At 45.6% G+C, this 72,089-nt stretch overlaps 2 protein-coding genes across 2 annotated transcripts; both read left to right on the top strand.

Annotated features, from left to right (window-relative positions):
- Positions 1-37,124: 37,124 nt before the first annotated feature.
- Positions 37,125-39,835, top strand: LOC143774094 (E3 ubiquitin/ISG15 ligase TRIM25-like). Its single transcript, XM_077261390.1, has one exon. It carries the CDS (start codon positions 37,147-37,149, stop codon positions 38,800-38,802), a length of 1,656 nt encoding a protein of 551 aa, XP_077117505.1. The 5' UTR covers positions 37,125-37,146; the 3' UTR covers positions 38,803-39,835.
- An 867-nt stretch (positions 39,836-40,702) lies between these two features.
- On the top strand, positions 40,703-46,320 carry LOC143776994 (uncharacterized). The gene is made up of 3 exons (XM_077266882.1): positions 40,703-43,519; positions 43,937-44,065; positions 45,047-46,320. Exons 1-3 carry the CDS (start codon positions 43,498-43,500, stop codon positions 45,712-45,714), a joined length of 819 nt encoding a protein of 272 aa, XP_077122997.1. The 5' UTR covers positions 40,703-43,497; the 3' UTR covers positions 45,715-46,320.
- The last annotated feature ends 25,769 nt before the right edge of the window (positions 46,321-72,089 follow it).

The raw sequence follows: 72,089 nt of genomic DNA, 5'->3' as shown, positions 1-72,089 counted from the left end.
TTATCTGTTTATTTTATAGCATATTAGATTTTCACATTATTTGTAGCTGTTTGTGTGGCTGCCTCTGTAAGCCGTATTTTTCTGCCGACAGGCCATAAAGATGTGACCGTAGCCGCAGCTCGCTGAGCGTTACCACCGGACTCACTTCTCTTTGGAGGCTTCTGAATGTACACTATTCCCACCCACGGACAGTTTTCATTTAAAAATATGAATATTATTGAATATAATGTATTACCTATGTTACACTATTTTATTTTCCCAGTGTTACATTTGTTTTGCTGTCTGTTTTACCATTTCAATGCTATACATTAACTAAATGCTAGAGTTTCTGTAACAGAAACTAGGGACCAGTGTTTTGACAGGGTATAAAGCGGTTGTTTTATACATGACCGGTATATGAATATAAAAAGTAAAAATCATCACATGTACAATTAACATACACCATTACACTTCTTATAAAATAGAGTATATTATGTATATTCTGTGTTTCTGCCCGATTATTTGATTATTTGATTTATACCTCACTGTATGGGATTATTATGTATAGATATGAATATTACTGAATAGTCTCATATCTCCTCGGCCGTAATAGGCGCTAATGCTATAACATCCCACCTCTGCTTGCTGTCTCAGATCTCAACCACAGTAATAGAGTCTGGTGGTATAACCGGCCACATCAGTTTCTGTAAGGGGGAGCGGGGTGTGTTTCTACAGTATTATTCTGTTGTGAGCCAGAAGTCTGGGCACTATAACTGCTAACAGCTGCTAAGATTTTCTGTGGTGCAGATACAAGCACTCAACTTGCTAGCAGCTGTTAAAATGTATCTGTACTGACCACTAACTAGATGTCAGGTTGTGTGATATAGTTTAATTTGTTAATACAGTGAATATTATCCCAGTAATTGTTTTATATTAGATGTTTATATGATATATTAAGATTAGTCTTGCTTGACAAGCCCGTGTTCTGACATTTTCATAAACCTATAGTTTTAGCACCGCCACAGACACGTATATTATTCCATCATTCTTTAATTCAACATTATTTTATCACACATTAATCTCACAGATGTCTGTGCCGGCTATTTGCACACAACCATTTTGAAACCGTGTTTTGCTGACCTTAAACATTTGTATAACAGATGTGTTTCTCCTGATTTTTCTAGCGCAGCTCGCTGAGCGTTACCACTGCACTCATTTCTCTTTGCTGCTTCTGAATGTACAGTATTCCCAACCATGGACAGTTTTCCTTAAAAAATATGCGTATTATTGAATATAATGTTTTACATATGTTACAGTATTTTATTTTATTAATAGTTACTTTTAACTATTCTTTTAGAGTGTCTAGTAGATTTATATTCTTTGCCTGATATATTTCTACACAAAGCTTCAAACTATTTTGTAATTTATAATGTATCACAGTAGTTTCATATGAAGTTACATCTTAGGCCCCATTCAGACTATTGTAATATCTGTAGCTTAAAATAGAGCCAAATAGCTCGTTTCAAATCCGGACATACACCACTGATTTTAATTGGGTCTAAGGGGGTTCTATCAAGGTTTCCACATAATAGTTATGGAAAGAATAATGCTGCAGAATTGGCCGCACCAGTTATAAAACAAAAATGATGAAAATTATCCATGATGTTAATGTGAAAAAGGCTTATGCAGTGGGTTTATGGATCTCTACAATAAACACCATGTGTAGAAATTTGGTTCTAGAACTTGTTGGATTAGTGAATATAATAATGTTTGTCATATTTTATAACATGCAGCTAATGATTCTTGCTTTCAACTTGTATGTAACTGGATTAAAATAAAGAATAATGACCTAGCTGATTTGGGTGATATTGTAAAACCATTTATTGTTTCTACTACTTGGCAATTGTTACATTCAGTTATTTTTATTTATGTATTTATTTATTTTTATTTATTTATTTATTTATTTTTCCATGGAATTTGTTAGCCATTACAATTATTTTTGCTCCCAAGATAGGCTATTAGAGCCACCAAGCTACATAAATGTGCAGGCTCCTGAATATTACAATTACAAAACATTCAAAGTTTGTTTCTCCACTTTTTGCAGATAATAAATCTTAATTTCTTTATAATCTGACTTTTAGTTATAGTTTGTCGCAGTTCTATGGCGTTCTATGTATACCGTAAATTTTGCTTCCTTTCAGTGAATAATATAAGACAGATTATTTTTATTCAAAAAACATCTAACTTATGTATACTTTTAAAGCTTTGTTACATTTCTAGCCAGTCTACACCATGCTGTGTAACATAAATACATGCGGCCTTGTAGTGATTTAATATAGTGCACCAAACATGATATGGTTTTTGGTTTCTCTGAACTGACGCATACAAAACATATAAGGTAGTACGGCACAAGACGTGAGCGTGCCCGCAGCTCAATCTTTATAGAAATAATACTTCTGCACTCATGGCCACTTCTCCTCCACCTTTGCCTCCTGAGCTCATCATTCACTGTGAAATAATGCAAAAATCAACACATGCAACACACACACACACACAACAAACACACACACAACACATACAACACACACAACAAACATACACACACACAACATACAGAACACACACAACAAACATACACAACACATACAGCAAACACACACAACATACAGAACACACACAACACATACAACACAAACAACAAACATACACACACACAACACATGCAACACACACATACACACAACAAACACACACACAACACATACAACACAAAAACAAACATACACACACACAACATACAGGACACACACAACACATGCAACACACACACAACAGACACACAACAAACACACACAACACATACAGCAAAAATCAACACATGCAACACACACACACAACAAACACACACAACACATACAACACACACAACAAACATACACACACACAACATACAGAACACACACAACACATGCAACACACAACACATGCAACACACACACAACAGACACACACACAACAAACACACACAACACATACAGCAAAAATCAACACATGCAATACACACACACACACACACAACAAACACACACACAACACATACAACACACACAACAAACATACACACACACAACATACAGAACACACACAACACATGCAACACACACACACAACAAACACACACAACAAACACACACAACACATACAGCAGACACACACAACATACAGGACACACACAACACATACAACACAAACAACAAACATACACACACACACACACACATGCAACACACACATACACACAACAAACACACACACAACACATACAACACACACAACAAACATACACAACACATACAGCAAACACACACAACATACAGAACACACACAACACATACAACACAAACAACAAACATACACACACACACACAACACATGCAACACACACATACACACAACAAACACACACACAACACATACAACACACACACAACAAACATACACACACACAACATACAGGACACACACAACACATGCAACACACACACAACAGACACAAACAACAAACATATACACACACACACACAACACATGCAACACACACATACACACAACAAACACACACACAACACATACAACACACACAACAAACATACACACAAACAACATACAGAACACACACAACACATGCAACACACACACACAACAAACACACACAACAAACACACACAACACATACAGCAAACACACACAACATACAGAACACACACAACACATACAACACAAACAACAAACATACACACACAACATACAGAACACACACAACACATGCAACACACACACATCAAACACACACAACAATCACACACAACACATACACCACAAAGCTGGATTTTTGCATTATTTCACAGTGAATGATGAGCTCAGGAGGCAAAGGTGGAGGAGAAGTGGCCATGAGTGCAGAAGTATTATTTCTATAAAGATTGAGCTGCGGGCACGCTCACGTCTTGTGCCGTACTACCTTATATGTTTTGTATGCGTCAGTTCAGAGAAACCAAAAACCATATCATGTTTGGTGCACTATATTAAATCACTACAAGGCCGCATGTATTTATGTTACACAGCATGGTGTAGACTGGCTAGAAATGTAACAAAGCTTTAAAAGTATACATAAGTTAGATGTTTTTTGAATAAAAATAATCTGTCTTATATTATTCACTGAAAGGAAGCAAAATTTACGGTATACATAGAACGCCATAGAACTGCGACAAACTATAACTAAAAGTCAGATTATAAAGAAATTAAGATTTATTATCTGCAAAAAGTGGAGAAACAAACTTTGAATGTTTTGTAATTGTAATATTCAGGAGCCTGCACATTTATGTAGCTTGGTGGCTCTAATAGCCTATCTTGGGAGCAAAAATAATTGTAATGGCTAACAAATTCCATGGAAAAATAAATAAATAAATAAATAAAAATAAATAAATACATAAATAAAAATAACTGAATGTAACAATTGCCAAGTAGTAGAAACAATAAATGGTTTTACAATATCACCCAAATCAGCTAGGTCATTATTCTTTATTTTAATCCAGTTACATACAAGTTGAAAGCAAGAATCATTAGCTGCATGTTATAAAATATGACAAACATTATTATATTCACTAATCCAACAAGTTCTAGAACCAAATTTCTACACATGGTGTTTATTGTAGAGATCCATAAACCCACTGCATAAGCCTTTTTCACATTAACATCATGGATAATTTTCATCATTTTTGTTTTATAACTGGTGCGGCCAATTCTGCAGCATTATTCTTTCCATAACTATTATGTGGAAACCTTGATAGAACCCCCTTAGACCCAATTAAAATCAGTGGTGTATGTCCGGATTTGAAACGAGCTATTTGGCTCTATTTTAAGCTACAGATATTACAATAGTCTGAATGGGGCCTAAGATGTAACTTCATATGAAACTACTGTGATACATTATAAATTACAAAATAGTTTGAAGCTTTGTGTAGAAATATATCAGGCAAAGAATATAAATCTACTAGACACTCTAAAAGAATAGTTAAAAGTAACTATTAATAAAATAAAATACTGTAACATATGTAAAACATTATATTCAATAATACGCATATTTTTTAAGGAAAACTGTCCATGGTTGGGAATACTGTACATTCAGAAGCAGCAAAGAGAAATGAGTGCAGTGGTAACGCTCAGCGAGCTGCGCTAGAAAAATCAGGAGAAACACATCTGTTATACAAATGTTTAAGGTCAGCAAAACACGGTTTCAAAATGGTTGTGTGCAAATAGCCGGCACAGACATCTGTGAGATTAATGTGTGATAAAATAATGTTGAATTAAAGAATGATGGAATAATATACGTGTCTGTGGCGGTGCTAAAACTATAGGTTTATGAAAATGTCAGAACACGGGCTTGTCAAGCAAGACTAATCTTAATATATCATATAAACATCTAATATAAAACAATTACTGGGATAATATTCACTGTATTAACAAATTAAACTATATCACACAACCTGACATCTAGTTAGTGGTCAGTACAGATACATTTTAACAGCTGCTAGCAAGTTGAGTGCTTGTATCTGCACCACAGAAAATCTTAGCAGCTGTTAGCAGTTATAGTGCCCAGACTTCTGGCTCACAACAGAATAATACTGTAGAAACACACCCCGCTCCCCCTTACAGAAACTGATGTGGCCGGTTATACCACCAGACTCTATTACTGTGGTTGAGATCTGAGACAGCAAGCAGAGGTGGGATGTTATAGCATTAGCGCCTATTACGGCCGAGGAGATATGAGACTATTCAGTAATATTCATATCTATACATAATAATCCCATACAGTGAGGTATAAATCAAATAATCAAATAATCGGGCAGAAACACAGAATATACATAATATACTCTATTTTATAAGAAGTGTAATGGTGTATGTTAATTGTACATGTGATGATTTTTACTTTTTATATTCATATACCGGTCATGTATAAAACAACCGCTTTATACCCTGTCAAAACACTGGTCCCTAGTTTCTGTTACAGAAACTCTAGCATTTAGTTAATGTATAGCATTGAAATGGTAAAACAGACAGCAAAACAAATGTAACACTGGGAAAATAAAATAGTGTAACATAGGTAATACATTATATTCAATAATATTCATATTTTTAAATGAAAACTGTCCGTGGGTGGGAATAGTGTACATTCAGAAGCCTCCAAAGAGAAGTGAGTCCGGTGGTAACGCTCAGCGAGCTGCGGCTACGGTCACATCTTTATGGCCTGTCGGCAGAAAAATACGGCTTACAGAGGCAGCCACACAAACAGCTACAAATAATGTGAAAATCTAATATGCTATAAAATAAACAGATAAAATGCTATAAAATAAACAGATAAAATACTGTAACATAAGCTCTAGCATTTAGTTAATGTATAGTATTGAAATGATAAAAATTGTGTCATCAAATTAGCATTGGCTCATTTGGGGCTGAGTGTAATAAAAATACGGGCCATAATATAGTATAGTTTTTGTCAAAATTTTCAAGTTTAACCCGCTGTTCGGGCAGAAATTATCATTTTAGTGAACAATTAACTAATAATTATACATAATATGACCGGGGGTGAGTGTAATAAAAATACGCACATTAATATAGGATAGTTTTTGTCAAAATTTTCAAGTTTAATCCGTCACTACAGCAAGCAGTGTGATGTGCCATTGCAGTCTGATACATACTGGTACAGCAAGACATGTAATGTGATAGTTAGACTCTATTTAATACAACATATAATGAATAAACAGCATGGTGTATTATAAAACACAATTTTGTGTCATTTTAGTGAAAAATTAACTAATAATTATACATAATATGTCTTTTAAGCTAAATCATGCATGTGTACATACATATTTAATGTTTTTGCTTTTTATATTCTGTAAGAATTTTTATATTATTGAATTGTCTTTGTCAAAATTTGACATTGTTCTGTCAGAAATGATCGTTTTAGTGAACAATTAACTAATAATTATACATAATATGTCCAGAATATACTGTACTTGTCTGAAAGTTTCACACTGATAGCTAGCAGTATTGCTCTGGTTGCAGAATGCACTCTCAGCACAAATACATATAGAAGCACTATTCACTATATGTGAACACTGTGTATAAAATACACTGCTCTGATTACAGAGGCAAATTCATTTCAGCCGCCTTAGTAAATATCACGCCTGTCTGATACATGCTTTAATAAAGTCTATTGCCTTGTATTGTATATCTACCCTTGATTATTGTCGAGTTATGTGTAAGCCGGTCACTGTTGGTGAATTGGCATATCATATCTGTATTTTATCTATTAACCACACGAGCATGTAGCCCCCGTATCACACATAACACGACCTCTTAAAACTCATGAAAATGAGAAACTGCGTTATAAGCTGAAAAATATGCTGTTTCACTCTAAATGTGCAGTGGCCAACTGCACTTGTCTTCACTCACGATTATTTCGTCAACATTTTCAAATTTACCGCGTTCTAATTGCAATTATCAATTTAATCAAAACTGCGCTTGTCTTCGCTGATCTAACTAGTTGTTTAAATTCTTAGAGGACGTTCAAGGTGACAGATGCTTTTGTGTGACAGCTGCTAGCAAATTCTGTGTTTTCTCGACTAGTGGGAAACCTACCATGCTCTACTTTACACAGTAAGCTATTTTTAGCCATCCTCTGCTTGCGCTGTTATTTGGGGGTACCAGAGAAACAGCTGCGGGGAGCCCCACAAACAACGGTGTGAAGCATATGCAAACATTTCCCAAGTCCTGCGATCACTCACACAAAACAGGTGTGTGTCTGCATGACATACATTCGAGCCAAAGTTTCTGGGTTTAGCAAGATATAGCAACACTGATTTTACAAGTGTTCAAATACTTTTAAGCTAAATCATGCATGTGTACATACATATTTAATGTTTTTGCTTTTTATATTCTGTAAGAATTTTTATATTATTGATTGAATCATACGCGGTCATTTTCCAAGCACAGTGATCCAGTCATTTTCCAAGCACAGGGATCCCCGCTGTTAGGGTAATTAAGTAGGAGACAGTATTCCATACTTAAATGCAAGCAGTTGTGTGGCCGTTAACTAGACAGCCAGTGTTTCTGCAGTTAGACTGTGTTCAATGATAATGAACCACAACTTATAGTGGATAAATAATCACATTATTTTGTAAGGCGTTTGTTGCTGTATAACCAACGTGTTATTTATTTTGTACGTTGCAGTATTGATATTTATTTTGAAAGAAGTGTACTGTGTACAGGCTGCAGGGGCTCCAGTCAGAAAAAAAAAAAAAAAAAAAAACAGGTGTGTGTCTGCATGACATACATTCGAGCCAGAGTTTCTGAGTTTTAACAAGTGTTCAGAAAGTGCTGATAGTGTGTTACATAGACATCTAATCATCGGTTACTTTTACAATACCCCGACTTTTGCTTTTTTATAAACGTATAAAACACCACGATTCATACCTGCGATTGTTGTAATATGGTCGCACACATAATGCGCCCATTATAAAGCACCTATAAATATAAAACTCTAATATAAATCAATTACGGGGGTAACACTCATGTTGTAACATGCCCAGGGGATAATATTCATGTTGTAACATGCCCCGGGGATAATATTCATGTTGTAACATGCCCGCATACATAATGCGCGCATTATAAATACCCATATAAATATAAAACTCTAATATAAAACAATTACGGAGATAATATCCCCTGTATTAACAAATTAAATTATATAAAAAGGGAGGGGGAGCTGCCACACAGCTGCTGTTAGAAGACAAGGAGGCCAGCTGGCAGGGGGGAGGGGTTACACACTTTGATACAACTTGATAGGGGCGTGTCCACCTGTCAAATTGAGTTTGACGAAACCACCCTCTGATACACTACTCACATCAAACCTCAGACTCCACAAGATTATCTCTAACAGTCAAGAGGTAATGAACGCGTTTCCATCTGAGGACCATGCCACAAACCTAAAGGACCTCAACTTGGGTCCCGATGTTCCTCCAACACAGCGCAGCCTTGGTCTACTGTGGGATATCAAACGGGACACCTTCACTTTCCAAGTGTCACCCTATGACAAACCCTTTACCAAACGAGGAGTCCTATCTGTCATAAATAGCATCTATGATCCTCTCGGGTTTGTAGCACCCATCACTATTCAAGGCAAGATACTGTTAAGACAGCTTACGGCCGAGAACACGGATTGGGACACCCCGCTCCCAACTCAGAAACAGCAAAGGTGGGAGGCGTGGAAGAAGTCTCTGAAGTTCTTAGAGCAACTCCAAGTCCCACGTTGTTATTCTCCAAGATCACCTTCGACTGCAATCAGAAGAGAAGTCCATATTTTCTCTGACGCATCTACAGAAGCCATAGCCGCAGTAGCTTATCTGATGACCTTAGGAGCTAACAAGGTACACTGTGGTTTCATCCTGGGTAAAGCCAAATTAACTCCAAAGCCTGCACACTCTGTACCCAGACTTGAGCTTTGCGCTGCGGTATTGGCAGTAGAAATTGCTGAAGTTGTACAAGACGTAATGAACGCGTTTCCATCTGAGGACCACGCCACAAACCTAAAGGACCTCAACTTGGGTTCTGATGTTTCTCCAGCCACACTTCTCACACAGAAGAATGGAGCTGCTACAGTTCCGCCTGGGAACTTCGATAATAAGGACATTTACAGACGTCAGTGGAGGCAAGTACAACACCTGGCTAACGTGTTTTGGCATCGATGGAAGACCAAATATTTACACTTGCTTCAAAACCGTCACAAATGGCAGACGCCCAGTCCCAATCTCCAAGAAGGAGACCTTGTTCTCTTAAAGGACAAAGAGGCTCATCGTAATGACTGGCCAATGGGACTTATCACCAAAGTCCTACCCGGTGAGGACGGAAAGACTCGTAAGGTAGAAGTTAAGGTGACAAAAGGGGGCTCTACCCGAACCTTCTTCCGCCCGGTCACTGAACTCGTGCTGCTTCTACGAAAGGAGGACATCACATGAACTGAACATGCTCCTGGACGTTGTTCACGGCGGGGAGCATTCCTCCTCATTCCCCAGTTTATTGAATGTTGACATTTTCCATTGGATTGAACCTTTAACATTCCCATTGGATTCTGGGTTGGTGGAAGAGTTTGCATGTTTGCGGCTTCCCCAATCTGAAGATGGGTTTTATATACTTGAACTTATCTTTCGGTGTGATCTACGGGTCAACAACAACGAGTTGGACTTAAAAATCTTTTATGTTTATTATTGCATGCATGTTTTCTTCCTCTTGTTTTTTCAGGTTCGAACGACTTCGAAAAATTACGGACATCGTGAAATCCAAGGATTTCAGACGGGGAGTGTCATGTCCCACGACTTGGGAAATCATTCAATGTTTTGCATTGCTTGTGTTCTATCCTTCTTTCTAGGCAGAAGTTTGCCTTTCCCTGTATTTTGTCCCAACTCTCTCACTGTAGTCCTGTGATGTATGTTTGTTCACGCCCTTATTCTCCATTTTGTCATCATCACCATATCTGTATGCATCTTCTACATGTACTCTGTTGAATATTCCTTTTTACCTGCTACCTTCATCATAATACAAGAATTTCGGTTAAAGCAATCCTCTTTTCCTGGAGTCTTCTTACATGAGAACGTGGCTGAGTTAAGCTATCTGATAAATCGGTATGAACGTGAGTACAGGTCAATACGGAAGCGCCCAAAAGAATAGGTCTATCCAGGCACCACTGCGTTCTACATACCCATGAGTCAGAATAGAACTGGCATCAAAGTGGGCAAATCACCCATTTTCACAGATTTGAATAAGTAACAGCTATTTTTAAGGGGTTAAATGCCTTTGTGCCACTAATCTAACACCTGATTAACATACCTAGTGATGCCCCACATGAAATCCATGTCACTCCAGCCTGGCACAAATGGGTTCTGGGCATCAGAACTGGCATCAAAGTGGGCAAATTGCACATTTTCACAGATTTGAATAAGTAACAGCTATTTTTAAGGGGTTAAATGCCTTTGTGCCACTAATCTAACACCTGATTTACATACCTACTGATGCCCCACATGAAATCCATGTCACTCCAGCCTGGCACAAATGGGTTCTGGGCATCAGAACTGGCATCAAAGTGGGCAAATCACCCATTTTCACAGATTTGAATAAGTAACAGCTATTTTTAAGGGGTTAAATGCCTTTGTGCCACTAATCTAACACCTGATTAACATACCTAATGATGCCCTACATGAAATGCATGTCAATACAGCCTGGCACAAATGGGTTCTGGGCATCAAAACTGGCATCAAAGTACTCAAATCACCAATTTTCACAGATTTGAATAAGTAACAGCTATTTTTGAGGGGTTAAATGCCTTTGTGCCACTGATCTAACACCTGATTTACATACCTACTGATGCCCCACATGAAATCCATGTCACTCCAGCCTGGCACAAATGGGTTCTGGGCATCAGAACTGGCATCAAAGGGGGCAAATTGCACATTTTCACAGATTTGAATAAGTAACAGCTATTTTGAGGGGGTTAGATGCCTTTGTGCCACTGATCTAACACCTGATTTACATACCTACTGATGCCCCACATGAAATCCATGTCACTCCAGCCTGGCACAAATGGGTTCTGGGCATCAAAACTGGCATCAAAGTGGACAAATCACCCATTTTCACAGATTTGAATAAGTAACAGCTATTTTTAAGGGGTTAAATGCCTTTGTGCCACTGATCTAACACCTGATTAACATACCTAATGATGCCCCACATGAAATGCATGTCAATACAGCCTGGCACAAATGGGTTCTGGGCATCAGAACTGGCATCAAAGTGGGCAAATTGCACATTTTCACAGATTTGAATAAGTAACAGCTATTTTTAAGGGGTTAAATGCCTTTGTGCCACTGATCTAACACCTGATTAACATACCTAATGATGCCCCACATGAAATGCATGTCAATACAGCCTGGCACAAATGGGTTCTGGGCATCAGAACTGGCATCAAAGTGGGCAAATTGCACATTTTCACAGATTTGAATAAGTAACAGCTATTTTTAAGGGGTTAAATGCCTTTGTGCCACTGATCTAACACCTGATTTACATACCTACTGATGCCCCACATGAAATCCATGTCACTCCAGCCTGGCACAAATGGGTTCTGGGCATCAGAACTGGCATCAAAGGGGGCAAATTGCACATTTTCACAGATTTGAATAAGTAACAGCTATTTTGAGGGGGTTAGATGCCTTTGTGCCACTGATCTAACACCTGATTTACATACCTACTGATGCCCCACATGAAATCCATGTCACTCCAGCCTGGCACAAATGGGTTCTGGGCATCAAAACTGGCATCAAAGTGGACAAATCACCCATTTTCACAGATTTGAATAAGTAACAGCTATTTTTAAGGGGTTAAATGCCTTTGTGCCACTGATCTAACACCTGATTTACATACCTACTGATGCCCCACATGAAATCCATGTCACTCCAGCCTGGCACAAATGGGTTCTGGGCATCAGAACTGGCATCAAAGGGGGCAAATTGCACATTTTCACAGATTTGAATAAGTAACAGCTATTTTGAGGGGGTTAGATGCCTTTGTGCCACTGATCTAACACCTGATTTACATACCTACTGATGCCCCACATGAAATCCATGTCACTCCAGCCTGGCACAAATGGGTTCTGGGCATCAAAACTGGCATCAAAGTGGACAAATCACCCATTTTCACAGATTTGAATAAGTAACAGCTATTTTTAAGGGGTTAAATGCCTTTGTGCCACTGATCTAACACCTGATTAACATACCTAATGATGCCCCACATGAAATGCATGTCAATACAGCCTGGCACAAATGGGTTCTGGGCATCAGAACTGGCATCAAAGTGGGCAAATTGCACATTTTCACAGATTTGAATAAGTAACAGCTATTTTTAAGGGGTTAAATGCCTTTGTGCCACTGATCTAACACCTGATTTACATACCTACTGATGCCCCACATGAAATCCATGTCACTCCAGCCTGGCACAAATGGGTTCTGGGCATCAGAACTGGCATCAAAGTGGGCAAATTGCACATTTTCACAGATTTGAATAAGTAACAGCTATTTTGAGGGGGTTAGATGCCTTTGTGCCACTGATCTAACACCTGATTTACATACCTACTGATGCCCCACATGAAATCCATGTCACTCCAGCCTGGCACAAATGGGTTCTGGGCATCAAAACTGGCATCAAAGTGGACAAATCACCCATTTTCACAGATTTGAATAAGTAACAGCTATTTTTAAGGGGTTAAATGCCTTTGTGCCACTGATCTAACACCTGATTAACATACCTAATGATGCCCCACATGAAATGCATGTCAATACAGCCTGGCACAAATGGGTTCTGGGCATCAGAACTGGCATCAAAGTGGGCAAATTGCACATTTTCACAGATTTGAATAAGTAACAGCTATTTTTAAGGGGTTAAATGCCTTTGTGCCACTGATTTAACACCTGATTAACATACCTAATGCTGCCCTACATGAAATCCAAGTCACTGCAGCCTGGCACAAATGGGTTCTGGGCATCAAAACTGGCATCAAAGTGGGCAAATGGGTGATTTGTCCACTCTGATGCCAGTTTTGATGCCCAGAACCCATTTGTGCCAGGCTGGAGTGACATGGATTTCATGTGGGGCATCAGTAGGTATGTAAATAAGGTGTTATATCAGTGGCACAAAGGCATTTAACCCCTTAAAAATAGCTGTTACTTATTCAAATCTGTGAAAATGTGCAATTTGCCCACTTTGATGCCAGTTCTGATGCCCAGAACCCATTTGTGCCAGGCTGGAGTGACATGGATTTCATGTGGGGCATCAGTAGGTATGTAAATCAGGTGTTAGATCAGTGGCACAAAGGCATTTAACCCCTTAAAAATAGCTGTTACTTATTCAAATCTGTGAAAATGGGTGATTTGCCCACTTTGATGCCAGTTTTGATGCCCAGAACCCATTTGTGCCAGGCTGTATTGACATGCATTTCATGTAGGGCAGCATTAGGTATGTAAATCAGGTGTTAAATCAGTGGCACAAAGGCATTTAACCCCTTAAAAATAGCTGTTACTTATTGAAATCAGTGAAAATGGGCGATTTGCCCCATTTGATGCCAGTTTTGATGCCCAGAACACATTTGTGCCAGGCTGGAGTGACATGGATTTCATGTGGGGCATCAGTAGGTATGTAAATCAGGTGTTTAATAAGTGGCACAAAGGCATTTAACCCCTTAAAAATAGCTGTTACTTATTCGCATGTGTGAAAATTGGTTCTCTGCCCACTTTGATGCCAGTTCTGATGCCCAGAACCCATTTGTGCCAGGCTGGATTGACAGGAACTTGATGTGTGGCATCACAAGGTATGCAAGTCAGGTGTCAGATCAGTGGCACAAAGCCATTTAACACCTTTAATACCATACCTCAGTGCCCACTTTGATGCCCATTTTTGTGCCAGCCTTCTAAATTTTGTATCTGTTTTTAAGTGTATTCACAAAAGGACACATGACCGCATATTATTATATACTCAGAATGGTTTATTTTTATACAAAAACCTGAAAAAAACAGAAAATAAAAAATAGCCGAATAAGAAACCAACTTCAGCCCGAATAAGAAACTGAACGAATAAGAAACCAACTTCAGCATCGTGTGCATGACAGCGTGGCAAGCACTGCTTCTGATCGGTGGTAAAATCACTACCAACGGTCAGACAGCCACGGTTCCCACGTTGTCAAATGAGCCCGCAGCTAAGATCGGAGGTATAAAGTTTACTACTGCTCCTATCAGCCAATGCCTTCTGCTGCTAATAGAAGTGAGAACAACAGGCTGCGGCTAATGGGAGTATTCAGCCGCCACCAGCACTATAAATCATCTTTATTTTTATTTTTTTATATAGTACTAACATATTCTGCAGCGTTTTACAGTTTGCACCAATTATCATCGCTGTCCCCATTGGGGCTCATAATCTAAATTCCCTATCAGTATGTCTTTGGAGTGTGGGAGGAAACCAGAGGAAACCCGGAGGAAACCCAAATAAACACGGGGAGAACATACAAACTCATTGCAGATGTTGTCCTTGGTGTGTTCCCTTGTATTTTTGATAACCAGCCAGGCAAAACTGACAGCTGGGGGCTGCAACCTATAACTAGAGATGAGTGAATATTTCAATGTTCGGTTTGGATTACGATCGCCGATTTTGGAATATTCGACGGACATATCCGAATGTCATTGGAGTGAATGGGAGGCAAAAAAACGCATACAGAACACCTTCAAACAGGCCCAAAAGCTGCCAAAGCATATCAAATTAGGGGCAGACACCAGAAAAGTGGCCTCAATTCAACCACAGCACAAATTGTAGCATGGCACTGCAGCAATCAGCCAGGCATGAGGTATTAGTGTCTGGGACAGCATTCACAGCGTTGAATTGAACTTCAAATTAAGTCAAGGTTGGTGAGGCATCGGTTTAGGCCTCCTGTGTTGGGAGCCTTGATACCACATGCAACAGCTCAACCTGCTTTTATGCTCAGCCACACTCAGGTGGCACAAATATCAGTTTCATAGACTATTATTGTCAGAAAAATGTAAGGATAGTAACACAGGTAGTTGACTCAAAGGCAGTGGAGGCCTGCCAGTCTCGGAGGCTTACTGCTATATACAACACACATGAAAGAGACCCAACTAGGAGACTTCAAATTTAAAATAATTAGGGGCAGACACCACGAATGTGGCATCAATTTCATTAGAGTAGAAATAGTATAAATGTGAGGTGACATCTCTTCCACTACAGCCAACCGAGCAGATGTAGATCCAACCAGGAGTGTTCACATTTCCAACAATTAGTGGCAGACACCACCAAAGTGGCTTGATGTCTGATAGACCCCTCTCCATTACTGACCCCAGCGTTTGATGTCTGATAGACCCCTCTACATTACTGACTCCAGGGTTTGATGTCTGATAGACCCCTCTCCATTACTAACCCCATAGGTTGATGCCAGATGTGATTTTTGACAAATCATACCTGATATCATCCCCAACTGCTATTACCCCGACTGCCACTGCACCGGGGCAATCGGGAGAGTGAAGACGAAGTGCCAGAATCCCCATCACACGCCCAAGAACCATGTATCTAAATCCGTCATGAGCATGCGTTACACCACAGTCCCGTGTATCTAGTCCCATCAGGGGCATAGGTAATACACTCCAGATCCATGTATCTAATTCCATCATGGGCATAGGTTATACACCCAAGACCCATATATCTAACCCCATCATTGGCATGTGTGATACGCCCCAGACCTTTGTATCTAAACCCATCAAGCGTGATTTGACTCATACCCAAGGATCTAATCCCGTCATGGGCATGGGTGATACACCCCAGACCGCATATCTAATCCCATCATGCGAGATAAGCCCCAGACCAGTGTATCTAAACCCATCTTGACGGATACGCCCCAGACCAGTGTATCTAATCACATCATGTGGTACAAATACACTGAGCTCTGTATCTAGATATGCGGAGTGTAACCCACGATGAAATTAATTGTGCTCATGATACACACCACGTATCTACCCCCAGCTTATGATACAGAGAGCCGCAATAACTAACAGAATCAGCGCTGCCGTCTGCCCTCAGTGAATCTGTCTACTTGTCAGTATCACCCTTCAGTCACCAGCAAAATGGCTCTGCACTGTGATCCTAAATTTAACTCCTAACTTTTTGCAAACACCCAGAAGGGGAGGAGAGGAGCGATGTCACACACAGGTGATCGGACCCCGCCCACATTACTGCAGTGCAGTAATGTGAGCTAATTGTACACTAGGTTTTCATGGCAGATTTCAGCAGCTGCTCCCGCTAGTGTTTACTAGTGGAAATACCAAACATCTCTTTCAATGGAATTCTTCAGAGGCTGGACAGACATCTGTCTGAGATGGTTTAGTGAATTCTGTATTGAGCAGGGGGTTGGACACGATGACCTAGGAGGTTCCTTCCAACTCTAACATTCTAGGATTTATTTTTTTTTTGGCACCTTCCTTTTAACTAAGCTCAAAATAAGCAGAGATGTAAATGAAAAATTGCTCAATCCATATACAGTATATCAACCTACTCAGCTTCTCTTGTTCTACAACCTTGGTGTGGGACTCCCATCAGTCCCGAGAACACGGCTGTGAAATGCCCCATGGGAATAGAGCGGTGATTACACGTGAGACACTATTTTATTAATTCTTTATGCATCGGCAGAAGATAGTCGGACAATGCGCATGATGATTATTTCCAATCAGTTTCATATTCAATGGCGTTTCTACAATGCAAACTGTCAATGCTCCTAAACTCTTAGTAGTAAGAGTACAAAGGCAAAATATAGAAACAAGTGCAGCTCAGGTTATATTCTCTGAGAAAAAGGAAAAAAAATCACACTTCAGCCCTGGTCACAATAATGATCCTTGTTATCACTGAACTGGACAAGTTTAGCCCGCCTTTTGCCTTTTCTGGTAAACATGTGTAAGGAGGTTGCTTTCCCTGCTCCTTGCCTGGAACCACTTAGGGTACTGTCACACAGTGGCACTTTGATCGCTACGACGGTACGATCCGTGACGTTGCAGCGATATCCATACGATATCGCTGTGTCTGACACGCTACTGCGATCAGACATCACGCTGAGAATCGTACGTCGTAGCAGATCGTATGGAACTTTCTTTCGTCGCTTGATCACCCGCTGACATCGCTGGATCGTTGTGTGTGACAGCGATCCAGCGATGTGTTCGCTTGTAACCAGGGTAAACATCGGGTAACTAAGCGCAGGGCCGCGCTTAGTAACCCGATGTTTACCATGGTTACCAGCGTAAACGTAAAAAAACCAAACAGTACATACTTACATTCCGGTGTCTGTCCTCCGGCGTCTCAGCTTCTCTGCACTGTGAGCGCCTGCCGGCCGGAAAGCAAGCACAGCGGTGACGTCTGACGTCACCGCTCTGCTTTCCGGCTATGGCGCTTACACAGTGCAGAGAAGCAGAACGCCGGGGACAGACACCGGAATGTGAGTATGTACTGTTTGTTTTTTTTACGTTTACGCTGGTAACCAGGGTAAACATCGGGTTACTAAGCGCGGCCCTGCGCTTAGTAACCCGATGTTTACCCTGGTTACCCGGAGACTTCGACATCGCCCCAGCACCGTGATTGCAAAGTGTGACCGCAGTCTACGACGCTGGAGCGATAATCATACGACGCTGCGACGTCACGGATCGTGCCGTCGTAGCGTCCAAAGTGTCACTGTGTGACAGTACCCTTAGTCAGACAGCTGGGTTGCTTCATTCATTCATTTTTTTATATTTTCTCCTTATTGATTTATTTATATTTATATCTATTAATTAAAGCAGCCCATATTTGCTATATTCTCTTAGGCTCTTTACTTACGTCCCATTACACGCTGCGCCCCTGGTGGTGCGCATGCCCAGCCTGTGTCTGTGAGCTGCGGCGCCCCGCGTCCATGTTGCCTGGGCTACGCCGGGTACTCCGTTCCTGTGCGGCCCGTCATGTGACGCGGGGACCGGAACTCTCGGACCTCCAGTCTGCGCATGCGCCGCTTACACTCGGGCCGCGGCGTTCATTATACTCCACTATAAAAACCCCTTCTTTGAACTATTGGATTACCCCTGACGAAGGATATAAATCCGAAACGCGCGTCGGGCGCACACAGGTCCAGGTCTCTCTTACCCCCCAGGTATATATAAAATCTATTTTCGCTCACACATTGCTGTGTTACCTACCATTTACTAATGGCTGTGTGTTATTTGGTCTGATCACAGACTGGCACATTGAGCACTTTTTATTGGGCTGTTCTAACCCCTTGTTAATTGGCACATTTTTTTGCACTGATTGCACAGCATTTTTAATTGTTATTCTTCGCATTTTTTTGCACAGTGTTATTATTTTAAATTGCATTTTTTGCACATAGCCTATTTATTTATTGGGTGTAACACCACTTCTCAACTTTTTGCACTTTATGATATGCATAGTCTGAAAAAAGAAATCATTGCACTGGGGGTTGTGTAATTAACAGTATATATCTCCTGGACCGTGCGGATAAAAGCTATATGTAATTTTAATGTATTTTTTATATAATATATAAACTTTATTTTATGTAATTGTTGCCAATCTTATTAATAAAGGCATTTTTTAAACTCATTCCCAAGCTCATTTACTTTCTGGTGGGTGCCTATCCTTGGTGGTTGGTTTTCACTATTTTATTTCAGTGGTTTCCACTGGTAATACTCCACGGTACACCCTGACCACGGCTATAATTTTATTGAGAATATTCTTTATATTTATTTAATCCTGTGGATCACTGAGGGTAGTCTGTGTTTAACAAATTGTATATTACTGTGTTCTGCACAGGCATTTCCCTACCTCCGGATATGGATTTCAAAACCAGAGAGTTATCATGGCAGGGACAGATCAATGAAGTATTTTCTAAAGGCAACACGAATATGGTTGTTACTAACGGTTTGCAATTTGATGAACTTTTTAAAACAATTAAAAATTTAACTTATAAAAGAACTCGGGTTTGGTGGAGTAAGGCGTTTTTAGAGAATTATATCCAACATCAATTAATCCCCAGGGGACTAAGAATACATGTAACCCCTGCGTTTCCCGTCACAGACGAGGAGTTTGTAAAAAATTGGGAGGAGGTTTGTAACACTGCCTCAAGACAATTGATGGAACTGTTGGTGAAATATAACTCTAATAATTTAGTTACCATTGATAAATCTCTGGATGATATATATACCAGTGCCAAGAGCTGCCTGTCAACTGAACAATTATCATCTATGGATAACTTACTGGAGAAACAAATGGATCAATGGATAAAAGACATTCAAACCAATCAGAGAAATAAATTGGTTAGAGACCAAAAGGACTTCTCCAGTGGAAAAGTATACAGGTGGCGTAAGAACCAACTAGATGATAACACACGTAATAGAACTCATTCAACCTCATCTAATCAAGCCTTGGTGGATGTGTCTGGTGTCTCCTCATCCGCCTCTGTTTCTACTCTGGCATCAACTGTCTCGACCCCCAAACGTAAGCGTGAGCCGAGATATGTTCCAGCAAAAAGGAACTACAGATTATCCCCTGAAAATAGTTTAAAGGTGATTAATTTGAGTAATCATAATCTGTCTGAAATTGAAATAAATGTTTTAAAAAAAGGTCTTACGTTCTGCCCCACGGCACAGTTTGATAAGTTTACAGCCATCAAAGACCTTCATTTATTTGCCAGGAAATTAATGTTTAAAAAATATTTTCATAATGAGGAATTATTGCAATTATTTCCAACAGAGGCGGAGCAGGAGACACTAGAGACCCTAGAGGAACTGGCTCAGGAGCATAATGACACTATGGGAGGTAAGATCCCCTTGTCTATTAGGCCTAGATCTCGTAGATTTCCCCCCTTGTCAGCATGCCCGGTTATTGACACATTTGTCAAAACCGTTAGTAAAGAATTTAATAAGATCCCACGCTTCCCTTCTACAGAGAACCTTGATAGGACCGAAAAAATGGACCTTAAAAATTTGGAGAAACTTACTGATGTTGTGATCAAGCCGGCTGACAAGGGGGGCAACGTCGTGATCTGGCCTAAACAGATGTATGAATCTGAAGTATTTCGACAGTTAAAGAATACCACATATTATAAAAAGTTGACTTTCAATCCATTGGGTAAATTTAAAACGGAATTGTCAGTCACCTTAAAAGATGCTCTTGATACAGGTACTATTAACAAGGATCTACATGTAGCTTTACAGGTACCAGAACCTGCTATATCTACATTTTATTTACTTCCAAAGGTCCACAAAGGTCAAAAAATCCCACCGGGTAGACCCATTATATCGGGATGTGGTAATTATTTGGAGAAAATAAATAAATTCATAGATTCCAAATTACAACCTCTAGTTGAGAACCTACCCTCATTCATTAAAGACACTAATGAATTTTTGAAAAAAATAGATGGTCTTTATGTTGGCGATGACACACTTTTGGTGTCATGTGACGTTGAGAGTTTGTATACCAACATTCGGCACTGTGATGGGATACGGGCGGCCGAATATTTTTTGGACTCCTCATGTGTGCCCACATCCATGAGACAATTCACAGTTGATATGCTTAAATTTTCTTTAGAAAAATTTTTTTTTCTTTTTAAGGGGTCCTTCTACCTTCAGCTCCAGGGCACAGCAATGGGCGCATCATTTGCGCCCTCGTATGCTAATTTGTTCCTGGGGCTGTGGGAGAGGGACCTCTTCCATACCGAGCCAGTGTCATCAATGGACCGCATCCCTATTTGGGTGCGGTTCATTGATGACATATTCTTTATCTGGCAGGGGCCTACTGAATCTCTTCAGGCTTTTATGGAACAATTAAATCAAAATTCTTTAAATATCCATTTGACATACAAATGTGATAGTAAGTTTGTGGAATTTCTGGATGTGGGTATACATAGGGATGATAACGGTTGCCTGTACAGTGATATTTTCCGGAAGTCAACAGCGGTGAATTCTTTGCTACATGCTTCATCGTCACATCCTCCAGCGATGATTAAATCAATCCCTATAGGCCAATTTTTGCGCCTAAGGAGGATATGTACTAATGAGGCTGACTTTGAGAGACAGGCACTGGATCTTAAGACGAGGTTTTTGGAGAGAGGATATAGTAAGCGTTCAGTGAAAAAGGGATATAATCGTGCTAAACACATAACTAGACATCAGGCGTTATATGAAAATAAACCACCAAAACGTGATAAAATAGTAAGGTACATCACACAATACCATGGGCAAAATGAATTAATGAGGGCCTATATTAATAAATCTTGGGCAATTTTGAAGGCTGACCCGGTCCTATCGCAATATATTGGTGAGACACCCAATATTACTTATCGAAGATGCAGAAATTTGAAGGACCAATTAGTAAGGAGTCATTATTCTTTTAACCCGGAAATTCCATCTTTTCTTACAGATACAAAAATTATACCTGGCTGCAAACCATGCGGCCATTGTATCGCTTGTCCAAACATTATAAGAACTGACATGTTTTGTAACCATGATGGTACTAGTATATACAAAATCAAGCAGGCTATAACCTGTACCTCTAAAGCTGTGATCTATCATGCTGTGTGTCCTTGTTCCCTGGTATACATAGGAATGACAACTAGACAGCTCAAAATACGTACCAGGGAACATGTACGTGGAATCATTGCTGCTAAGGAAGTGGAGGAGATATCCTTATTAAAAACGATCCCTAAACATTTTAAACTACATCATAATTGTGATGCATCATTGTTAAAAGTGACAGGTATAGATATGATTAAAAGCAATGAGAGAGGTGGGGAAATAAGTATGGCCCTGGCGAGAAAAGAGACAAAATGGATTTGGACACTTGACACCGTGTCACCTAAAGGACTGAATGAGAACCTGAGTTTTATACCTTTTTTGTAAACCGTGAACCTAATACCATAGTTTTAATTATTTTACTGTATTTTAACCTTTTATTATTTTTTTATATACAGTTTTAGTTTATACTTACCATGTGGGTCTGTGGATTGTGGACGCTGATGGCCGCAGTGGATTCTTGAACTGTGAAGTCTGCCGTATATTTCAAGCTTTTTCAAGCAGTGGACACTGTGAAGATAGAAATAAATTGTATTTATTATTTATTATTAAATTGTAATAGTTTTTGTATTTATCTATTTTTATATCATATTTATATGTATGTAATTATTCATATATTTTTCACTTAGAATTAACTGTTTAATAATAATTTTCCACATTTTGTCCGAATATAACTGATATTCCGTATATGCAGATATATCATATATAGGAATATCTGTTATTATTTTTCTTTATTTTTTTATTTTTTTAATTTTTTTATTTTTATCAACTTTGAGTCAGCTTGTGTGTATATATATTCACTTAAATTTCGTATGGTTATCTTGGGTAAACTAATCAATTATTTATTCTTATATTTTTCTGGCTACATTATATTTATAGAGTTATAGCAGCCCATAATTGCTATATTTATGAGTTTGGTAGAATATACATCCATTTTATTTATTTTTGTATGGTCACTTTGGGGAAATTATTCATTCATTTTTTTATATTTTCTCCTTATTGATTTATTTATATTTATATCTATTAATTAAAGCAGCCCATATTTGCTATATTCTCTTAGGCTCTTTACTTACGTCCCATTACACGCTGCGCCCCTGGTGGTGCGCATGCCCAGCCTGTGTCTGTGAGCTGCGGCGCCCCGCGTCCATGTTGCCTGGGCTACGCCGGGTACTCCGTTCCTGTGCGGCCGGTCATGTGACGCGGGGACCGGAACTCTCGGACCTCCAGTCTGCGCATGCGCCGCTTACACTCGGGCCGCGGCGTTCATTATACTCCACTATAAAAACCCCTTCTTTGAACTATTGGATTACCCCTGACGAAGGATATAAATCCGAAACGCGCGTCGGGCGCACACAGGTCCAGGTCTCTCTTACCCCCCAGGTATATATAAAATCTATTTTCGCTCACACATTGCTGTGTTACCTACCATTTACTAATGGCTGTGTGTTATTTGGTCTGATCACAGACTGGCACATTGAGCACTTTTTATTGGGCTGTTCTAACCCCTTGTTAATTGGCACATTTTTTTGCACTGATTGCACAGCATTTTTAATTGTTATTCTTCGCATTTTTTTGCACAGTGTTATTATTTTAAATTGCATTTTTTGCACATAGCCTATTTATTTATTGGGTGTAACACCACTTCTCAACTTTTTGCACTTTATGATATGCATAGTCTGAAAAAAGAAATCATTGCACTGGGGGTTGTGTAATTAAGAGTATATATCTCCTGGACCGTGCGGATAAAAGCTATATGTAATTTTAATGTATTTTTTATATAATATATAAACTTTATTTTATGTAATTGTTGCCAATCTTATTAACCCTGCTGTTCTGTTCGGGTCATAGTGACCCGAACAGACTTTTTGCGGCCCTGTAGATTTTTTTCTGTAAGTCTCTAAAACTTGAGACTCCTTGACTTTTCCTCATTTGGGGGGACCTACATATGAGTATATATATATATTTTTTTTTTCGTTTACTTTTTGCTACACGAAAAAAGTTACACTAGTTCTGTTCGGGTCATAGTGACCCGGCATCGTTTTTTACAGCTGTGAGGCCATATTTTCAGTGAAATACAGGAGTTATAACCTCAGTTGGGTCTATTTATTGCATCTACTATTGTATATCAATTGATTTATTTCCTAAATTATTTCAATGGGGTCGTACACGCGCTTTACCGGGGGTATGCATTGAGATCTGCGCACCATAAAAATGGCTTTATATTGATTATTTTTGGTGCACAGTCTATTCTAAAATGTAGAGTGCATCTGGAGAGATCACTAGGTGTGCACTACACGTGTATATTATGCGCAGAACGGACTGCTCAGAACACGGTCTAACATGTTTTGTTTTGTAAAGCTGAGCTGTAAAGTGTTGCAAATATTTTTTTTTGCTAAGTAAGTCTGTCTTCCTGGCTTATCTGCTTGTGTACAGAAGGGTGGGTTCTTATCTTCTCTGACACGGGAAGATAGAAAACCAAATATGATCTTGGACTACAATGCAACTAAAGTGGTGTAGACACGTTAGACCAACTCGTTGGAACATATTCATGCAATAGAAAATCAAATCGGTGGCCAATGATTCTCTTTTTCAATATCCTGGATTTGTCAGCCTATAATTCTTTTGTCTTGTGGAGGGAAATGAATCCCAATTGGAACGCCAACAAACTCCATAAAAGAAGACTATTTATCGAAGAACTTGGGAAGTCACTGGTTCAACCTTATATTGAGAACAGAAATGTTACACCAAGAACAGAAGCAGCGGCAGCCCTGGTACAAAGCGTCCGTCAACATGCCCAGGACAGTGAAGCCATGACCTCCACAAGCTCTTCTACCCCCATGGCCTCTTCTGGCATCAAAAGAAAAAGATGCAGCTATTGCCCTTCATCTTGTGACAACAAGACAAGTATAACATGTTATAGCTGTAAAGCATTTATATGCAAACAACATGTGTATTGTCTTGCATGCAAGAAATCGTAAATTTATCTGATCATATGTAAGTATATTCACATTGTAATGTTTATTATCTTTAATTTTTTATCACAAAATGTTTGATTTGATTTTTTTTTTTTGTTTTTTTTTTTTTACAAAATATGCGTAGTTTTCTATTTTCGTTTTTCTCATTGATCTGTTTTTTTCTGAATAAACCCAAAAAAAAAAAATTTCTGTTTCATTTTTCTTTTTTTTACTACCAAACATGTTCACAAACAGTCTAGTAAGCAAAAAGTTATAAAAAAAAAATGAGTTAGAGTGTCTAAAATCAAGGTTTAATAAGCCGGGTCATAGTGACCCGAACAGAACTAGTGTATAGTAAATGCGAACAGAACAGCAGGGTTAATAAAGGCATTTTTTAAACTCATTCCCAAGCTCATTTACTTTCTGGTGGGTGCCTATCCTTGGTGGTTGGTTTTCACTGGGTTGCTGGGGGGAAGACTTTCTGCCCTGGACAGAGGGGACCAGGGGACTGCTGGGAAAAGAGAGGTGTGGCCAGAAAAGAGCGGGAGAGCAGAGAGAAAGCAGCGCGCCAAAGAGAGGGCAGGCTGCAGCGCCGCGCTCCCCTAAAAGTAGTGCTCCCCGTGAGGGCACTGAGGCTGAGATACCCACCAGAGTGAAGGCTGGATGTGGGGGTGTAGATCTGGAAGCCTCCAGAATCAGAGACAGTGACTGTGCAGCCCTGGTGACCGCAGTGATAAGCAAAGAATCCCTGGTGACCGCAGTGACAAGCAAAGAATCCCTGAGTGTGATAAGTAACTACCCAGTGTGTGTGACAGCGTTAATACAGGGAGACTGTCAGCCTGGTGCACAGAGGCTCTTGCAGCAGCGACGGAGACTGTGCTATTTCCTGGTTTCAGTTTCACTTTGGGAAGAACAGATTGCAGAGAGACTTAACCCCGGACTTTCCAGGAGACACAGAAGAGACTTCAGGATCTCAAGCCCTGCTGGTGACTATCCACATTGGGAAAAAAGGACCCTTCAGTCAGGATCTCCCTGGGCTGATAAGTTACAAGAACACTCGTTAACCCTTTGATTCCGCTAAACTGTTTACTGTTTTACTTGACTCTATTAACCCCGTTTACTCCCTGCGAGGAGAATTTTACCCCTGTTAATAAATTCCCCTCAACAGTTGGTCTGTCTGTTCCGTGGTGACATACGAAACCCTGCACTCTATTACACTTGGCGTAGTCGGCAGGATTTCACATGGTAGCACGGAAGGGGCAGACGAAGCAGTTGAGGGAGGCCCCAGGTCTAGCATTTCCCTGGGAGCCATGTTAGCTAACCTGCCAAAATTTTCAGGGAGTAATGTCATTTTGTGGGGTTGGACGGAGTGCATCCAAGGGATGATGCGGATGCATCCTATGACACCGGCTCTGCAGGCGGAAATAGCTGTGATGGCCCTAGAGGGGGATGCACGGGACTCTGTTATGCTAAGACCCCCCCAGGCGAGAGATACCCTGGACAAAGTATTACGTATACTTGAGGAGACGCATGGGGACCCCACTGACGTAAGGGAGCTGCGCATGCGACTGTTCCGCCGGGTACAAAGAGAGGGGGAGACCGTGACACAATATATGAATGCACTGCAGGAGCTTCATACTGCCATTATACGGAAGGACGGCATAGGTGTGGGGTCAATTGACGTTGTACTGCGAGACCAACTGGTGACAGGCTTGCGAGATGTATTGATGAAACAGGCCCTGCGAGAGCGCATGCGTGTAAAGCTAGATATGACTTTCTCTGAGGTCGGGAGTGAGGCACGCACATGCGAGCAAGAGCAAGGGGTGGTAGTGCCAGTGGGAAAGGTATGGAGCAGGGAGGTAACAGCCCCTCAATGGGTAGAAGACTTGAAGAAGAAGGTTAAGCGAGTCCGTGAGGAGGTGGCTGAATATAAGAAGATCCCTGCTGCAGAGTACAGCCCTCCGGTGCGAGAAAGAGAGACCGCCCTCCAAAGTGAGACTAGTGCCGCTCGGCGAAGAAGACTGCCTAGATGCTACAACTGCGGAGCACCCAGTCAAAATGAAGAAGAGGCGATGTGGACCCGAGATTCCCAGCTGAAGATAAGAAGAATCTGGGAGGAGATTGAGAGTCTGGGGAAAGTCCTTACTGCCGTTCTGGGGACCAGCGGCATATCCCGAGGTAACATGCGGGAGCCGCCAGAAAGAGTTAGAGGAGAGGTGCGCAGCATGAAGGCGGTTTCGGTGGTGGCCCCAGAGTGTAACTCCTTATCCTGGGGTGAAGAGCAACCGCAGATGAAAGATGTCCCCTGCCGAGGTCGACGATCCAGACTGAAGCGCCCTCCAGACAGACGCAGACGTGAGTGCTGGACGTGCAGAAAGGTGGGACACATGTCCAGAAATTGCCCTACCCGAGAAGAGCGGTGGCAGAGATCTGCTCACCCCTCTGAGGGTCCTGCTAACTGGAAGGAACGTCGCCCCTGGAGGGAATGGTACGGCAGGAAGAGAAGAGTTCCACCTAGGACAAGACAGTACCACAATGTCGGACGGTAAGGAGAGGTGGAGAAGGTGTCAAGCATCTCTGCTGAAATGACTGTGCTGTCCAAACATGTAAAGGCGAACCTGGTGGATCTACGGCCTGGGTCTGAAGGTTTTGTTGGTGAGACAGTCCGGAGGAAAGAAAGTGACATTCACTCGAGAAGACCACCAAAGTGCTTTACTACCCTGTCCAGCACGAGTTCCTGAAGAAGGAGAGAAAGTGCCAAGTGTTCCTCGTTTTCAGTGTCCGAGCCGATGAGAAGGAGGAACCACTGATGTCGTCCCCTGAGGTGAAGAATGTGCTGGCTGTCAGCTCACCAGTTCCTGATCGGACAAGGGAAATGGAGCAGCTGTGTGAGACAGGGCGTGTGGCTGAGAAGCTCTGGGAAATGATGCCCGCAGAGTCCGGCACAGATGACAAAGAGGCCGGCCTGCATGGTCTTAATTCATTTGACTCAAGCTTTGACGAGAATGCTCCTGTCAAAGAGAGGGGGAGGCGACGTACATATAACCCCTAAAACTTCACTTTTATTAGATACAATATAAAACCCCGACCCAAAAATAGAATAAATAGTCACAAAAAGATGTAAAATAACCTATTAAGGTCCTAAATACCACTATTGCTGAAAACTGCCTTGCTGTGGAGGTTGGCACCCTAAGAGACGATTTTTTGGCGCCCCCACTCAAACGCAGACTGCCCCTATCTCCCCTGCACTGTCCCTTTCAATGCAGGTAGGAAAACAATATAGGGAAAGTGCAGTAGTGAAAAGATAAATTATGTAGTCTAAACCATAATCCGGACCTAAATAGGTGCCTCCATATAGAAGAATACCTTGGCAAAACGCACAAAAGTTTAGCAAATAGTGCCCCTTATATTGAAATCATCTTCCAATGGTAACCAAGATAGTGCTCAGACCTATATAGTTTAATTTATTGCCAGAAGAAAATCATTGCTCCAGTGGCAACAGTAAATATATCATTAGCTTCACCATTGGGCACATAACCAATAATATAGTACCTCTATTCTGGTAAAGCATAAGAAAGCAGCCATAGGAAAAAGTAAGGGTAAACTTAGCGTGTGCCGTGTCTCCTCGTATCTCCTCAACGCGTTTCCCCGCTCTTGCGGTTCATCAGGAGGAAGCGATGGTGTAATGATACAGCATGCCGCCTGGATATAGGGCATGCCCTATATCCAGGCGGCATGCTGTATCATTACACCATCGCTTCCTCCTGATGAACCGCAAGAGCGGGGAAACGCGTTGAGGAGATACGAGGAGACACGGCACACGCTAAGTTTACCCTTACTTTTTCCTATGGCTGCTTTCTTATGCTTTACCAGAATAGAGGTACTATATTATTGGTTATGTGCCCAATGGTGAAGCTAATGATATATTTACTGTTGCCACTGGAGCAATGATTTTCTTCTGGCAATAAATTAAACTATATAGGTCTGAGCACTATCTTGGTTACCATTGGAAGATGATTTCAATATAAGGGGCACTATTTGCTAAACTTTTGTGCGTTTTGCCAAGGTATTCTTCTATATGGAGGCACCTATTTAGGTCCGGATTATGGTTTAGACTACATAATTTATCTTTTCACTACTGCACTTTCCCTATATTGTTTTCCTACCTGCATTGAAAGGGACAGTGCAGGGGAGATAGGGGCAGTCTGCGTTTGAGTGGGGGCGCCAAAAAATCGTCTCTTAGGGTGCCAACCTCCACAGCAAGGCAGTTTTCAGCAATAGTGGTATTTAGGACCTTAATAGGTTATTTTACATCTTTTTGTGACTATTTATTCTATTTTTGGGTCGGGGTTTTATATTGTTTCTAATAAAAGTGAAGTTTTAGGGGTTATATGTACGTCGCATTTATGATTTTCCCCAACAATATTTAGTTTTTGTATAGCTCCAAAGAGAGGGGGAGCCATGGAAAAGAATTGCTTGTACTAAGCCCTCAAACTGAGGAGCCCGAACAAGAAGTCCCTAAAGTTTCCGATAACGACAAGGAGGAAGAAGAATCATCTACGCAGACCTCTGCTAGCGGCAAAGTGTGATGAGGGAACAGCCGCCATCTTGGACGGGCATACTAACACAGATTGGCGTGACTCCATTTTGTCTCCTGGTCACAGGTCTGCAGAGAGGAGTGCTCCTGGCCCCCACCTTTTCTAATGAACATAGTGCCTATTAGTATGGTAATTGGCTGAGCTCAGTGTAGATTGCAGAAGGTACTTCAAAGCTCAGGGAGGAAGCCACACCAGCAGGGGGCTTGGAAATGCATGGGGGCTTAATTAAAGCACGCATGTCAAGTAGCCACTGGATACACATCTAGTATGGTCGTCCAGCCGAACCGTCTCTGACATGGAATCGTGAATTATGGACGCATCGTCCGAGGTACCGGCTCATAAAAAATATTCCCCTCGTCCTAAAGAAATGGTGCATCTAATAGTGCGACTCCTGTATCCGTGGGAGGTCTGAAACCCGAGATATAGAGATCAGCCTCCCACAGGGACCGAATGGGTCCAGGTTTGATCCCAGTACGACCGGCAGAACAAACCACAGGCGCTGGTACTGCCCGTGTGCTGATCCGATCATCCTGAGAGCAGTTATCCCATTTATTAGATATTGGAACAAATATCGCAGGGAGGCAGAGGGGTGGAGATTGCTAAGCCCACCCAGCTACAGGGGGAGGGACACGGCAGGGTTAAGAGCTGGAACATGTGGAGAGTGACACACACAGAATATGACCAGCTAAGAAACAGGGCATACGCCAGCCAGAGGGGGGCAAGCACACGCTTTCTGGGGGCTGCCCAGCAACTGAAGTCTTGGACCTGTGGAACGCTGCGCCCCCCGGCTTCCACAAGCAACCTTCAACCTGGTAAAGTGACCTCCAGCTTTATACCTTAAGCCTCGTATCATTGTTGTTATATTGTACTCTGACTGTAACTCTTGATATATTGTGATTGTATATTTCTTGTAATTACCTAGTGCGCCCTTAAGGCAATTAAATCATAAATTAATTTTGGGCTGATCCTTTTACTCTGATTGCGAATCTTAGAATACCCAGTGTGGGTAACAGGGCAGTCATTCCGGCGGCCATTTGCTCTAGGTGCAGTTCCCTTACTGACCTGAGAGACAAAGGGGGCGCCGGAGAGCTGTGCCTGTGTAGTGACGTCACGGATTGGTGACGTGGAAGGAACAGGGGCTTCCTTCACAGTGGTGGCAGCGTACGTGGGATCAGAGTAATAGTGTGCGTGGGACCCCTACTCCCAGACACTAAAGACTACCAGTGGTAACTTTCGCTGCTGGGGTCTTAAGGTCAGCCCAGCACTAGACGGTCAGAGTGTAAATATAATAAGTTGTGTGCAAGGTCAGGGTTACAGCTGTGTCAGTAACCAGAGGTTCCAAAGATGGCGGAGGGCACCAGGAGTGCAGTGAGGGCGCAGGCCAGTGCTATGGTCGATGAGGAGGTGGTGGTGGACTTTACTGTTCAAGGCGAGGGGGAGCTCAGCCCAGACTCCCCAAAGAGCCAGCCACCTGCGCTTAGTCCAGCAAGGGACTACCCACCACCTACCCGCCCCAGCCTGTCCACATCAGAGGCCCTTGTTGCAGCGGCAGTGGCACGTCTCGAGGCGGGTAATGAAGACGCCTATATGAGACTCATGGCAGCTGCAGAGAAGGCAGCGGAGCGGGCCGAGAAAGCTGCAGAGCGGGCAGAGAAAGCTGCAGAGCGGGCAGCGGAGCAAGCAGCGGCAGAGAGAGCAGCGGAGCACCAGCACCGACTGGAGATGGCTCAACACGGGCTCCCGCTGGACGCCCCAGCACCACCAGAGTCCAGGGTTTCCAAAGTCCGGGCCGAGGACTTCCCTCTGCTTGAGAAGGATGGAGACCTGGATTCCTTCTTGCTGGCCTTTGAAAGGACCTGCCTTCAACACCATCTGGCCCCGGCTCAGTGGGCAAGATACCTGACCCCCCGTTTGAGGGGTAAGTCCCTGGAAGTTTTGGGGGACTTACCTGCCGGGGCGGAGCAGGACTACAGCAGCATCAAGCGGGCCCTGATCCAGCACTACAACCTCACCCCGGAGTCCTACCGCAAGAAGTTCCGGAGCCTGCAGCGGGGCCCAAAGGACACCTGGACCGACCACATGCGGGCGTTGCTGAGAGCTGCAGAGCACTGGACCTCGGGTCTAGCGCTCACCACCCGCCAGGAGGTCCAGGAACTGTTCGTCACGGAGCAGTTCTTGTGGAACTGCCCAGAGGACCTCCAGCAGTTCCTCCGTGACCGGAAACCAAAGGGGGCTTCTGCTACAGCCGCCCTGGCAGATGAGTATGCCAATAACAGGGCGCCTGAGCCGAAGAAGCCTGCCAGCAGCACCTGGAGAGGGGGTAAGCCCAATCCTGCCCCTGTTTCCCCAGCCCCCAGAGTGCAAGGGGTGTACCCCCCTGCTGCCCTCTCCAGGCCAGGTGCAGAACCCAGACGTTGTCATCACTGCAACCAGCTGGGACACTTCAAGTCTGCATGTCCCCAGCGTCTTAAGGCCCCTTCCCTGTCCCCGGAACCGTCCACTGTTTTATGTGTGGGAGGGGGTGGTGGGAGGTCCCTGGACAATTACCAACCCGTCACTATCGGCCGCTCAGCGGTCATGGGACTGCGGGACACAGGCGCTGAACGAACCCTGGTACGTCCTGAGGTGGTGTTTCCTCAAGACTTGGTACCGGGAAAAACCCTTTCCGTCTCCGGAATTGGAGGCGTGGAACCGGCGCTGCCTGTCTCCAAGGTGTTTTTGGACTGGGGCGCCGGGAGGGGAGTGCGGGAGGTGGGAGTAACGTCAAATATTCCTGCCAATGTATTACTTGGGACCGATTTGGGGCGGATAGTGTCTCAGTATGTGGCCAATGAAACCCCCAAGTTCGGCTCCCCAAGAATGTCATGACTCTACTGTGAATGTTGATGCGTTGAATGTGCCTCCAACAGTGGAGGAGGGATTGAAACCTGAGGGTAATCCATACACTGACACCACACACACAGGGCTCACAGGGAGGACAGGTGAGGAGACTGTAGGGGAGAGCTCAGAGGTGGAGGGAGGGGCTGCTATGGGCAGTGTAGGGCCCCTAAGTGAATCCAGCCTGCTGAGTCTAGGGCCCCTGCAGGAAGAGGAACAGGCCATGGGGGGAGGAGGCGTCCCAGGAGAGGAGCCACCAGGTAAGACCCCAGGGCAGGAGTTCCCCACACCCGGGATGTCAGGAGGGCAGGGAAGTCTGCCTGACCCGGCGACTTGGTCAGGAGCCGGGGGGAAGCAGGCGCTACCCATGGGCAAAGCGGTCGTGGCCGCTGTCACCAGGAGTGGGAGCGCCGGAGCCCAAGGAGCCTTGCAGAGGTCCAAAGGCTTCCCCCTCTCTGACCAAGTGGCGGCCGAGTCAGACAGCGGCCAGGAGACAGATCCCGGGGAGCTGACAGCGGATGTGGCAGTGTCGTCCATTCTCGCCACATCGAGTCAGGGATTTCAGGCAGCGTTGGAAGCTGATGCTAGCCTGAAAGCTCTCAAGGAGCAGGCGGCACAGCCTCCTGGGGAGTCAGACCGCGAGCGGGTGGTCTGGGACCAGGGATGGCTGTTCCAGGTAACGGTCCAGCAGGGTTCACTGGAGGCGTGGCCCAGGGACCGACAGTTAGGGGTACCCTATCCGCTCAGAGACAGAGAGGAGGCAGAGACAGCCTCAGAGAGAGAGAGAGGAGGGGGCAGGGACAGCCTCAGGGAAAGAAAGCAGGAGGCAGAGACAGCCTCAGAGAGGGACAGAGGAGGAGGCAGGGACAGCCTCAGAGACAGAGAGGAGGAGGCAGAGACAGCCTCAGAGAGAGAGAGAGGAGGGGGCAGAGACAGCCTCAGAAAGAGAGAGGGAGAGGCAGAGACAGCCTCAGAGAGAGAGGGAGAGGCAGAGACAGCCTCAGAGAGAGAGGGAGAGGCAGAGACAGCCTCAGAGAGGGACAGAGGAGGAGGCAGGGACAGCCTCAGAGACAGAGAGGAGGAGGCAGAGACCGCCTCAGAGAGAGACAGAAGAGGAGGCAGGGACAGCCTCAGAAAGAGAGAGGGAGAGGCAGAGACAGCCTCAGAGAGGGACAGGGGAGGAGGCAGGGACAGCCTCAGGGAAAGAGAGAAGGAGGCAGAGACAGCCTCAGAGAGGGACAGAGGAGGAGGCGGGGACAGCCTCAGAGACAGAGAGGAGGAGGCAGAGACAGCCTCAGAAAGAGAGAGAGGAGGGGGCAGGGACAGCCTCAGAAAGAGAGAGGGAGAGGCAGAGACAGCATCAGAGAGAGAGGGAGAGGCAGAGACAGCCTCAGAGAGAGAGGGAGAGGCAGAGACAGCCTCAGAGAGAGAGGGAGAGGCAGAGACAGCCTCAGAAAGAGACAGAGGAGGAGGCAGGGACAGCCTCAGAGACAGAGAGGAGGAGGCAGAGACAGCCTCAGAGAGAGAGAGAGGAGGAGGCAGAGACAGCCTCAGAAAGAGAGAGAGGAGGGGGCAGGGACAGCCTCAGAAAGAGAGAGGGAGAGGCAGAGACAGCCTCAGAGAGAGAGGGAGAGGCAGAGACAGCCTCAGAGAGAGAGGGAGAGGCAGAGACAGCCTCAGAAAGAGAGAAGGAGGCAGAGACAGCCTCAGAGAGGGACAGAGGAGGAGGCAGGGACAGCCTCAGAGACAGAGAGGAGGAGGCAGAGACAGCCTCAGAGAGAGGCAGAGGAGGAGGCGGGGACAGCCTCAGAAAGAGAGAGGGAGAGGCCGAGACAGCCTTAGAGAGAGAGGAGGGGGCAGAGACAGCCTCAGAGAGAGACAGAGGAGGAGGCAGAGACTGCCTCAGGGAAGGAGAGAAGGAGGCAGAGACGGCCTCAGGGCGAGACAGAGGAGGAGGCAGGGACAGCTTCAGAGACAGAGAGGAGGGGGCAGGGACAGCCTCAGAGAGAGAGAGAAGGGGGCAGAGACCGCCTCAGAGAGAGACAGAGGAGGAGGCAGAGACTGCCTCAGAGAGACAGAGGAGGAGGCAGAGACAGCCTCGGAGAGAGACAGAGGAGGGGGCAGAGACCATGGTAATGCTGATGGGTTGTCCCGGCAAGGAGAAAGTGCGGAAGGGCGCACGGGGGAACACAGGAATGTGATGCCCCCTAGCGCCCTCTAAAGCAGGGAGGTGTGATGAGGGAACAGCCGCCATCTTGGACGGGCATACTAACACAGATTGGCGTGACTCCATTTTGTCTCCTGGTCACAGGTCTGCAGAGAGGAGTGCTCCTGGCCCCCACCTTTTCTAATGAACATAGTGCCTATTAGTATGGTAATTGGCTGAGCTCAGTGTAGATTGCAGAAGGTACTTCAAAGCTCAGGGAGGAAGCCACACCAGCAGGGGGCTTGGAAATGCATGGGGGCTTAATTAAAGCACGCATGTCAAGTAGCCACTGGATACACATCTAGTATGGTCGTCCAGCCGAACCGTCTCTGACATGGAATCGTGAATTATGGACGCATCGTCCGAGGTACCGGCTCATAAAAAATATTCCCCTCGTCCTAAAGAAATGGTGCATCTAATAGTGCGACTCCTGTATCCGTGGGAGGTCTGAAACCCGAGATATAGAGATCAACCTCCCACAGGGACCGAATGGGTCCAGGTTTGATCCCAGTACGACCGGCAGAACAAACCACAGGCGCTGGTACTGCCCGTGTGCTGATCCGATCATCCTGAGAGCAGTTATCCCATTTATTAGATATTGGAACAAATATCGCAGGGAGGCAGAGGGGTGGAGATTGCTAAGCCCACCCAGCTACAGGGGGAGGGACACGGCAGGGTTAAGAGCTGGAACATGTGGAGAGTGACACACACAGAATATGACCAGCTAAGAAACAGGGCATACGCCAGCCAGAGGGGGGCAAGCACACGCTTTCTGGGGGCTGCCCAGCAACTGAAGTCTTGGACCTGTGGAACGCTGCGCCCCCCGGCTTCCACAAGCAACCTTCAACCTGGTAAAGTGACCTCCAGCTTTATACCTTAAGCCTCGTATCATTGTTGTTATATTGTACTCTGACTGTAACTCTTGATATATTGTGATTGTATATTTCTTGTAATTACCTAGTGCGCCCTTAAGGCAATTAAATCATAAATTAATTTTGGGCTGATCCTTTTACTCTGATTGCGAATCTTAGAATACCCAGTGTGGGTAACAGGGCAGTCATTCCGGCGGCCATTTGCTCTAGGTGCAGTTCCCTTACTGACCTGAGAGACAAAGGGGGCGCCGGAGAGCTGTGCCTGTGTAGTGACGTCACGGATTGGTGACGTGGAAGGAACAGGGGCTTCCTTCACACAAAGCTAAGAAGAAGAAGAAGAAGAAAAAGAAGAAGACAGCAGTAGTTGATGAAGCAGAGAAAGCATATCTCAACCTGACTGATGAGCAGCTCCTAGACCATTTAGTCTGGGAGTATGTACAAGAAGAAAGGCAGACGAAGATGCGAGAATCGCAGGTATCTGACTCCCCTCCAAAAAACAAAGAGAAGCACGAAGAGTCCTCGCCCGTGGAATGGCGAGCTTTAAGAGAGGGGGAATGTAAGGAGGTTGCTTTCCCTGCTCCTTGCCTGGAACCACTTAGTCAGACAGCTGGGTTGCTGGGGGGAAGACTTTCTTCCCTGGACAGAGGGGATCAGGAGACTGCTGGGAAAAGAGAGGTGTGGTCAGAAAAGAGCGGGAGAGCAGAGAGAAAGCAGCACGCCAAAGAGAGGGCAGTCTGCAGCGCCGCGCTCCCCTAAAAGTAGTGCTCCCCATGAGGGCATTGAGGCTGAGATACCCACCAGAGTGAAGGCTGGATGTGGGGGTGTAGATCTGGAAGCCTCCAGAATCAGAGACAGTGACTGTGCAGCCCTGGTGACCGCAGTGATAAGCAAAGAATCCCTGGTGACCGCAGTGACAAGCAAAGAATCCCTGAGTGTGATAAGTAACTACCCAGTGTGTGTGTGACAGCGTTAATACAGGGAGACTGTCAGCCTGGTGCACAGAGGCTCTTGCAGCAGCGACGGGAGACTGTGCTATTTCCTGGTTTCAGTTTCACTTTGGGAAGAACAGATTGCAGAGAGACTTAACCCCGGACTTTCCAGAAGACACAGAAGAGACTTCAGGATCTCAAGCCCTGCTGGTGACTGTATCCACATTGGGAAAAAAGGACCCTTCAGTCAGGATCTCCCTGGGCTGATAAGTTACAAGAACACTCGTTAACCCTTTGATTCCGCTTAACTGTTTACTGTTTTACTTGACTCTATTAACCCCGTTTACTCCCTGCGAGGAGAATTTTACCCCTGTTAATAAATTCCCCTCAACAGTTGGTCTGTCTGTTCCATGGTGACATACGAAACCCTGCACTCTATTACACATGAATCACACATTCCTTCTTTCCGCTCTGAGCAATGGCGTCTGCTGGTCTTAGAAAGGAGCTGAACTGCTCTATCTGTAAGGACATTTATACAGATCCTGTAACCTTGAGATGTGGACACAACTTCTGCCAGGTCTGTATTGATGGAGTGCAGGATACAGAGGGCGGGTATGGAGAATATCCCTGTCCTGAATGTAGAGCAACATTTCACAAGCGGCCTCCACTACAGAAGAACATAACTCTGTGTAATGTAGTGGAGAATTTCCTGTCTACTCAGCCACATCAGGAGAAGATCACCGGGATCTGCTGCACTTACTGTGTGGACTCTCCTGTACCTGCTGTTAAATCCTGTCTACACTGTGAGGCTTCTCTGTGTATTAAACACTTGAAAGTTCACATAGAAACATCAGCAGATCACGTCCTAACAGAACCCAGCACTTCCCTGAAAAGCAGAAAATGCTCCATCCATAGGAAGATCCTGGAATATTACTGCACTGAGGACGCTGCTTGTATCTGTGTATCCTGCAGTTCAGTTGGAGAACATCGGGGACACCGGGTGGAGATTCTGGATGAGGCCTCTGAGAAGAAGAAGAAGAAACTGAGAAATGGTCTCCATAAACTGATCACAAAGAGAAAGAAAACTAAGGAAAAAGTCAAGACTTTAGAAGAGCGCAAGAGAAAAGCTCAAGAAATAGCACCTGGAGAAGCTGAGAGAGTCACTGCCCTGTTTATAGACATCAGGAGACGGGTGGACGACCTGGAGAAGAGGATCCTGAGTGAGGTCTCCAAGTGGGAAGCGAGGATGACACTGTCACTGTCTGATGTGATCCAGAAGCTGGAAATAAAGAAGGACGAGCTGTCCAGGAAGATGAGGCACATTGAGAAGCTGTGTAACATGACGGATCCACTGACTGTCTTACAGGAACCAGACACCGGTGACTTGTGTGATCCTGAGGGGGGAGGTGATGAGGACACAGGACGACATGATGGAGGTGATGAGGCCACAGGAGGACATGATGGAGGTGATGAGGACACAGGAGGACATCATGGAGGTGATTGGGGTGCGGAGCTGATCTCACACATATCACACACATTATCTGATATGATAAGAGATATAAATGTGATCTTCCATGTTCAGGATCCTGCAGACATATTACTGGATGTAAACACGGCTGATAATAATCTCTTTATATCAGACGACCTGAAAACTGCGACCTGGACATGGAAGACACAGAATCGTCCAGAAACTGCAGAGAGATTCCATGATTATCTGGTGATGAGCGGGAGGAGATTTACCTCAGGACGACATTACTGGGATGTGGAGATCAGTAGATCTGTATTGTGGAGTGTGGGGATGTGTTACCCCAGTATAGACAGGAGGGGGCGTCAGTCACACATTGGAGATAATAACAAGTCCTGGGGTTTATATAGGGGGATGGTGAATAATAATCAGTATTCAGTGATACATGACAGTGAAGTGATCCTGTTACCTCACCAGATCTCCAGTGATGGAGTCAGGATATGTCTGGATTATGAGGCCGGGCAGTTGTCCTTTTATGCGCTGTGTGACCCCATCAGACACTTACACACCTTCACTGCCTCCTTCTCCGAGCCCCTTCATGCTGTGTTATATGTATATGGAGGATCTATAAAGATATCAGGGAGCAACTGGGAGGAAACCTCTTTATAGAAGAAATCTGCTCAGCGACTGAGATTAGAATATGATTGGTGGAGCAATCAGTCAATGGGGAGCACTAGTGGGAGGGACTTCATCTATGCTTTCATATCTCCAGAGAACCGACAAAAATTAGTTTTATTTGTTTTAATCTATTTTTCTTTTTTTTTTGCTACTTCTTTACTCATAATCCTTTACTTTTCTCTCTATTATGTTTGGTCATTTAATGCCCCCATAGAACGCTATATCTGATAGGCAATACAATTTCTGCATTAAATATGTGATCATAGATTATTGCAGTCGCCTTTCAACAACTAGATCATGTAATCGTGCCTTAGTTTCCCTCTGGGAGCCCTTCTCTTGCGGTGGATGTTGTTGTCATCATATCTGGGGTAACGTGTCTATACGACGTCATCACAGCCATGACCCCTCATGATGCACCTTCTTGGGGGTACAGGGGATGCATCGGGACGCCGTCTGACACCCCGGTCGGAGATGCAGGTGATGGCGGCGACCTATATCAGCACAGTACAGAGCTGCCAGATGTAATTGCAGGGTGATGCTGGCATCTCACATCAGCGGAGCACACAGCTGCTAATACTACCGGTGAGGAATTCCATAGGCAGTATGTCCATATACAAAAAACAGGCATGGCTCCTCCACTCACACCCTTCCTGAGGAAGCCAAAAGGAGAAACGCGCGTCGGGGTGGACTGGTGGTAAATATATTATCTTACTTTGATTTACTCTCTTATTTCCTTTCCTTACCAGCCACATTCATTATTTAAACATAAAAATCATTCCTTGCAACCCATGCATTTATATATGTGCATCATCAATAGTGCTTATTTATTCTATGCTATAAATAATATATTCTGTTACACCAGCATTTTATTGCATTTTTCTCCTTTTTTTTGCATTTTTGGTACATTAATTTACATCTGCATATTTAAAGCCATTAACACGTTACATCTAACAACTAGCACCTTATAGGCTTTTGCACAGCAGATCGAGCTGTTGTATTGTAGATGGAAACTATTTTTTCATTGCTTTGTTTTCCAATAATTTATAGTAATTATATTTCTTTTGACTTTTACAAGATTCATTATTTACATGTAAGTGACTTTTGCAAGCAGTGGAATATAGCTACCATCTTTATTTTGCATATATTTATATGTAAAATCTGCTATACATTTCTCCATTGGAGCTAGAGGCTTATTAACCTATTTTTAATCTGCCATTAATTTTTTATATGTAATTAAGATACCACCTGTTTATTATCAGAATTGTATCTTCTTCTTTATGTGTTTTTAGCATTTTCTGTGAATAATTAATAAACATTTATTGTTTATACTTTATTTTGGATGAATTCTGTACACTATAGAGTTACAGAGGAGAATGGAGTGTTGTCATACTTGGTAAATTATAAAGTTTATTATTTTTACAGGCACTTTGCAATTTTAACAGTATAATAAGATGAAACAACATCTATTGACATCTCTGTCATAGAAAAGATTTGTGGATGTGTTAGTGGCTAAAAGCTCCCATATAAATTAGACTATTTATCCAGTGGTTGTGTCCCTCCCTGTAATACAGGCTGCGTATGAGGTCAGTGTGTCCAAAATGCTGCTGTCTTCTCCAGATCGTATGTATCTGCCCAGCTTCATTCCTGGAATGATTTCCCATTCTGTGCAGAAGCTACAGCAGATACAAATTATCCTTTTACAGCCCATGATAGATCACTATTTCCTTGTGATAAGATCCTCTTATGTCATGAAATGTTTAACTTTCACCTACCAGATGTTTTCAATGTCTTCTCTCCTCTCTGATATTTTTTCTTGGTTATATACTCTGTACGTTTCTCACACTCTTTACACTTTTTGGGACACTGCGGCTTACGCCGCTGTCCCCTGACTGCTGCGCCTTCCCCCTGTGTTAAAAGCAGATCTCCCATTTAGTGAGTCCAAAATGGGATATGGGGTTAACTCCCCGCAGAGGGGGCGGGGCTTATCCTCTGCTTCTGGCACCAGGAAGTGCTGATAGCTCATCCGATCCCTGGACCCGGACCTGTGAGGGCAGCCGGCATCATGGACCCGCTGGGAGAAGCGGTGAGGGACGGAATTAGCAGGGAAGGTAGCGCTTGGTTAGCAGCATTGCTGACCGGGAGCGACTCCTTCTCTGCCATGGCGACGGCGGTGCCGCCGGAGGGCCGGCGCTCTCGCAGAGCCACCCGGCCTCCGGCACGGCTGAGCCCGCCATTACATTCAAAGAAGAGCGCGCGCAATTCGCGTGCGCGCTCTTCTTCTGACTCGGGCGCCAGGCGCTTTAGCACGGCGGGAAGCAGCGTCGTACATCAGGTGGGGGAGGTGCAGGGATCGGCGCTGCGTGACACTCACATTAGTTTAGCCCCTGCTGCCCCAGTTACAGTAGGAAGGGGTGCAGGCCTGCAAGTGCCAGCGTTATTACCTGGCACTGCAATCTTACTTGGTAACAGCATGGGGGGAGCCCAGGGAACGTCTGTTTCCTCACAGGATGCAGGTTCTGCAGAAAGGGAGATTGAGGCTCTGCAGGGGGGCATCCCACCACTTTCTAGGGACATGGGGGAAGTTATGGCCAATACTGACAGGGGCAGGGAGACGGCAGCCCCAGTGCAGCCGAATGTGGGTTCACATCGCATATTATCAGCGCCCGGACAGCATAGCGTATATTCCCAGTATAGTATAGGGGGAGAGTCACAGTTTCCATCCTACCCGCTCATTTTTAGTACCCCGTACTCGCAAATACCGGGTGGGCAATTAGCTCCCTCTCAGGTGGTGGTAGCCGAACATCAGAACCCCCCAGCGTCGCTATCGCTGATGGCAACCGGTGTTCGTCCCCCAATTCAGGGGCTGGCACCCTGGCTCTGGATAACAGACAGAGTGCGGGCATCCGCTCCGCGCGCAGATCATCATCGTCATCCCCCAGAGGGCACCGCAGGAATAGACATAGGAAGCACGGTCGTTCTGACAGCAAGCGGCGTTCGTATCGATCCAGGTCCAGCCGGCGCAGTAAGCATTCTAGAGCGTCGCGTTGGCGCTCGCCTTCGTCATCAGGCATTTTTTCAAGCAGGTCACGCAGGCAGGAGTCTTCTCGTCCTAGGTCCAAAACATCGCATGGAGCGTCAAGGTTCGATGACTCCCGTGGCACGGGACACAAGCCGTTCGGAGGTTGGTGCATCAATTGGTGAGTATCCTTTGTTGGGGCTTGGGGGGGGGAGAGAACCAACACCATCTTTGCAGACACAGTAGCCAATGCGGCCACAGGGAATAGGATTTATGTTAACCCCAAAAATACTACAACTGTCAGGATCGTGTAGGCAGCCCCTCCCTCCTCGCCCGAATGTTTATAAGGATAGGCTGTTTTGTGGTGTCCCTCCGTTAGGGGCTCACTAGGACAGCGCCATCAAGGAACAAATCTGTCCTCCTAGGACGTGTTATGGCGGAGAAGCACCCGGCGAGGTGCTCTGAGTTTTTTATATACTTAGTCAGCATCTATAATCCCCACTGTAAGTTCTACGGGCTCTGCAAATATAAGCACGAGTGTTCAGCCCCAAAAAGCTAACCCCCCCAAAAAAAAACCCCTCTACAGGTGAGGTTACCGACGCCAGTGAGCGTGGAAAGAATGGGGTCGTGGCTGGACAAATACCCCAATAAGTCGGCTGCGGCGCAACTGCGGTTCGGTTTTTCCTATGGTTTTTCATCCCGTTTAACTGGTCCCTCGAGTCGCAGTCAGCCCCAAATTTACAATCAGCTAGGGAGTTACCCAACGTGTTAGCGGAGAAATTGGGTACGGAAATCGGGTTGGGTCGCTTCCGCGGTCCTTTTAAGACACCTCCTTTCCCTAATTTGCGTGTTTCACCCCTAGGCATGGTTCCCAAATAGGAATCAGGCAAGTACCGGTTGATTCACCACCTGTCCTACCCCAAGGGTACGTCGGCCAACGACGGCATACTCAGTGAGGACTCAGCCATTACTTATATATCCTGCGATAAAGCAGTGGATTTAGTCAGAAATGCTGGTTCGGGGGCCCTTACGGCCAAGTCAGACATAGAATCCGCTTTCCGTCTACTTCCGGTTCACCCGGATTGCTGCCAATTACTGGGAGCCAAATTTGAGGATTTTTTACTATTACAACGCATGTCTTCCCATGGGTTGCTCAATTTCCTGTTTTTTATGTTGAATTATTCAGCGAATTTTTTAGAATGGGTTGCCCGCGAGATCACTCGGCTAACCGCCATTACTCATTACCTTGATCATTTTTGATAGTTGGCCCAGCCGACTCAGACGTCTGTTCCACAGCACTGGCACAATTCAAAGATGCCATGACATACTTTGGGGTCCCATTTTTCCCCGAGAAGACGATAGGGCCAGTATCAGTGATCACATTCCTTGGGTTTGTAATCGACACGGTCGCCATGGAATTTAGATTGCCAAAAAAAAAAAAAAAAAAATCAACAAATCGCTGGACCTCATTAATGGATGCATTTCGGTTGGCAAAGTCACATTGACGCAAATGCAGTCACTTCTTGGCTCACTAAATTTTGCATGCAGGTTCATGCCAGCGGGCAGGATATTTTTCTCGCAGATTGACCTTTGCCACGAGAGGAGTGAAACAACGTCATCACAGATTCAGGATCACGGCCCAGTTACTTTCTGATTTAAACACATGGAAGATGTTTCTCAGCAATTACAATGGTAGGACTTGCTTTCAGGAGACAGAGTGTTCAACCGTTGATATGGGTTTGTTGTTTGCAGCGTCAGGCCACACGGGTTTCAGTGTTCGTTTCGGCTGCTAAATATGCTCCTGCCAATGGCCTGCTTCCTGGATTCCAAGGAGTGTAACGGTGACCCAACCTTGATTGACCTTTTCCCGTTGCGCTTGTCATGGAACTATGGGGCCCACTATTGGCCAACATGCGGATCCGCTTACACCTTGAAACCGTTGGAGGGGCGCATGCCATCAGCTACCTAGCATTTCCTTCATTTTGGTTTTTGTACCTGATCAGATCCATAGTATTAAAATGTTTAATGTTTAATGTTTGGTTTAAATCTAATACATTTCCTGATAACAATGAGACTGTTCCAGAGTTAGTAACTGCGATTTATTCACAGGACCTATGGGATTTGCTTCTTCAGGAGCGTTTGGAGGAGGTGGATTGCCCACATTCGATCTGGGATGTCCTGGGGACCTGATGCCGCTAATACGCTCATCGGTAGCTCCGTCGACCTGGAGAGCCTATGGTAAGGCGTGGGAGGAGTGGTGGTTTTTAGCAGACGGAAAGCCGGTGGGGTCTTCTGATGATGTTCGGATGCAGGTGACCATGGCATTTCTATCCAAATTGCATGCCAAGGGAGTATCGGGTGCGATAGCGCGCAACCGTGTGTCTGCGTTAGCCTTCCATTTTAAATTGCGAGGATGGTCGGATTTCACAAAACATTTTTCTTTTTTTTTAGTCAGCCAGCTATTGAAAGGTTGGCTCCGAGTGGATAATGCACTGCGACAATAGGCGTCCTATCTCCTTTGATTTGCTAATTAGCTTGGTTAAATCCGCGGTATCAGTTTGCGATTATAACTATGAAGCTGCACTTACATCAGCGGCTTTCGAACTGGCGTTTTTTTGGGGCCATGCGGGTCAGTGAGATCTTTCCCACGGCCCTAAATAAACCGGGTGGACTGAGGCGTGATGACGTATTGATTTGTTACAATCTCAGGATCAGGATATGTAAATCTAAAACTGATCAGGAGGTCTGGGGACGTGGTTCCCGATATTTGCCATCAATAAGGACGTTTGTCCGTGAACGTTAGTCAAGAACTACTTGCAGGTGAGAAAGGATGGTGATCAATTTTTCATGCATGCGAGTGGTCTCCCTCTAGTGTCGGGCCAATTCTTAGCCATATTGAGACGTGCGTTGTCTTCTTTTTGGGTATTCCTGCAGCAGAATTTGGGACTCATTTTTTTCGTATAGGTGCAGCGTCTGAAGCTTCCAGGGCGGGTTTATTTGAATCAGAGATTCAAAGGGTGGGCAGATGGATATCCCGCTGTTTTGCCAGATATATCAAGCCTGACTTAGTGTTATAATTAAAAATAATTTTATTTTTGGTTTTGGTTTTGTTTTGTCTAACAATAATATAGAAGCAGCTCCAGATACAAATCGGAGAAGTTATCGTTAGTGTTTTGGTTATTATATGTTGGCTAATTGTATACATACTTTACTTCCTAGATGGAGTGCGACCCAGTGTCTGGATAGTGGGTCTCTCATACATCTATTGGGCAGCTCGTCGTGCTGAATTGTACCCAGGAGGGCGATCCTTGGTTTTTGTTGATGTCGATGTGATATGGCGTGGTATGAGAGGTCTGACGTGGTCCCAAGTGCTGCCGGAGGTCGCTCACATTACAAGGGGGTCTTCATCTCCCGCCATTGTGGTTATCCATGCTGGAGGAAATGACCTGGCTTCGTTTCCACTTGCCGAGCTGCTTACGCTTATCAGATCTGATATGGACAAATTCCCGAGTTTTTTCCTGCTGATGCGACTAATCTGGTCCGAAGTTATCCCAAAACTGGTGTGGCGGGGTGCCAGGGAATTGGATGCTATGGAGAGATCCAGACGCTCTTTGAATCAGAGGATATCGCGCTTCGTGAAATTTAAGAATGGTGTAGTGGTAAGGCACCATCGTCTGGAGGGAGATAATTCCGGTTTTCTTATTTCAGACGGAGTTCATTCGTACGAGGCGGGTTTGGATATCTTCCTCAATGGGCTTCGTGAAGGTGTCGTACAGGCTATGCTTTCGTTTGGGGGGTCGCAGCTCTCTGTATTCGCTCCTCCTTGGCGTAAGGGTGGAGTTTTGTTGGTGGTGAAGATACCTGCCCGGGAGTCCGGAAGGCAGTAAATCTCCCTACACCCAAATTTGTTGGCAGATATTGCCTGAGTTTATAAGCTGTGACCAAATATTTACCCAAAGTTAAAAGATGGAAATTTTATGCCTATATTTCCCAATAAAGTCTTCAATTTTGATAATTTGTTGGTGTCACTTAATGGGAGTAAACGGTTATGGGTCGTAGCAGTCTTTGGGACACTGCGGCTTACGCCGCTGTCCCCTGACTGCTGCGCCTTCCCCCTGTGTTAAAAGCAGATCTCCCATTTAGTGAGTCCAAAATGGGATATGGGGTTAACTCCCCGCAGAGGGGGCGGGGCTTATCCTCTGCTTCTGGCACCAGGAAGTGCTGATAGCTCATCCGATCCCTGGACCCGGACCTGTTTCCCGCCCTCCCTCCCCTTTTGTTATGGTTTTGTTTCAGTTGCAGCTGCGTAAGGGTGGAGTTTTGTTGGTGGTGAAGATACCTGCCCGGGAGTCCGGAAGGCAGTAAATCTCCCTACACCCAAATTTGTTGGCAGATATTGCCTGAGTTTATAAGCTGCGACCAAATATTTACCCAAAGTTAAAAGATGGAAATTTTATGCCTATATTTCCCAATAAAGTCTTCAATTTTGATAATTTGTTGGTGTCACTTAATGGGAGTAAACGGTTATGGGTCGTAGCAGTCTGATATCATAGATCCTGTGTGATCTGCACTTCCTGAAAATCTATTTTTTTCCTTCCCCCACCACCTATACCCTCTGATCGGCCACATACAATCTCCTCTCCGCACCTGCTGCTATCGCTAACACTGAGAGGAGGCACTGCACAATACTGCTGTGAGAACTGCCAAACACCTTGCCCACGGAGGTGGCTTACAGGGGTGTTACCCTCACAAAAGTAGTTGAAAACAGTGTTTTATGTCATAGATACAAATGCATGGAGCAATCCATCTCATGCAGACATGTGCACACTCGGTGCACTCCTTGCCCGGCTGTCATGATTCTCAATGGCGAGAGAACATAGCCCAGCATATATGAGAACTAGCTCTTGGAAGATGGAAACTATACTGACCATGAACTAAACCTGCCGCACAACTAGAAGTGGCCGGGTAGCATGCCTACGTTTTTTTATCCCTAGATGCCCAGCGCCAGCCGGAGAACTACCTAATCCTAGCAGAGGAAAAGACAGTCCTGGCTCACCTCTAGAGAAATTTTCCCAAAAGGCAGACAGAGGCCCCCACATATATTGGCGGTGATTTTAGATGAAATGACAAACGTAGTATGAAAATAGGTTTAGCAAAATCGAGGTCCGCTTACTAGATAGCAGGAAGACAGAAAGGGCACTTTCATGGTCAGCAGAAAACCCTATCAAAACACCATCCAGAAATTACTTTAAGACTCTAGCATTAACTCATAACACCAGAGTGGCAATTTCCGATCACTAGAGCTTTCCAGACACAGTAACGAAACAGCAGCTGTGAACAGGAACAAAATGCAAAAACACACAAGGACAAAAGTCCAACTTAGCTGGGAGTTGTCTAGTAGCAGGAACATGCACAGAAGGCTTCTGATTACATTGTTGACCGGCAAGAAACTGACAGAGGAGCAAGGTTATATAGCGACTCCCACATCCTGATAGGAGCAGGTGAACAGAGGGGATGATGCACACAAGTTCAATTCCACAAGTGGCCACCGGGGGAGCCCAGAATCCAATTTCACAACAGTACCCCCCCCCTCAAGGAGGGGGCACCGAACCCTCACCAGAACCACCAGGGCGATCAGGATGAGCCCTATGAAAGGCACGGACAAGATCGGAGGCATGAACATCAGAGGCAGTGACCCAAGAATTATCCTCCTGACCGTATCCCTTCCATTTGACCAGATACTGGAGTCTCCGTCTGGAAACACGAGAGTCTAAGATCTTTTCCACAACGTACTCCAACTCACCCTCAACCAACACCAGAGCAGGAGGCTCAACGGAAGGCACAACCGGTACCTCATACCTGCGCAACAATGACCGATGAAAAACATTATGAATCGAAAAGGATGCAGGGAGGTCCAAACGGAAGGACACAGGGTTAAGAATCTCCAATATCTTGTACGGGCCGATGAACCGAGGCTTAAACTTAGGAGAAGAAACCCTCATAGGGACAAAACGAGAAGACAACCACACCAAGTCCCCAACACAAAGCCGAGGACCAACACGACGACGGCGGTTGGCAAAAAGCTGAGTCTTCTCCTGGGACAACTTCAAATTGTCCACCACCTGCCCCCAAATCTGATGCAACCTCTCCACCACAGCATCCACTCCAGGACAATCCGAAGATTCCACTTGACCGGAGGAAAATCGAGGATGAAACCCCGAATTACAGAAAAATGGGGACACCAAGGTGGCAGAGCTGGCCCGATTATTGAGGGCGAACTCCGCCAAAGGCAAAAAAGCAACCCAATCATCCTGATCCGCAGACACAAAACACCTCAAATATGTCTCCAAGGTCTGATTAGTCCGCTCGGTCTGGCCATTAGTCTGAGGATGGAAAGCAGACGAAAAAGACAAATCTATGCCCATCCTAGCACAGAATGCCCGCCAAAATCTAGACACGAATTGGGTCCCTCTGTCAGAAACGATATTCTCAGGAATACCATGCAAACGAACAACATTTTGAAAAAACAGAGGAACCAACTCGGAAGAAGAAGGCAACTTAGGCAAGGGAACCAGATGGACCATCTTAGAGAAACGGTCACACACCACCCAGATGACAGACATCTTCTGAGAAACAGGCAGATCCGAAATAAAATCCATCGAGATGTGCGTCCAAGGCCTCTTCGGGATAGGCAAGGGTAACAACAATCCACTAGCCCGAGAACAACAAGGCTTGGCCCGAGCACAAACGTCACAAGACTGCACAAAGCCTCGCACATCTCGTGACAGGGAAGGCCACCAGAAGGACCTTGCCACCAAATCCCTGGTACCAAAGATTCCAGGATGACCTGCCAACGCAGAAGAATGAACCTCAGAGATGACTCTACTGGTCCAATCATCAGGAACAAACAGTCTACCAGGTGGGCAACGATCAGGTCTATCCGCCTGAAACTCCTGCAAGGCCCGCCGCAGGTCTGGAGAAACAGCAGACAATATCACTCCATCTTTAAGGATACCTGTGGGCTCAGAATTACCAGGGGAGTCAGGCTCAAAACTCCTAGAAAGGGCATCCGCCTTAACATTCTTAGAACCCGGTAGGTACGACACCACAAAATTAAACCGAGAGAAAAACAACGACCAGCGCGCCTGTCTAGGATTCAGGCGCCTGGCAGACTCAAGGTAAATTAAATTTTTGTGGTCAGTCAATACCACCACCTGATGTCTGGCCCCCTCAAGCCAGTGACGCCACTCCTCAAAAGCCCACTTCATGGCCAAAAGCTCCCGATTCCCAATATCATAATTCCGCTCGGCGGGCGAAAATTTACGGGAAAAAAAAGCACAAGGTCTCATCACGGAGCAGTCGGAACTTCTCTGCGACAACACCGCCCCAGCTCCGATTTCAGAAGCGTCGACCTCAACCTGAAAAGGAAGAGCAACATCAGGCTGACGCAACACTGGGGCGGAAGAAAAGCGGCGCTTGAGCTCCTGAAAGGCCTCCACAGCATCAGGGGACCAATCAGCAACATCAGCACCCTTCTTAGTCAAATCAGTCAATGGTTTCACAACATCAGAAAAACCAGCAATAAATCGACGATAAAAGTTAGCAAAGCCCAAAAATTTCTGAAGACTCTTAAGAGAAGAGGGTTGCGTCCAATCACCAATAGCCTGAACCTTGACAGGATCCATCTCGATGGAAGAGGGGGAAAAAATGTATCCCAAGAAGGAAATCTTTTGAACCCCAAAAACACACTTAGAACCCTTCACACACAAGGAATTAGACCGCAAAACCTGAAAAACCCTCCTGACCTGCTGGACATGAGAGTCCCAGTCATCCGAAAAAATCAGAATATCATCCAGATACACAATCATAAATTTATCCAAATAATCGCGGAAAATGTCATGCATAAAGGACTGGAAGACTGAAGGGGCATTAGAAAGACCAAAAGGCATCACCAAATACTCAAAATGGCCCTTAGGGTATTTACTACCCGGGATCAAGTCTATGGCACAATCGCACTCCCGGTGCGGAGGTAGTGAACCAACCTTGGGTTCTTCAAAAACGTCACGAAAGTCAGACAAGAATTCAGGAATCTCAGAGGGAATAGATGATGAAATGGAAACCAAAGGTACGTCCCCATGAGTTCCTTTACATCCCCAGCTTAACACAGACATAGCTCTCCAGTCGAGGACTGGGTTATGAGATTGCAGCCATGGCAATCCCAGCACCAAAACATCATGTAGATTATACAGCACCAGAAAGCGAATAACCTCCTGGTGATCCGGATTAACACGCATAGTCACTTGTGTCCAGTATTGTGGTTTATTACTAGCCAATGGGGTGGAGTCAATCCCTTTCAGAGGTATCGGAGCCTCCAATGGCTCCAAATCATACCCACAGCGTTTGGCAAAGGACCAATCCATAAGACTCAAAGCAGCGCCAGAGTCGACATAGGCGTCCGCGGTAATAGATGACAAAGAACAAATCAGGGTCACAGATAGAATAAACTTAGACTGTAAAGTGCTAATTGAAACAGACTTGTCAGGCTTCTTAGTACGCTTAAAGCATGCTGATATAACATGAGTTGAATCACCACAATAGAAGCACAACCCATTTTTTCGTCTAAAATTCTGCCGCTCGCTTCTGGACAGAATTCTATCACATTGCATATTTTCTGGCGTTTTCTCAGTAGACACCGCCAAATGGTGCACAGGTTTGCGCTCCCGCAGACGCCTATCGATCTGAATAGCCATCGTCATGGACTCATTCAGACTCGCAGGCACAGGGAACCCCACCATAACATCCTTAATGGCATCAGAGAGACCTTCTCTGAAAATCGCCGCCAGGGCGCACTCATTCCACTGAGTAAGCACAGACCATTTGCGGAATTTTTGGCAGTATATTTCAGCTTCATCTTGCCCCTGAGACAAGGACATCAAGGCCTTTTCCGCCTGAAGCTCTAAATGAGGTTCCTCATAAAGCAACCCCAAGGCCAGAAAAAACGCATCCACATTGAGCAACGCAGGATCCCCTGGTGCCAATGCAAAAGCCCAGTCTTGAGGGTCGCCCCGGAGCAAGGAAATTACAATCCTGACCTGCTGTGCAGGGTCTCCGGCAGAGCGAGACTTCAGGGACAAAAACAATTTGCAATTATTTTTAAAATTTTGAAAGTGAGATCTATTCCCCGAGAAGAACTCAGGCAAAGGAATTCTAGGCTCAGACATAGGTGCATGAACAACAAAATCTTGCAAATTTTGTACCTTTGTGGCGAGATTATTCAAACCTGTAGCTACACTCTGAAGATCCATTTGAAACAGGTGAACACAGAGCCATTCAAGGATTAGAAGGAGAGAAAGAGAGGAAGGCTGCAGTATAGGCAGACTAGCAAGTGATTCAATTAAGAGCACACTCAGAACTAGAGGGGGAAAAAAAAAAAAAATTGTAGCAGACTTCTTTTTTCTCTCCTTTCTCAGCCAGTAATTTAACCCTTTTTTGGGCCGGTCAAACTGTCATGATTCTCAATGGCGAGAGAACATAGCCCAGCATATATGAGAACTAGCTCTTGGAAGATGGAAACTATACTGACCATGAACTAAACCTGCCGCACAACTAGAAGTGGCCGGGTAGCATGCCTACGTTTTTTTATCCCTAGATGCCCAGCGCCAGCCGGAGAACTACCTAATCCTAGCAGAGGAAAAGACAGTCCTGGCTCACCTCTAGAGAAATTTTCCCAAAAGGCAGACAGAGGCCCCCACATATATTGGCGGTGATTTTAGATGAAATGACAAACGTAGTATGAAAATAGGTTTAGCAAAATCGAGGTCCGCTTACTAGATAGCAGGAAGACAGAAAGGGCACTTTCATGGTCAGCAGAAAACCCTATCAAAACACCATCCAGAAATTACTTTAAGACTCTAGCATTAACTCATAACACCAGAGTGGCAATTTCCGATCACTAGAGCTTTCCAGACACAGTAACGAAACAGCAGCTGTGAACAGGAACAAAATGCAAAAACACACAAGGACAAAAGTCCAACTTAGCTGGGAGTTGTCTAGTAGCAGGAACATGCACAGAAGGCTTCTGATTACATTGTTGACCGGCAAGAAACTGACAGAGGAGCAAGGTTATATAGCGACTCCCACATCCTGATAGGAGCAGGTGAACAGAGGGGATGATGCACACAAGTTCAATTCCACAAGTGGCCACCGGGGGAGCCCAGAATCCAATTTCACAACACCCGGCATACTGCGCTGTACAGGTGGCCGGTAACTTAGCCAATGAGCTGAAAGCTATAAAATAAAAAATCTCTCTGTCCTTGATAAAGGAGAGGAATTTTAATAAGAAGTAACTTGTAAAGTTGATTGTTTTTTAAAACAATTTGCAATTTTACTAATTTAATAAGATTAAACAATTCCTTTTAAAGACTGTGGCCACCTTTGACATGCAACAAATAATATTTCCATGTTAGTGGCCTGTCTCCAGTCCTCCATCCTCAGCAATTCAGGGGACATCATACTCACTTGTAGGTCACAGGACTCTGCTGTCTCCAGGCCTCCATCCTCAGCAGCCACCGTACACAATTCAGGGACATCATACTCGCTTGTAGGCCACAGGACTCTGCTGTCTCCAGGCCTCCATCCTCAGCAGCCACCGTACACAATTCAGGGACATCACACTCGCTTGTAGGCCACAGGACTCTGTTGTCTCCAGGCCTCCATCCTCAGCAGCCACCGTACACAATTCAGAGGACATCAAGTCCATTGCAGCCTCGAAACCTTTACTGGTCAGTTCATGTTCATCCAGTTGTGACTTCACTTCATACTTCTTAATTCTTTAGCACAATGCATCCTCAGCCCTACTATTCATTCTTCCTGGACAATCCCTAAGCCCACTGACTGGCAGCCCCTATGTCAGACCTTGGGATTCAAATGTTACAGGGGAGTTAACTTAGGATTTCAGTAAGGCGTCCCACTGCTTTGAACAACTGGTATGTGCTGGCTATAGCAGCCCATTGTACTTGACCTTGTCACTGAATTTCCCTATCTGATCTCCCTATCTGCCTTAAGGTGCCGTTACACTAAGCAACTTACCAGCGATCGCGACCAGCGACGTGATCGCTGGTAAGTTGCTGTGTGGTCGCTGGGGAGCTGTCACACAGACAGCTCTCTCCAGCGACCAAGCGACTTCGGCATCGCTGAAACTGTCTTCAGCGATGCCGAAGTCCCCATGTAAAAAAAAAAAAACCACTACATACGCACCTTCTGTCGTCCTTCATGTCCCTCGGCGCTTGCCGCACTGACTGTGTCTCAGCGCCGGCCGGCCGTAACAGCGGTGCCCAGCGGTGAACCGCTGTTACTGCAGGTTCACCGCTGGGCTCTGCTTTACGGCCGGACGGCGCTGAGACAGTCAGTACGGCAAGCTCCAGGGGACGTGACGGACAACAGACGGTGCGTATGTAGTGGGTTTTTTTGCGCTTAGTAACCCGATGTTTACCATGGATACCAGTGAAGACATCGCTGGATCGGCGTCACACACGGCGATCCAGCGGTGTCAGCGGGAGAGTTGCGACGAAAGAAAGTTCGTCCACTCTCCCTGCAACCAGCGATATCCCAGCAGGATCCAGATCGCTGCTGCGTGCCAAACATAGCGATATCGCTATGCAGGACGCTGCAACGTCACGGATCGCTGGCGATATCGCTGCAACCTCGCCTAGTGTGACGGTACCTTTAGCACTAGTCCTCACCCACTGGGATAGTTCCATTAACTATATCCTATCCTATAGATTAAACCTATTATCCTTATATTATGTCCTATATGTTGCTAAGCCACTTAGCTATATGAACAGTTTTCATACTATCCCAAGTCTAACCCTTTGCTTACCCTGCACTAGGACCTACTCACATTATATTAACACTTTGCGCAAGAAAGGTGTATGGGCCCTTTTGGAGTCCAATTGTTCTGCTATGACAGGTGCTCCTTGCTGCTTTGGACATGGAGAAGTGACCCCTTACCTCTCTTGGGCCCCTATGCAGCTACACCAACGCTGCTTTCAACGTTTGGGCTGCAAATTTCTTTAATATGTCTTCCTCTAAAGTATATAAAGTAGCACATCACCTTTCCAACTTTTGATTTTACAGCATTAGTTCTCCACTTTACCAAAATTGCCCTTAATTCCTGGGCCGCACTTCTTATTAGGACATATTCAAAACCAAAAATGTTCACCAGTCGTCTGGTATTTACCCCCGGTGCAAAAATAGAAATGACAAATAATAATAAAAGTATAACTTTTATTTTGAAAAATCAATTAAAAAAATTATTTGAAAGTATAAAATTCCGGAATAAACTGGAAATAATAAGGCTGAAGCTCCTACATGTTGGTCGCAGCGCAGGTATACGGTAGCAGTATAGCAATAAGGGCCATTTTTAAGGGACACCGGACATAGAGCGCGTCCCATAGAAATGCTGTGTAATCTGTATATTGTAAACACGTGAGACTTGCTGGGAAGCAGCACAAAAAGGGTTAATCTTCCCCTCGTAGGCTTGATCATGTGACTCAGCTCTGCAGAAGCTTCTGGAACAAACGCTCCTAGGAAGTTAGGCAATAACTGCAGATCTAATAGTCACATGAGAGAGGGAGGAGCTAAATCCTGTGAGGTAGTTAAGACTTGAAGGTCAGACATTTTATGAGAGGAGCGAGATGAGGAAGCCATTTTGTAGGAAGAGGAGCTTCATCCCCCGGACTTCCGGGTCTAGAAGGGACTAATAAAATACGGGGTGGACGGCCTTCATATTAGTAAAAGTCCTAGTGCGCCTCCTGGAGGAAAGACGACCTCAGGGCAGAATCTGTCTGCAGGTACAAGTCCATCTTCAGCTGTGAGTGTGAACCTGACACTAATTCTACCATTTGTATATAATTACTCGCCCCGTTATCATCAGTAACGAGACTGTACTGTTAGGCCAGGTTCACACTGCATTTTAGTGGTCCGTTACACGGACTACGTTACACTGTGGCATAACGAGGTGTACCGCAGTCCGTTAACACCGCCATCAGGGCCGGCCTGTGCGACCTGTGCGGCCGCACAGGGCGCCAAGGCTTACTAGAAGGCATAGGGCGCCGATTTGAGCCTTTGATTTAATTAGCAGTTAATCATCGGCTGGCCCGAGGGCGCTCGCACCTATTGTGGCGCCCGCCGCCGCTGTCCCACTCCCAGCGGGCGCTCGGCTTTGTGCATGTGACGTTATGTCACACGCACAAGCCTTTCTCCCCGCCGGGCAGGGACAGCACGTAGGGAACTTTAGTTCCGCCTACTGCTGTCCCCAGCGGGGAGAGATTGGCTGTGTGCACAGCGTGTGACATGACGTCACACGTCCCTGGGCGCCGCCGCGAAGGAAGAAGAGAACAGAGCAGAGGAGGACCGAAGAGCTGAGCTGCGCCTGTGTTCCGTATGGCTGCCCGCCTGCTTTCTGTGCACAGGACCTGTGATGAGGTCACAGGAGGGGAGGAGTCAGGGGTCACATGATCGTGACCTCCGAAGTTGTGCTGGTTGGCAACTTGCCGCTGCAGGATGAGGTAAGTAATGGCTGTGTGTGGGGTCAGGAGGTGTACAGTGTGGATGTAGCAGAGCTGTGTGTGTGCGAGGTGTGGGGAGCGGAGCCGTGTGTGTGCGAGGTGTGGGGAGCGGAGCCGTGTGTGCGAGGTGTGCAGAGCGGAGCCGTGTGTGTGCGAGGTGTGCGGAGCGGAGCCGTGTGTGCGAGGTGTGCAGAGCGGAGCTGTGTGTGTGCGAGGTGTACGGAGCGGAGCCGTGTGTGTGCGAGGTGTACGGAGCGGAGCCGTGTGTGCGAGGTGTACGGAGCGGAGCCGTGTGTGCGAGGTGTACGGAGCGGAGCCGTGTGTGCGAGGTGTGCAGAGCGGAGCCGTGTGTGTGCGAGGTGTACGGAGCGGAGCCGTGTGTGTGCGAGGTGTACGGAGCGGAGCCGTGTGTGTGCGAGGTGTACGGAGCGGAGCCGTGTGTGTGCGAGGTGTACGGAGCGGAGCCGTGTGTGTGCGAGGTGTACGGAGCGGAGCCGTGTGTGTGCGAGGTGTACGGAGCGGAGCCGTGTGTGTGCGAGGTGTACGGAGCGGAGCCGTGTGTGTGCGAGGTGTGCGGAGCAGTGTGTGTGCGAGGTGTGCGGAGCGGAGCCGTGTGTGCGAGGTGAGCGGAGCAGTGTGTGTGCGAGGTGTGCGGAGCGGAGCAGTGTGTGCAAGGTGTGCGGAGCGGAGCAGTGTGTGTGCGAGGTGAGCGGAGCCGTGTGTGCGAGGTGTACGGAGCGGAGCCGTGTGTGTGCGAGGTGTACGGAGCGGAGCCGTGTGTATGAGGTGTACGGAGCGGAGCTGAATGTGTACGAGGTGTATGGAGCGGAGCGCGTGTGTACGGAGCGGAACCGTGTGTGCAAAGTGTACGGAGCGCAGCCGCGTGTGTAGGAGTAGCTATGTGTGGCCATTATATGGTACGAAGTATCATGTGCGGCCAATATACGGTACGGAGCCTCATGTGCGGTCATTATACAATATGGAGCATCATGTGCAGCCAGTATACAGTATGGAGCCTCATGTGCAGTCATTATACAGTATGGAGCATCATGTGCGGTCATTATACAGTATGGAGCATCATGTGGGGTCATTATACAGTATGGAGCATCATGTGGGGTCATTATACAGTATGGAGCATCATGTGGGGTCATTATACAGTATGGAGCATCATGTGCGGTCATTATACAGTATGGAGCGTCATGTGCGGTCATTATACAGTATGGAGCGTCGTGTGTGGCCATTGTACACTATGGAGCGTCATGTGTGGCCATTGTACAGCATGGAGCGTCGTGTGTGGCCATTGTACACTATGGAGCGTCGTGTGTGGCCATTGTACACTATGGAGCGTCGTGTGTGGCCATTGTACAGTATAGAGCGTCGTGTGTGGCCATTGTATAGTATGGAGCGTCGTGTGTGGCCATTGTACAGTATGGAGCGTCGTGTGTGGCCATTGTACACTATGGAGCGTCATGTGTGGCCATTGTACAGCATGGAGCGTCGTGTGTGGCCATTGTACAGTATGGAGCGTCGTGTGTGGCCATTATACAGTATGGAGCGTCGTGTGTGGCCATTATACAGTATGGAGCATCGTGTGTGGTCATTATACAGTATGGAGCGTCGTGTGTGGCCATTGTACAGTATGGAGCGTCGTGTGTGGCCATTGTACACTATGGAGCGTCGTGTGTGGCCATTGTACACTATGGAGCGTCGTGTGTGGCCATTGTACACTATGGAGCGTCGTGTGTGGCCATATTTTTTTTGTTCATAATTATTGTTTACGAAACATTGTGATCAGAAGTGCTAAATGGGGTTGGGGCGTGGCTAGTTGTGAAATGGGTGTGGTCAGAGGTGTGGCCTAAAATTTGCAGCGGCGCGCTACGCGCGCCGCTGACTTTGTCCCTCTTTCCCTTCCTCAAAAGTTGGGAGGTATGAATTTACAAAGCTGCCAATTGTCCGGGGGGGGGGGGCGGGGGGGAATGGGGGGATTCATTTGTGGAATTTACAAAGTCTTAGGGCCCCTTCACACTGGTCGATTCTGCTACGATTACGACGCATTTGCGTCATATTCGACATCGCAGTACGAGCTCGTAGCCAGCGGTCACACTCTACGATGTTAACGCTTTTTCTGACGTAGTTGCGATGTGAACGTCACGCGTCGCAATCGTACGCTACCCTTCACACCGCCATAGTCCTACGACTCCGAGCGTGACGTATTACCAGCATGGGCGTGCTAAAACGTCACGCCCAATCAGGAGACAGGTATGCGGAAGCCCAACCCACGTAGTCGCATTACGAGCTCGTATGACCGCCGTCACATACTACGATTTCGACCGCCACAGCGAGACATTTACGACGAAAGAAAGTTCTGCTCTTTCTTTCACATCGTACGATGCTGGGCTGCGTCGCAAATCGTAACGCCATGTCACACTTTGCAACCTCGGAACGAGGACGGATAAACGTCACAAATCGAACGCTCGTTCAGACTTTGATTGCACAGTGTGAAGGGGCCCTTACATGTTTCTAGTTACTTATCACCTGCTCACCTCTGCCACCCTAGGTTTAAATGAGTAGATAGATGGTGATAGATAGTAGCCTGTGGACTGCACTAATAAGACCTTTGGTCCACACCTAACCTTTCCAGGGAGGAATAGCATTTGTCAGGCAAGATGAGCCCTAAGAAAGCGTCTGGTGCACAGAACAGGAAGCGAAAGGCCTTAGCAGAGCAGGCAATTCAAAAGCAAGCAGGGGCTTTAAAAAGACTGTTTGTAAAATCTTCTGAACATGGTGGTGGCACCAATGTACCGAGCACTGCTGAGGAATCGACTTCAGATGTTCCGCAGCAAGAATGTGAAATAAGGAGTGGACACAATTCCATTGGAGCCAGGAGAACCGTCAACGTCATTGCAAATTGCACACGGCACCTGACCTGCTGCCACCCATCCGGAACGCCTCTCCATTCTGGCCGTCATCTCTGCGCTCCGATTGGCTGTGAGCGTCAGGCAGACAGCCAATCAGAGTGCAGGGGTGACTGCCAGCGAGGAGAGGCGTTGCAGACGGACGGCAGCAGGTGGGGTGCGATGCGGACCGGAAGTAAGTGAGCGGCAGGTATGCCGTTCGGGGGTTTGCGAGGACACCCAGATGGTGGGGAAACCCTTAATGGGATGCCCCTGACTCGATAGGGCTGTAGACCGAGAGTCATTTTTTAAACTTTTGGACCGCTTTAAAGCACTTTATAACTCCCGTTATTGCAGTATTAGTGTATTTGGATATTCTTGAAGTGTTTTGCAGGGAAACACAAGTTTTCTAAGTAAACGTGTTGTCAATACTAAAGCGTTATTGTTTTCTTTCAAAGTTTGGGGGGGGGGGGGGGGGGCGCCGTCTTGCAGTCTCGCACAGGGCGCCTTTTGGGCTAAGTCCGGCCCTGACCGCCATTAAGCCCTATGGCAGATGCATCGCTAGCGCATGCCCATTATGGCGATGTGCCATCATGGAGTGACGGACCCTGGGACGCGGGCTGCATCGTTTCCGGGTCCGTCACTGCTAGCGCAGATAGAGCATCTGCTACCTCTACCTGCGCTAGCGGTATGACAGGTCGGCATTTGCGTTAACAGCAGCCTGTTAACGCATGTGTTGAACGGGCTGCTGTTAACGCAATGTGAACCTAGCCTTAGAGTTCATGATTCTTCATTATTGGGGAACAGTTGCACAAACTACTATCACCACCATCATCCTCTACTTAAAGAGGCGGCTGCTGTGCAATTCTGATATTGTGGAACTTTGTGTGCGTGTAATTTGTGAGGTGAAGAAGCTCATAGAGACAGAAAGCATGGCCGCCGGGAGATACATTATAAAGAGCCAGGAATAGCACCTTCTGCCCTACACCACATGAGGTTACCACAAAAGTGGCGTCACAAACAGGATATTACCTCTGTACATTATATACACTGAAGATTGAGTTATCATATACTGTGGATGTTGAAGGAAGTAGATGAGAAAATTACCTCAGAAAGTGTCAGTCTTTACTGCTTTAAAGAATGTGTACTGCACCACAGCGGCCGCACTCAGAGACTGCACACAGACCAGTGGCTGCTTTATTGGAAGCAGTGATCTGTTTTAACCCCTTAATGACCGTCGATACGTCTTGAAACTGACCTGAGATATAAGAGACTAGCCTCCCCATACAGGTGACAATCCCGCAGCTGTCGGCTGTCCACTATAGCTGACAAGTTGCTGCAGTCACCTGTGTTGTCTGTTTAACCCCTTAGATGCTGCTGTCAATAATGACAATATCATAAAAATGTTTCAAACAGTGTGGCTTCTCCCTCTTTATCCTCATCGGCACCCTGACACCATGATTGTGTGGTCCTGATGTTTGCCATGGCAGATCACGAGCAAATAATGTCCTTAGGGTACCGTCTCACAAAACGATTTACCAACGATTTACCAACCATACGACCTGGCCGTGATCGTTGGTAAGTCGTTGTGTGGTCGCTGGGGAGCTGTCACACAGACCGCTCTCCAGCGACCAACGATGCCGAGGTCCCCGGGTAACCAGGGTAAACATCGGGTTATTAAGCGCAGGGCCGCGCTTAGTAACCCGATGTTTACCCTGGTTACCAAAAAAAAACAAACAACAGTACATACTCACATTCCGGTGTCCGTCAGGTCCCTTGCCGTCTGCTTCCCGCACTGACTGACTGCCGGCCGTAAAGTGAAAGCAGAGCACAGCGGTGACGTCACCGCTTTGCTCTGCTTTCACTTTACGGCCGGCAGTCAGTCAGTGCGGGAAGCAGACGGCAAGGGACCTGACGGACACCGGAATGTGAGTATGTACTGTTTGGGTTTTTTTTACATTTATGATGGTAACCAGGGTAAACATCGGGTTACTAAGCACGGCCCTGTGCTTAGTAACCCGATGTTTACCCTGGTTACAAGCGAACGCATCGTTGGATCGCTGTCACACACACCGATCCAGCGATGACAGCGGGAGATCCAGCGACGAAAGAAAGTTCCAAACGATCTGCTACGACGTACGATTCTCAGCGGGGTCCCTGATCGCTGCTGCGTGTCAGACACAGCGATATCGTATGGATATCGCTGGAACGTCACGGATCGTGCCGTCGTAGCGACAAAAGTGCCACTGTGAGACGGTAACACGGGTAATTAACTCAAAGGCAGTGGAGGCCTGCAAGTCTCGGAGGCCTACTACTACAGGAAACACAGATGAAGGAGGCCCAACTAGGAGACTTCAAATTTAAAATAATTAGGGGCAGACACCACCAACATGGCATCAATTTCACTACAGTAGAAATAGTATAAATGTGAGCGACATCTCTTCCACTACAGCCAACCGAGCAGATGTAGATCCAACCAGGAGTGTTCACATTTCCAACAATTAGTGGCAGACACCACCAAAGTGGCTTGATGTCTGATAGAGTCCTCTCCATTACTGACCCCAGGGCTTGATGTCTGGAGGACCCCTCTCTACTACTGACCCCAGGGCTTGATGTCTGGTAGGCCCTTCTCCATTACTATACCCAGGGCTTGATGTCTGATAATCATCTCTCCATTACTGACCCCAGGGCTTGATGTCTGATTGAGACCTCTCTATTACTAACCCCAGGGCTTGATGTCTGATAGACCCCTCTCCATTACTATCACGAGAGCCTTATGTCTAAAAGACACCTCCCCATTACTAACCAAAGGACTTGATGTCTGATAGACCCCTCTTCATTACTATCCCCAGGGCTGGATGTCTGATAGACCCCTTTCCAATATTGACCCCAGGGCTTGATTTCTGACAGACGTCTCTCCATTACTAACTCCATGGCTTGATGTCTGATAGAGGCTTCTCCATTACTAACACCAGGAGTGATGTCTGATAGACCTCTCTACAATACTGACCCCAGGGCTTGTTGTCTGTTAGACCCCTCTCCATTTCTGACCCCAGGGCTTGATGTCTGGTGGACGCCTCTACATTACTGACCCCAGGGTTTGATGTCTGATAGACCCCTCTCCATGACTGACCCCAGAGGTTGATGCAAGATGAGATTTTTGACAAATTATATCTTATATCAACCCCAACAACTATTACCCTGATTGTCACAGCACCAGGGCAATCGGGAAGAGTGAAGACGAAGTGCCAGAATCCCCATCACATGTGATTCGCCCAAGAACCATGTTTCTAATTCCATCATGAGCATTCGTCATACGCCACAGACCCGCGTATCTAATCCCTTCAGGGGCATAGGTGATACACTCCAGATCCATGTATCTAATTCCATCAAGGGCATAGGTTATACAACCAAGACCCATATATCTAACCTCATCATTGGCATGCATGATACGCCCCAGACTGATATACTGTATGTAATCCCATCATGTGTGATACGCCCCAGACTTGTGTATCTAGTCCCTTCATGCGGGATATGCCCCAGTCCAGTGTATCTAAACCCATCTTGATGGATACGCCCCAGACCAGTGTATTTAATCATATCATGTGATACAATACACATCGTTGCCTTCCGCCCTCAGTGATTCTGTCTACATGTCAGTATCACTCTGCAGTCACCAACAAAATGGCTCTGCACTGTGATCCTAAATTTAACCCTTTCTTATTTTTCTGCAAACACCCAGAAGGGGAGGAGAGGAGCGATGTCACACACATGTGATCAGACCCCGCCCACATTTACTGCAGTTGTAATATGAGCTAATTGTACACTAGGTTTTCATGGCAAATATCGGCAGCTGCTCCCCCTATTGTTTTATAGTGGAAATACCAAACATCTCTTTCAATGGAATTCTTCAAACAGAGGCTGGACAGACATCTGTCTGAGATGGCTTAGTGAATTCTGCATTGAGCGGAGGGTTTGGACATGATGACCCCAGAGGTCACTTCCAACCATAACATTCTAGAATTTTTTAATTATTTTTTTGCATCTTCCTTTTTTTTTGTGCTCAGAATAAGCTGAGCTGTAAATGAAAAACTGCTGAATCCACATATATCAACCTACTCAGCTTCTCTTGCTCTACAACCTTGGTGTGGGACTCCCACCAGTACCGAGAACAGGGCTATGAAATGCCCCATGGGAATAGAGCGGTGATCACACTTGAGCCACTGCTTTATTCATTCTTTATGCATCGGCAGAAGATAGTCAGACAGTGCGCTTGATTATTTCCAACAGTTTCACATGCAATCGAGTTTCTACAATGCAAACTGTTGATGCTCCTAAACTCTTAGTACTAAAGGCACAAAGGAAAAGTAAAGAAAAAGTGAGTCGCCCACCAGGGCAGTGGGGTACTCGGTACCGAGTCCGGTCTTAAAGGGATGTCACGGTGGCTGCGACCCGGTCCGTGGCCCTGGGACTCAATTAAAGGGGAAAGGTCTTTTAAAGGAAAAGTTTTATAAGTCTGTTGTGACGCCACCTGTAGTTTTCGGTCAATAGTCTGACCGATGCTGCGTTAAAGGGGTCCTCTGGGGATGTTGATGCAGCACTGATGGTACACTTCCCACAGGTGAAGCGGTGCCCAGGGGTCCTAAGGTGTAAGGCGTTGATATGTGCCAGTGAATAAAGATAGGACACGAGTTGTAAGTAGTGTTGAGCGATACCGTCCGATACTTGAAAGTATCGGTATCGGAAAGTATCGGCCGATACCGGCAAAGTATCGGATCCAATCCGATACCGATACCCGATACCAATACAAGTCAATGGGACTCATGTATCGGACGGTATCCCTGATGGTTCCCAGGGTCTGAAGGAGAGGAAACTCTCCTTCAGGCCCTGGGAACCATATAAATGTGTAAAAGAAAGAATTAAAATAAAAAATATCGCTATACTCACCTCTCCGACGCAGCCGGGACCTCAGCGAGGGAACCGGCAGCGTTGTTTGTTTAAAATTTGCGCTTTTACTTGGTTACATGAAGTCCCGGCTTGTGATTGGTCAGGGCGGCCATGTTGCCAGGACGCGGACCAATCACAGCAAGCCGTGACGTAATTTCGTCACGGCTTGCTGTGATTGGTCCGCGTCCCGGCAACATGGCGCCGTGACCAATCACAAGCCGTGACGTCACTGGAGGCTGGACTTGCGCGCTTTTTAAAAAGCGCGCGTGTCCAGCCTCCCGTGACGTCACGGCTTGTGATTGGTTAATGGCGGCCATGTTGCCGGGACGCGGACCAATCACAGCAAGCCGTGACGTAATTTCGTCACGGCTTGCTGTGATTGGTCCGCGTCCCGGCAACATGGCCGCCCTGACCAATCACAAGCCGGGACTTCACGTAACCAAGTAAAAGCGCGAATTTTAAACAAACAACGCTGCCGGTTCCTTCACTGAGGTCCAGGCTGCGTCGGAGAGGTGAGTATAGCGATATTTTTTATTTTAATTCTTTCTTTTACACATTTTTACATTAATGTTGTTTCGATACCGATACCCGATACCACAAAAATATCGGATCTCGGTATCGGAATTCCGATACAGCAAGTATCGGCCGATACCCGATACTTGCAGTATCGGAATGCTCAACACTAGTTGTAAGTCTTTACCTGGTTTACTGCCGTTGGCAGGCCAAAGTCCAGGGCACCGGCAACAGGTACATAGGAGTCCAGGCAGCCTGGAAACAAGCGGAATCCCCTTGGCAAGTCAGGTTAGGAGCCTTCCACTCTGTGCCTGCTAACGTCCCTTACTGCCTGAAGGATTCCAAACAAGGTCCTAATTCTTTTAGTTCTTTCTCCTGTCCTGGGACACGTACCTGTATGGCAGGCAGCTTGAGCTGTACCTTCTGGGGTTTCTACACGGTGACTCCAGGATGCTGTTGTGCCACAGGCGTAATTTGGGCAATGCCTGTATGATCTTATGCCCTCCGGTTCTTCTAAGTGTCTTGTAGTTTCACTCTAGCCTCGGGCTCCCGGTACCCGGTCTCTGCGCACTGACTCCTTGGAGGCCTATTCTCAGCCTTCTTGAGCCCTGAAATCTCTCCTCTGCTCCTTTCCTCTCTGCTCTCCAGACTATCTGCTCCAGACTCCCCAAGCGCCTTCTCTAAACCAGGATCTTTGTCCAGGGAAGCTGCCCTAAAACAGGTTTTTGAGCTCCCCTCCTGGCCTGGATTTGGAAGGTGTTGTGTGTGATAACCTGCCAAAGGGAATCTCACTTGTCTCCAGGCATAACACTACCCTCCCTGAGAGGAAGGCCTCACTACTGTGGCACCCGAACTCCTGGGGTGCCACATTCCCCCCCACCCCCATTAAATCCAGTATTCATGAACTGGGAAAGGAAATATAAACAACAGGTTAGAAAGACATTTTTGTAAAAACATTTGAACAGGTTGATAACTTTTCATCCCTCTCAGGAGGTACAATTCTTGAAAGTTGCAATAAACATTTTATAAAAGTACATCTGGCCTTATACCAGGGTGTCCATGTTCATAAGTTTATCAGTACTGATGCGAGGGACCTGTCATAAACCCCCAACGTAGGGTTGGGCGGGCTACAAGTCATATCCAGACCCAATGTTCGACAGCACCAGACCAAGTTAGCTTCGGGTATGCAGAAACAAAAAAGGCTCTACCGACGCCGGCAAGTGGGCAGAACCAGGGTGCACCTTGAGGGTGCCAAACTATTTACAAAAAGTTTTTGGGTAATCTACTGTCCATTACCTCAATGTCCATCATAAACCTACAACAAATTACATGAAAACATTTCAAACAGGTAACACCAATTATTGACAGTCCCTGTAACGGGCTGAGATTTGACCCTTGGTGCTACAAGTAGACCTAGGTAATTCCTGGTTTAACATGTTTGCTGTTGTGTACCCACTAGTGCATGTACTATTTGTAGGCCTGCATTGTGTAGGTAAACTGGGTAATTGTCTGCGACTTCTCAGATTCACCATAGATCTGACAGTTTCACCAATAGCAGAGTGTGGATTCTCTGGTTCCACTGCTGGGGTGACATTTGCTGCTTGAACCCCCTAGTGTAAAGTCTCTTTTGGTTCAGGATGGACTGGAATCACACTTTGTTCTGGTATCTTCAGCTGGGGAAAAGTCAAGACAGGTATCACTATGGCCTGATGTACTTGAGTCCAAGAATGGGGAAAATCTCCAAAAATGGTGTGGATTCTCTTTTCTTCTTCCTCCATGGGTTGAGAAGTTCCTGGATTTTCTTCTTTGTTCCTCAGTTTATCAGGGCATATTTTGAGATGATCTCTGGATACTGCAGTTGAAGTTTCTCCTCCATCTTTACTTATAAGGCATACTTTCTTATTGTCAAAGTTTGAGGGTAGGATAGTATACGGTTCTGCTTCCCTCTGGTCATCAAGTTTGCGCATTCTTCTTTTACATTTTAGCAATTGTTCACCTGGTGACAAGGGAATTGCAGGGGCACGTTGGTTGTAGTCTCTCTCTTGTTTTTCCAACATCAGAGAAAAGTGAAATAGATGGCACAAGAGGTATTGTTGAGGAGAGCCATAAGATCAAATACTTAATTAACCTCAACACATAAGGTAATTGAGAGAAGCAACCCATAACATGTATTGTTTAACCTTACATAAGTTTTCCTCAGACAAAGTGAGACACTGAAGATGGCGGCCATCTCCTCTACCAGAGCCGTGTGCTCTGGTATCCAAGATGAACAATGAAGACACTTAAGATGGCCGCTATTTCCTGTATCAGCATGCCGTGTGCTCTGGTATCCAAGATGACGCCCACCCTGATGACCTCATGGATCCACCCACAGCGACGCCCACCCTGATGACCTCACGGACCAACCCACCCTGATGACCTCATGGATCCGCCCATGGACTTGCTCATGCCCAACCCACTAACCAATGGAATACATCCGATCACTCCCATTTTAGAGCTAACCGAGCCCCCTTACAGGAGATATATAACATTGTGTTTGACTAATAAACTCCCTTCTTGGAGCTGAGCCACACATTGATCAAGGAGAGTTACAGCTGACTGTGTCTGGTGTATTTCTTTAGTGCACATGATCAATATCCATTAGGCCAGGTGTCATGATCTCTGCAGGCAGAGATCATAGCAAGCCTATAGAGGGACAAGCTCTCGGAAGATGGAACTATACTGACCATGAACTAAGCCTGCCGCGCAACTAGAAATAGCCAGGTAGCATTTCCTATTTATCGCTAGATGCCCAGCTCTGGCCTAAGACCTAAATAGCTAGCAGAGGGAAATATAAGACCTGGCTCACCTCTAGAGAAATATTCCAAAGAAGACAGTAGCCCCCCACATATAATGACGGTGAGTTCAGATGAAACAACAAACGCAGCAGGAAAATAGTCTTAGCAAATTTGAGGTCCGCTTACTAGATAGCAGAAGACAGATAGTATACTTTCATGGTCAGCAGAAAAACACTAACAAAACACCATCCAGAGATTACCTTAAACTCTGGCATTAACTCATAACGCCAGAGTAGCAATCCCTGATCAACGAGAGCTTTCCAGACACAGTAACAAAACTTCAGCTGTGAACTGGAACAAATAGGCAAAACAAAACATGGACAAAAGTCCAACTTATCTAGTAGTTGTCTAGAAGCAGGAACAAGCACTGAGAGGCATCAGATAACATTGTTGACCGGCAAGAAACCACCAGAGAAATGAGCTTAAATAGCGACACCCACTACTGATGGAACCAGGTGAAACAGGAAAGAGGATGACAAGTCCAATTCCACAAGCGGCCACCGGGGGAGCCCAGAATCAAAATTCACAACAGTACCCCCCCCTCAAGGAGGGGGCACCGAACCCTCACCAGATCCACCAGGGCGACCAGGATGAGCCCTATGGAAGGCACGAACAAGATCAGAAGCATGAACATCAGATGCATTGACCCAAGAATTATCCTCCTGGCCGTAACCCTTCCAGTTGACCAGATACTGGAGTCTCCGTCTGGAAACACGAGAGTCCAAAATTTTCTCCACAACGTACTCCAACTCACCCTCAACCAACACCGGAGCAGGAGGCTCAACTGAAGGTACAACAGGTACCTCATACCTGCGCAATAACGACCGATGAAAAACGTTATGAATGGAAAAGGACGCAGGGAGGTCCAAACGGAAAGAAACAGGATTAAGAATCTCCAATATTCTATAAGGGCCGATGAACCGAGGTTTAAACTTAGGAGAAGAGACCCTCATAGGGACAAAACGAGAAGACAACCACACCAAATCTCCAACACAAAGCCGAGAACCAACACGACGATGACGGTTGGCAAAACGCTGAGTCTTCTCCTGGGACAACTTCAAATTGTCCATAACCTGCCCCCAGATGTGATGCAATCTCTCCACCACCGCATCCACTCCAGGACAATCCGAGGATTCCACCTGACCGGAGGAAAATCGAGGGTGAAACCCCGAATTACAGAAAAACGGGGACACCAAGGTGGAAGAGCTGGCCCGATTATTGAGGGCGAACTCTGCCAATGGCAAAAAAGCAACCCAATCATCCTGGTCAGCAGAGACAAAACACCTCAGATATGTCTCAAGGGTCTGATTAGTCCGCTCGGTCTGGCCATTAGTCTGAGGGTGAAAAGCAGATGAAAAAGACAAATCTATGCCCATCCTAGCACAGAATGCCCGCCAAAATCTAGACACAAATTGAGTACCTCTGTCAGAAACAATATTCTCAGGAATACCGTGCAATCGGACAACATTCTGAAAAAACAGAGGAACCAACTCAGAAGAAGAAGGCAACTTGGGCAGAGGAACCAAATGGACCATTTTAGAGAAACGGTCACAGACCACCCAGATGACAGACATCTTCTGGGAAACAGGCAGATCTGAAATAAAATCCATCGAGATGTGTGTCCAAGGCCTCTTAGGAATAGGCAAGGGCAACAGCAGTCCGCTAGCCCGAGAACTACAAGACTTGGCCCGAGCACAAACGTCACATGACTGCACAAAGACTCGCACATCTCGTGACAGGGAAGGCCACCAGAAGGATCTTGCCACCAAATCCCTGGTACCAAAAATTCCGGGATGACCTGCCAATGCAGAAGAATGTACCTCAGAGATGACTCTGCTGGTCCAATCATCCGGAACAAACAGTCTATCAGGCGGACAACGATCCGGTCTATCCGCCTGAAACTCTTGCAAGGACCGCCGCAGATCAGGAGAAACGGCCGACAAAATTACTCCCTCCCTAAGGATACCTGTGGGTTCAGAATTACCAGGAGAGTCCGGGTCAAAACTCCTAGAAAGGGCATCTGCCTTAACATTCTTAGAACCCGGTAGGTATGACACCACAAAATTAAAGCGAGAAAAAAATAAAGACCAGCGCGCCTGTCTAGGATTCAGGCGTCTGGCAGTCTCAAGATAAATCAAATTTTTGTGGTCAGTCAATACCACCACCTGATGCCTAGCCCCCTCGAGCCAATGGCGCCACTCCTCAAACGCCCACTTCATGGCCAAAAGCTCCCGATTCCCAACATCATAATTCCGCTCTGCGGGCGAAAATTTGCGAGAAAAGAAGGCACAAGGCCTAATGACGGAGCAGTCGGAACCTTTCTGCGACAACACTGCCCCAGCTCCGATCTCCGAAGCGTCAACCTCAACCTGAAAAGGCAGATTCACATCAGGCTGACGCAACACAGGGGCAGAGGCAAAACGGCGCTTAAGCTCCTGAAAGGCCTCTACAGCATGAGGGGACCAATTAGCAACATCAGCGCCTTGTCTGGTCAAATCAGTCAGTGGTTTAACGACATCCGAAAAACCAGCAATAAATCGGCGGTAAAAGTTGGCAAAGCCCAAAAATCTCTGAAGACCCTTAAGAGAGGAGGGCTGAGTCCAGTCACAAATAGCTTGCACCTTGACGGGATCCATCTCAATGGAAGAGGGAGAAAAAATATACCCCAAAAAGGAAATTTTCTGGACCCCAAAAACGCACTTAGACCCCTTCACACATAAAGAATTAGACCGCAGAACCTGAAAAACTCTCCTGACCTGCTGGACATGAGAGTCCCAGTCATCAGAAAAAATCAGAATATCATCCAGATATATTATCATAAATTTATCCAGAAAATCGCGGAAAATATCATGCATAAAAGACTGGAAAACTGAAGGGGCATTAGAAAGACCAAAAGGCATGACCAAATACTCAAAGTGGCCCTCGGGCGTATTAAATGCGGTCTTCCACTCATCCCCCTGCCTGATCCGCACCAAATTATACGCCCCACGAAGATCAATTTTAGAGAACCACTTAGCACCCTCTATACGAGCAAACAAATCAGTAAGCAATGGCAATGGGTATTGATACTTAACAGTGATCTTATTCAGAAGCCGATAATCAATACATGGTCTCAAAGAGCCGTCTTTTTTTGAGACAAAGAAAAACCCAGCTCCCAAGGGAGAAGAAGATGGACGAATATGTCCCTTTTCCAAAGACTCCTTTATATATTCCCGCATAGCAGCATGTTCCGGCACAGACAGATTAAACAAACGACCCTTTGGATATTTACAACCCGGTATCAAATCTATGGCACAATCGCACTCACGGTGCGGAGGTAACGACCCAAGCTTGGGTTCGTCAAAGACGTCTTGATAATCAGAGAGGAACTCAGGGACTTCAGAGGGAATGGACGACGAAATAGAAACCAAAGGTAAGTCCCCATGAATACCCTTACATCCCCAGCTCAACACAGACATTGCTCTCCAGTCCAAGACTGGGTTGTGAGACTGCAACCATGGCAATCCCAGTACCAAATCGTCATGTAAATTATACAGCACCAGGAAACGAATAATCTCCTGGTGATCCGGATTGATACGCATGGTTACTTGTGTCCAGTATTGTGGTTTATTATTAGCCAATGGGGTGGAGTCAATCCCCTTCAGAGGAATAAGAGTCTCCAAAGGCTCTAAATCAAAACCACAACGATTGGCAAAGGACCAATCCATAAGACTCAGAGCGGCGCCAGAGTCAACATAGGCGTCCGTGGCAATGGATGACAAAGAACAAATCAGGGTTACAGACAAAATAAACCTAGACTGAATGGTGCCAATGGAAACAGACTTATCAAGCTTCTTTGTACGCCTAGAGCATGCTGATATAACATGAGTAGAATCCCCACAATAGAAACACAATCCATTCTTCCGTCTAAAATTCTGTCGCTCGCTCCTGGACAGAATTCTATCACACTGCATACTTTCTGGCGTCTTTTCCATAGACACCGCCAGATGGTGCACCGGTTTGCGCTCCCGCAGACGCCTATCAATCTGAATAGCCATTGTCATGGACTCATTCAGACCTGCAGGCACAGGGAACCCCACCATAACATCCTTAACGGCATCAGAGAGACCTTCTCTGAAAGTTGCCGCCAAGGCGCACTCATTCCACTGAGTAAGCACAGACCATTTACGGAATTTTTGGCAGAAAACTTCAGCTTCGTCTTGCCCCTGAGATAGTGCCATCAAAGTTTTTTCTGCCTGAAGTTCCAAATGAGGTTCCTCATAAAGCAAGCCCAAGGCCAGAAAAAACGCATCCACATCGCGTAACGCAGGATCCCCTGCTGGCAATGAGAAGGCCCAATCTTGAGGGTCACCCCTGAGCAAGGAAATCACAATCCTAACCTGCTGAGCAGGGTCTCCAGCTGAACGAGACTTCAGGGACAAATAAAGCTTACAATTATTTCGGAAATTCTGGAAGCTAGCTCTATTCCCTGTGAAGAACTCCGGCAAAGGAATTCTCGGCTCAGATACCGGAGCATGTACCACAAAATCTTGTAAATTTTGTACTTTCGTGATGAGATTATTCAAACCCGCAGTTACACTCTGGAGATCCATGATTGTCAGGTGCACACAGAGCCATACAGAGATTAGGAGGAGAGAGAGAAAAAAGACTGCAGCAAGGCAGACTGGAGGAAAAAAAAAAAAAAAATTCCAGCAGACTTCTTATAACTCTCCTTTCTCAACCTGGGTCTTTAACACTTTATTGGCCGGTCAAACTGTCATGATCTCTGCAGGCAGAGATCATAGCAAGCCTATAGAGGGACAAGCTCTCGGAAGATGGAACTATACTGACCATGAACTAAGCCTGCCGCGCAACTAGAAATAGCCAGGTAGCATTTCCTATTTATCGCTAGATGCCCAGCTCTGGCCTAAGACCTAAATAGCTAGCAGAGGGAAATATAAGACCTGGCTCACCTCTAGAGAAATATTCCAAAGAAGACAGTAGCCCCCCACATATAATGACGGTGAGTTCAGATGAAACAACAAACGCAGCAGGAAAATAGTCTTAGCAAATTTGAGGTCCGCTTACTAGATAGCAGAAGACAGATAGTATACTTTCATGGTCAGCAGAAAAACACTAACAAAACACCATCCAGAGATTACCTTAAACTCTGGCATTAACTCATAACGCCAGAGTAGCAATCCCTGATCAACGAGAGCTTTCCAGACACAGTAACAAAACTTCAGCTGTGAACTGGAACAAATAGGCAAAACAAAACATGGACAAAAGTCCAACTTATCTAGTAGTTGTCTAGAAGCAGGAACAAGCACTGAGAGGCATCAGATAACATTGTTGACCGGCAAGAAACCACCAGAGAAATGAGCTTAAATAGCGACACCCACTACTGATGGAACCAGGTGAAACAGGAAAGAGGATGACAAGTCCAATTCCACAAGCGGCCACCGGGGGAGCCCAGAATCAAAATTCACAACAGCCAGGAGTAGGCAACTAGAGAATTGAACAT

The sequence above is a fragment of the Ranitomeya variabilis genome, chromosome 5 (genome assembly GCF_051348905.1).
Source record: "Ranitomeya variabilis isolate aRanVar5 chromosome 5, aRanVar5.hap1, whole genome shotgun sequence".
In the NCBI taxonomy this organism is placed as follows: Eukaryota; Metazoa; Chordata; class Amphibia; order Anura; family Dendrobatidae; genus Ranitomeya; species Ranitomeya variabilis.
Note: the sequence above shows the minus strand (reverse complement) of the source record. Positions and strands in the feature narration are given on the sequence as shown.

Bases quoted from the DNA above. Each gene is read 5' to 3' on its own strand.
- LOC143774094 (XM_077261390.1), top strand. From the start codon at position 37,147: ATGGCGTCTGCTGGTCTTAGAAAGGAGCTGAACTGCTCTATCTGTAAG.
- LOC143776994 (XM_077266882.1), top strand. From the start codon at position 43,498: ATGTTTCTCAGCAATTACAATG. The intron at 43,520-43,936 runs GTAGGACTTGCT...ATTTATTCACAG, and splicing joins GTTTCTCAGCAATTACAATG to GACCTATGGGATTTGCTTCT. The intron at 44,066-45,046 runs GTAAGGCGTGGG...TTTACTTCCTAG, and splicing joins GTCGACCTGGAGAGCCTATG to ATGGAGTGCGACCCAGTGTC.